Genomic DNA, 69,767 nt, shown 5'->3' with positions numbered 1-69,767 from the left:
TGATGGCCTGGGTCTGGCTTTGCCTTTAACCCTCTCCCCAGCCTCCCCTCAGCTCTCAAGGGTCAGCTAGGGGCCGTTGCCCTGCATGTAGGGAGGCTGGACGGCAGAAAGCATCAGCCCCATGATGCTCCCTGTCCTGCCCATGCTGTCACCAGGTGGGGCAGCTAGACTGAAAGGGCTTCCACAACTCTGGGCTGGGCACCAACAGCCAGGGGAGCTGGAGAATGAAGGGTAACATTGCAGACTGGAATAGGAAGTTCCCTGGCCTCCAAGCCAGGCCTCACTAGGACTCTCCTGCCCTCAAATCTGGAAGCTCAGTGTCTTCACCCTTTAGGTCTCTGGGGGATAGGAGACAGAGACTTAGGAAAGTCCAGGGGAAAAGAATTTCCAAGTAATAACATGGAAAACAAAACCAAGCTACTAAACCAGAGGATATTGCTATCAACCACAGTAGCTTTCACACTTTTTTTTTTAACTGTAAGAGAGTCATCTGACATCACAACCTAGAATATATACTTTGAACCAAAAATAAAATCCTAAGCCCCCCATCTAAGTGGACCGCCTTCTGGGCCAAAGGGACCCCAGAGACATCTGAAAAACTGAATTCTAGCCATGATGAAATGGGAGGTGCACATGCCTCATTCCAGCCCCTCCCTTCTGGAGTTTAGGCACAAGTGACCAACATTAACATTAAAATACAGATCACAGGACTGACAGAGTAGACTCTTTATGGCAATCAGATCCCAAATTCCTAGCCGACCCTGGTCACATGTTCTCTGAGCGCTGCCACTTAGGAGACTTCATCTGCATAACAAGGGCCTTGTCTTCTACAACCCCTTATGTTAGCTCAAGCATTCCTTTCTAAGGACTTCTTAAGTCTTTCGGCAAAGTTTAACTCTTCCAACCAAATGGCAAACAGAAAGTCTTTGAATCCACCTGTAAGCCCTGCTCCCCACCCTCTGACTCAAGATATCCCACCTCTTTAGGCTGAACCAATGTACACCTTCCATGTATTGATTTATGTCTTTGCCTGTAACTCCTGTCTCCCTAAAATGTATAAAACCAAACTGTAACCTGACCACCTCAGGCACATGTTCTCAGGATCTCTTGAGGCAGTACCCCAGGCCACGGCCACTCATATAGGCTCAGAATAAACCTCTTTAAATATTTTACAAAGTTGGCTTTTTTTTGTCAACAATACATACTTACAATAAGAGTTTACCAAAGTAACACTTACTTAAGGCTGGAGACAAACTCTGATACTCTGAAATTTCTTTTTTCTTCTACTTAATTCCATTTCAAAAAAAATTGCTGGTTAGGACCTTCTAAATTGATCTCATGAACCACTAACGAGTCACTACTCACAGCATGCAAAGCTCTAATTACACACTAGAAAGTATGTTTTAACACCAGGGGAAAATGGGAAAGTTTTACTCATAGAATATTCCTTTACATTATACTGAATGTATTTTACTTGATAGAAAATGCTGTACTTTTGCTCAAAGCTAATTTCTACTGCAGACAGATGGAGAGTATACCATGGATAGGCACAGGCAGAGGAGGCTCTGCTTTCTGGGCCTAACTTCATTCACTCATTCCACAAATCTGTACCAGGTGTTGGAGGGTCAGCAGCAGTGGCGTGCTGTATTAATCTGTTCTCACACTGCTAATAAAGACATACCTGAAGGCTGGGAGTGGTGGCTCACGCCTGTAATCCTCGGGCAGGCTGAGGCGGGCGGATCACAAGGTCAGGAGATCAAGACCATCCTGGCTAACATGGTGAAACCCCGTCTCTACTAAAAATACAAAAAATCAGCCAGGCGTGGTGGTGGACGCCTGTAGTCCCGGCTACTCGGGAGGCTGAGGCAGGAGAATGGCATGAACCCGGGAGGCGGAGCTTGCAGTGAGCTGAGATTGCGCCACTGCACTCCAGCCTGGGCAACAGAGCAAGACTCTGTCTCAAAAAAAAAAAAAAAAAAAAAAAGAAAGACATATCTGAGACTGGGTAATTATAAAGAAAAGATAAAGAAAAGAGATTTAATTGACTCACAGTTCAGCATGGCTAGGGAGGCCTCAGGAAACTTACAATCATGGTGGAAGGGAAAGCAAACATGTTCTTCTTCACATGGTGGCAAGAGAGAGAAGTGCTGAGCCAAGGGGGAAAAGCCCCTTATAAAACCATCAAATCTCATGAGAACACCCTCACTTTCATGAGAACAGCATGAGGGTAACCTCCTCCATGATTCAGTTACCTCCCACTGGGTTCCTCCCCTGACACATGGGGATTATGGGAACTACAATTCAAGATGAGATTTAGGTGGGGACACAGCCAAACCATATCACATGCTGAAGACAGTTTATCCCAACTCACAAGAGCCCTTTGCTAAGTTTTTCAGGAATTATGGTTGAACTCACATTGGTAGCTTGAAATCAGTCGTGGTGGAAGATTTACACCACGGAATCAGAAACTCGGTGAGTCAGCAGCTCCCAACCCCTGCAATGGTTGTCAAACCTTTATGAGCACACTGCTAGTCAGCAGTGACCAAGACCTGGTCCCTGCCCTGGCACAGCCTGTTCTAAAAGGACGGGGGCACACTTTACTCAACCACAAAAACACATATAAACACGTGCCTTGTGTGTGCTATGTGCTATACACCTGCTATGAAGGAGAAGTATAGGAATTCATGAGAGAAGATAACAGAAGGGATTCGAACAAGGCTTCTCCAAGGACATAAAGTTTGAGCAGAGCTTGAAGGATGAGGGGATTTAACTAGACGAAGAATGCAGGGAACAGTATTTCAAGGAGAAGGAATCGTGTGTGCAAAAGACCAGTGCTGAGAGAGGATGGTGAGTCTGCGCAGCGTAGCTGGAGTGGAGAGGAAGTAGGAGCAGAGTGAGAGATGGAGATACCAGGCTAGAGATGTGAGCATCCTGGCCATGCGGGGTCTGAGGCAGCACGAGGCCTCTGTTTTCATGCAAAGAGCAATTCTCACAAAGCTATTCCTGCGTTGCCATGCCCTCTTTTACACCTCATCCTATCAGATTCTGCAAACTAGATTTATGGTGCAGATTGCACTCACTGCCCCCTTCACAGATGCAGAGGAGAGGAGATATCTCCATCTCCTCCTGACATGACTTTTGCTAACCTGCATTTTAGAAATCAGCCTCTGAAAAGTCAGACGTGAGCATGATAAGCAAAAAAAAAAAAAAAAAAAAATCCACAGCACTGAAAAGCTCATCATTTCACTGGCAGTAAAATAAGAAGCATTTACCTTATGGTTTTTCTTTCAGCTTAAAGTGAGCTTTGAGGTGATGTCAGGAGGTAATGAATGTGGGAGCTAATCAGCCCACATCTGGAAGATACTCTGAGGGCAGCCAGGAAAGCCTCCAAGTAACAATCGAGGAAACCAGGGGTTGACAGTGAAAGGGCACAGCTGCTTCTAGCATCTGTTAGTCTTAGAGTGAGAGAAACAGAGCTCCACTTACCTGTGACCACAGAAGGCAGAAGGACTGTTAGGTGGCAATTATGAGGGGGCACTTCTAGCCCAAAATAAAGAAGGTCTTTCCTGACTAGCCAGAGGCAGGACCCCTCCCATTCAGCATTGCAAGAGGTTGTGCTTAGATAACCTGGACGGGTCCAAATTGGGGGATTCAATGTCTCCCTCTTCCATTCCCATGCCCGGGGAGTCAGCTCAGCCACTATTGTCAGGAAGCGGTGGACACTCCCTTCCTAACAATGCTTCTTGCTTGTTGTATAACCTTGAGGTGGCTGCCTAAGCTCTCGGATCCACATCTAAAACTGGGGGCAGCTGGGCGCGGTGGCACACACCTGTAACCCCAGCACTTTGGGAGGCCGAGGCAAGTGGATCACTTGAGGTCAGGAGTTTGAGACTAGCCTGGCCAACATGGTGAAACCCCGTCTCTACTAAAAATACAAAATTTGCCGGGCATGGTGGCGAGTGCCTGTAATCCCAGCTACTCAGGAGGCTGAGGCGGGAGAATCATTTGAACGCGGGAGGCAGAGTTTGCAACGAGCCAAGGTCTCACCACTGCAGTCCAGCCTGGGTGACAAGAGTGAGACTCCATCTCAAAAAAAAAAAAGTAAAAATAAAAATAAATAAATAAAGTGGGGGGCAATTTTAGTAGCCACCTCATAGGGTTGTTTTGAGGATTATAAGGTACAATGCGTATAGTGTTTGAAGAGCATCTGGTGCATAGTAAGTCCTTGACAAAGTTAGCTACCATCGGTAATAGTATTTCCAGCCTCCCTGCTTTTCCCCCAAATCAAACACACCTGAGATGTGAGATGGGCGTTAACAAATTCTTTTACTGAAGGGTCAGTTTATTAGTTTTCACTCTGTTGCTAGTGCCAGAACCCCAATTTCAAATTGACTTAAGCAGAAAGACAACAATAATAATGACAAAGATGGAACTTAATGGTACACATAACTAAAAAGTCCAGCTATATTTAGCTTCAGGCATAGTTGTATCCAGGTGCTCAAAGGATGACATGAGGAGTGTCTCCCTGTCCCTACTGCCAGTTCAATGTGCCTCTGTGTTGATCCCATTCTCAAACTGACTCCTCCCTTCTGGGGGAAACAGTGGCCACCAGCAGCTCCACGTTCACATTCTACCATCTGAGCCACCCAGACAGAGGATCAGCAAAGGTCCTAGAATTGGGTCTCAGTTCAGTGTGACCATGAATCTATCCCAGAACCAAGGACAGTCGCCAGGGTTACATAGATTCCCATTTCCCAGGCCTGGGACGTATGTCCATTTCTAGAGCTTGGAGAGGGGATCACATCTTACTTAAATCATAGGGGCTAAACATGGGTAGAAGTGTGCCCTAAAGGAAAACAGGAGTGCTGTGACCCATAGAGGAGAAAATGGTAGCTAAGCAGGGTGCAGCAACGTATGTCTCCTATAGTCATGCAGATAGATCTCTTCTTGGAGGGCTCTGGGATGTGACTTTACCCACCTTTCTTGCCTCTCAGGCTTGGAAAAGGAGGTGTCTGAAGTGCAAGCTGCTCTCTCCTGCTCCCTTTTTCTCTTCTCAGCCTCCCTCCAACAGCCTTCTCTTTGCAGCCCTCCTGTCTGGGGTGCTTCTACTTTCCTGTGAAATTCCATCCTTGCATTTCTTTTTTTAATTGAGGCTTCAGTCAGATAATAACAGAAGCTCTCCTCCAGCCAGATCTCCTGTTCTTAAGGGGTCATACACGTGTTCCAGGCTCTGGTTGTGAAGTGGCTAGAATTTGGTGCCTGGATCAGTCAGGATTCAATCACAGGCGGGGGGCTGAAGCACCACTAAGATATACCTATAGACTGATTAGCTGCTACAAAAGGACTTGTTACTGGATTTGATCTTATGCAATTTAGGGAGCTGGTTGAATGGTCTCTGTCAGGTTGTTATCTTTGAGTCAGATGCTGGAACTGAACCCCATAGGTGCAGGAAGTCAGGAAGGGAAGATGGAAGAAAGGCTGGGGAGAGCAAAGAACAAGATGGAACCCACACGCATAAGCCGGGGTCCACGAGGACAAACCAAACCCCATGTGAGTTCTTTTGAAAATTTTATTTATTTATTTATTTTTTATATTTTTGAAACAAGGTCTCAGTCTGTCACCTACGCTGGAGTGCAGTGGCACGATCATAGCTCACTGTAGCCTTGACCTCCCGAACTCAAGCAATCCTCCTGCCTCAGCGTCCCAAGCAGCTGGGACACCAGGTGTGCACAACCACACCTGGCTAATTTTTCAAAATTTTTTGTAGAAATGGGGTCTTGCCGTGTTTCCCAGGCTAGTCTCAAATTCCTAGCTTCAAGTGATCCTCCCACCTTGGACTCTGAAAGTGCTGGGATTACAGGCATGAGCCACTGCGCCCAGCCCCATTTCAGTTCTTGTTGCCTCCAACCTTGGTGGTGTGGGTATCCTGCTGGAGCCAGGGTCCTTTATCATGGGCAAAACACACATACCTGGCCCCATTTTAATGTTAATGCTGGTCAGTTGTGCCTAACTTCCAAAATGGAGGGGCTGAAATGAGGCATGTCTGACCTCCCTTCCTGTCATGGCTGGGAATTCAGTGTTTCAGGTTTCTCTGTGATCCCCTCAGCCAAGGTGGGTGTGTTCAGTTGTTTGGGGGGTTTAGGATTTTAGTTTTGGTTTACACTACTACAGTTTTTTATTTCTGGACACATAATCATGGCTGGCATTTATAATTATGTTTACAGTTACCTTTCCCATTACCGATTCTGTATTCACTTTGCCCTCAGCAACTACCTCATTTGGTTGGATCTTTGCCTGGTAGGGTGACCTAAACCCTCACTTCTGAAGGACCTGAGCCATTAGCAGCCCTGTCTCAATTGAGTTGCTGTAGTTTTCCATTGACTTCAATCACAAGACATGATAGTACTAAGAGACACCCTAGACCAGACATACTCTTTATACTCAATTTCCCTGTGAAAGTCAGAATTAATTGCTTTGGCCAGTACAGTGACCTCCCCTGTGGCCTGTTGATTCAGTGGCATGAGGAGCCCAAAGTAGCCAGGGGGCACTCTCAACTTCCAGTTCACTGGAATCATTGTTGTGTCTGCTGGTGGAAGCACCACTCTCTTTGGAAATAGGACCTCTAGACCAGAAGAACCTAGAGTTGTGGGAGATAGCAAAAATTTTGATAGTGGATCACTAGGGGAAATAATGAGAAAATCCAATCCTATTTTCATCCCTTTGTGTCGGGAACCCATGAATCCTGCCTGGGGAAAGACAGCACCATATATTAGTCATTGATTTAGGGCATATACCACATCCTAGAGGACGTTGCTCCAGCCCCACAGGTGTTGCTGTATAGGTTATGCTACGATCTGAATGTCTGCGTCCTCCCTGCCAAATTCATATGTTGAATTTTTTTTTTTTTGAGAGAGAGAGTCTCGCTCTGTCACCCAGAGTGTGGTGGCATGATCTCAGCTCACTGCAATCTCCGCCTCCCGAGTTCAAGCGATCCTCCCACCTCAGCCTCCCGAGTAGCTGGGACTACACATGCACACCACCACGCCCAGCCAATTTTTGTATTTTAGTAGAGACAGAGTTTCACCACGTTGGCCAGGCTGGTCTTGAACTCCTTACCTCAAGTGATCTGCCTGCCTCGGCCTCTCAAAGTGCTGGCATTACAGGTGTGAGTCACTGCACCCGGCCTCATATGTTGAAATTCTAACCCCTGAGGTGATAGTATTTGGAGGTGGAGCCTTTGGGAGGATGATTAGGTCATGAGGGAAGATCCCTCATGAATGAGATTAGTGCCCTTATAAAGAAGACCCAAGAGAGATACTTTGCCCCTTCCACCATGTGAAGACACAGTGAGAAGGGACTGTTTATGAACCGGAGAGTAAGCCCTCACCAGACACCAAATCTTCTGGTGCCTTATCTTGGACTTACCAGCCTCCAGAACAGTGAGCAATAAATTTCCAGTGTTTAAGCCACCCAGTTTATGGTATTTTTGCTAGAGCAGCCTGAATAGACTAAGACAGATGACACTGAAACCAAATCTTCAAAAGTCCATTTCAAGTTCCAGTTGTGGGAAAGAAGTAGTAAACCCAGGCAAGAAGGAGTAAACACAAGCTACACTTTCTTTTCCACTGAACAGAACTAGAAAATCCAGACAGAATACATGGTCCAGCTATCTGACAATTTTGGAAAGTCAATTATAACAGTTGCATTGGGAAAGGACACAAAAATTCAAAGTACCACCAAATCAATTATGAGTTTACTATTTTATTTTCCTCCTGTATCCCCTGACCTGAACTCAATACAGTCCAAAACTTGGAAATGAGCACTGTGTTGCAGACGGGGAGAAACCTAGAAGAGGCCTGGCTGAAGGAGCAGGAAAGGGTACTCTTAAAGTTCATTGAGAGTGGGGAGAATTTATTTTCTCCCCCTTTTCTCTGTTTTCTTTCAAGCAATCCCATTGCAGTAGTAGAGCAGCTGGCAGAAGCCAAAAATTCAGGAAAGGACTTTTCTCTCCATTCAGTGGAAAGGATCAGACTCCATTGCTTTTTTTCTCCCTCTCTGTTCTCCAACCTCTTGATCCTAGACCTGGCACAATCATGAAATTGGGCAGTTTCTGACTAGAGGATCAAAAAGGGGAGCCCAGGGAACCAGAAAGTATCAGAAGACAGCAGAGAGGGAAGGGCTTGAGAAAGTCACCCCATAAAGTTATTTATGAACTGATGGACTCATCCGGCCCTAATTAGCATGCCACAGACTGGAAACTGAGCTAATGATTAGACTTCTGCCCAGGGCCCAGACTGACTACTGGATGACACATTTGGAAGATAGATCAGAATAGCATTGCAAATGCTTCAAAAACTGAACTGACATTGGAACTACAGGGCATAGAAGGAAAGTAGGAACTTAGCAGTCTGAATTTACCCAGGTTAATTGGCCACTAAAGCAAAACCATCAATATTCTTAATAGGATTTAAACAAGACTCAGAGTGTCATAATATAATGTTCAAAATATGCAGGATGCAGTCTAAAATTACTTGGCATACAAAGGATACCAAAATTCTTAACTCTCATGGGAAAAAACAATCAATTCATGCTATTGCAATGATGTCAACTTTGCAATTATATAAAAAAACTCTTAAAACAAATATTAAAGATATCAGCAAGGAAATAAAACACATGAAGAAGAAACAAATGAAACTGTGCAACTGAAAAACACTATAACCAAAATAAAAAATTCATTGAATGGGCTCAACAACAAAATGGAGATGGGAGAAGAGAGTCAGTCAACTTAAAGATACATCAATAAAAATAACCAAATCTGTATAGTAGAAAGAAAAAAGATTAAAAAAAAAACTGAACAGAGCCTTAGGAACCTGTGGGACAACCACAAAGCTCTAACATTTGTATCCCAGAGGCCAGAGGAAAGTGAGGTGCTGAAAAATATTTTGAAGAAATAATGACAGAAAACATCTCAAGTTTAGCAAAAGCCATTGTGACATAATAAGAAGTAATTTTTTTTTCTTTTTTTTGAGAGAGTCTAGCTCTGTCACCCAGGCTGGAGTGCAGTGGTGCCACTGAAACTTCCGCCTCCCCGGTTCAAGTGATTCTCCTGTCTCAGCCTCCCGAGTAGCTGGGATTACAGGCATGCGCCACCATGCCTGGCTAATTTTTGTATTTTTAGTAGAGACGGGGTTTCACCATGTTGGCCAGGCTGGTCTCCAACTCCTGACCTCAAGTGATCCACCCACCTTGGCCTCTCAAACTGCTGGGATTACAGGCATGAGCCACCGCACCCAGCCAAGAAATAAATTTTGATCTATGCCTTCCCCCACTTCGTGACACACTGCTCCTAAAACAACTGAAATATTTTTGTATGCTAATGAGATGACTGATGGTTGGGGGATCCAGGACAGCTTCAGAATGATGGCTCCTTGCCCAGAGAACCAAACATGTGATGAGTTGGCTGGAACTTCTAGCCACACCCCACCTCCATCTCTGGGAAGGGGGACAGGGAGTGAAGGTAGAGTTCATCACCAAAGGCCAATCATGCAATCAATCATGCCTATGTAATGAAGCTTTCCACCAAAACCCAAACAGATGGGGTTCTGAGAGCTTCTGGGTTGCTGAACAAGTGGAAATGCTAGGAGGCAGGTACAGCTGGACAGGACATGAAGCTCTGCACCCCTTCCCTCATACCTTGCCCTATGCATCTTCCATCTGGCTGTTCCTGGTTTGTATTCTTTATAACAAATGGGTAAATATTGATACTGAGCAAGGTTCATTTTGCCTGCAGTCAGTAAGCCAATCATTGTGGTGAAAGGTTTTGCAAAAAATAAAGGGTTTGTTCATGAGACAACCAAGTGAGGAGGTGGGTGAATGGGTCTCCAATTTGCCTCCCCAAAGGTGGGATTTAGGGATATTTATGAGATAAAGAAGCAGAGTGGTCTGAGGTGTGGAGAAAGGGAATTGGGATAAGAAAAAGTGAGGTAATTGGCAATCTGCACACACATAGCCAAGCCTCATGGCTCTTCATAGGAAGCATGTTTAGAAAATGGTGGTGTTAGTATGATCTGTAGGAAGATCTTTCTGGCCCTTTGATGTCAAAAGCTCACCTTTTGGACATTCACGCAGGCCCAGGTGAAGTGGTCTCAAGTGGCTTGAACTGGACAAGAGCTGACCCCAAATTCATGAAAAACAACTTTAAGCAACTGTTACCATGGTGACCTATACATCAGAGATGTTATCTATAAGGAAGCTAGTAGATTGCTTAGTTACGTAACTTTTAGCTATATAGGTATTAAGATTAACTAGAGGCTGGGCGCGGTGGCTCACGCTTGTAATCCCAGCACTTTGGGAGGCCGAGGCGGGCGGATCACGAGGTCAGGAGATCGAGACCACGGTGAAACCCCGTCTCTACTAAAAATACAAAAAATTAGCCGGGCGTGGTGGTGGGCGCCTGTAGTCCCAGCTACTCGGAGAGGCTGAGGCAGGAGAATGGCGTGAACCCGGGAGGCGGAGCTTGCAGTGAGCCGTGATTGCGCCACTGCACTCCAGCCTGGGCGACAGAGCAAGACTCCGTCTCAAAAAAAAAAAAAAAAAAAAAAAAAAAAAAAAAGATTAACTAGAAGTAAGGAATTGAAAGTAAGTAAGGCAGGTTAAGTTCAGTGGGCTTAATCAAGTTAATTCTCAGTTTCAGCATACAGAGTGGGTTCTGTGAGCCATTCTAGCAAATGACTGAACCCAAGTAAAGGATCTTGCGAACCTGTAATTTGTAGCCAAGTCAGACAGAAGTTGTGGATAACCTGAGAACCCATCACTTATGATTGACATCTGAAGTGGGATGCAGTCTTACGGGACTGAGCCCTTAACTTTTGGGATCTGACACTGTCTCTAGGTAAATAGTGTTAGAACTGAATTGAACTGTAGGACTCCCAACTGCCATAGGAGAATTGCTTGTTGGGGGGTGGGGAAAACCCCACACATCTGGCGTCAGAAGTGTTGAGTGCTGAGGGTGAGTACAGAAGAGGAAAAACAGTTTGTTTTCCCTATATACAGACTTAAACCTACAGATTCAAGGAGCTAAGTGAACCCCAAATAGGATAAACCCACAGAAATCCATGCACAGACAAATGATAATTAAACTGCTAAAAATTAAATATGAAGAAAATATCTTGAAAGAGGCAAAAAAAAAAAAAAAAAAAGAAAAGAAAAGAAAACCCAACAAGCCAATACATGTGAATAATTCAAATGATGGCATATTTCTCAGCAGAAACCATGGAAGCCAGAAGGAAATGGCCTAATATTTTTAAAGTGCTGAAAGAAAATAAGTGTCAATTTGGAATTCTATCTCCAGTGAAAATATATTTCAGGAATAAAGGCGAAATAAAGACATTTTTAGATTAAGTAAAACTAAGAAAATTCATACCCAGCAGAAATGCTGTAAAAAACATTGCTAAAGGAATTGCTTCAGACAGAAGGGAAATGATACAGGAAAGAAACTTGGAACATCAGGAATAAAGGAGGGACAACAGAAGTAATAACTACCTGGGTAAATATAATAGGCTATTCTCCTCTTGAGTTCCTTAAAATCTGTTTTACAGTTGGAAAAAAAACTATAACATTGGCCATGGAATTTTCATGAATGTATATGTAATACATGACAAGTATAACATGAAAGGGGGAGAATTAAGGGAACTACTACTAGTGATAAAGTTTTGAGTGACAAAATATTGTTTCCAAATACAGTGTAAAAAGTTCAGTATGCATTTTGTAATCCCTAGAGTTACCACTAAACCTTTTACAAATAGTTATAGTAAAAATCATAATTGATAACTTAAAATGGAATACTAAACTGTGTTCAAATAAGCAAAAAAAAGGTCAGGAAAGGAAAAAGAGAGGAACAAAAACAAAATAGGCTGGGCACAGTGGTTCATATCTGTAATCCTAGCACTTTGGGAGTCTGAGGCAGGCAGATCATGAGGTCAGGAGTTCGAGACCAGCCTGGCTAACATGGTGAAACCTTGTCTCTACTAAAAATACAAAAATTAGCTGGGCATGGTGTCAGGTGTCTGTAATCCCAGCCACTCAGGAGGCTGAGGCAGGAGAATTGCTTAAACCTGGGAGGCAGAGGTTGCAGTGAGCTGAGATCACTCCAATGCACTCTAGCCAGGGAAACAGAGCAAGACTCCATCTCAGAAAAAAAATAAAAATAAAAAATAAATGAAACAAATAGAAAACAAATGATAAAATGGTATACCCAACCCAAACATATCAATTATTACATTAAATATAAATGGTCTAAATATACCAATTAAGAGATTATGAGAATAGATTAAAAAATTCACTTAACTATATGCTCTCAACAAAAAACTCCTTAAATTTAAGGAAATTTGTAGGTTAAAAGTAAAAGAGTGAAAAAACTTATACCTGTAAAATTAATCAAAAGAAAACTGGAGTTGTTATATCAGACAAAGTTCAGAAAAAAAATTACCAGGAGTAAAGAGAAGCATTTCATATTGATAAAAGGGTCAATTATGATGTATTAACCTAACAGAGCTTCAAAATATGCAAAGCCGTGACAAGCAGAGAGAGAGCCGATGAAGCTGTTAGATTAAATGTCTCATGCATGAAACAGGCTGCAGGTCTTGTTGGGCCTTTTTTGGGGCAATTACACCAGTGTTTAAAAACCAGTTTTCTTGGATAATCTGATTTCATGCACAGTAATTGCACAGCACCATTCCCAAGAATGAAATATCCATATATGGTATTAAATACCCATTTTATTTTTCTTTCCCGGAAAAAAAAATAACACAAAGTGAAAACTGACAAAACAGGAAAGAGAATAAATAATTCTACAGTGTAGTTAGAGACCAACATGCCCCTCTCAGTAATAAATATAATTAGTAGAGAGAAAATTAAGGATATAGAAGTTATACATCACAGACATAGAACTTACCCATCAACCAAATGGCTTTAATCAATATTTATGGAACATCTCCCCCAAAAATAGCAGAATAAGCAGCCTTTTTACATGCATATGGAACACTCACTGTGACAAATGGTATTGTGAGTCATGAAACAAAAGTTAAGAAGTTGAAAAAATTTGAAACCATACAAAGTATGTTCTTTGACCATTTAGAATTTTTTTTTTTTTTTTTTTTTTTTTTTTGAGACATAGTCTCACTCTGTCACCCAGGCTGGAGTAAAATAGCACAATCATAGCTCACTGAAACCTCAAACTTCTGGGCTCACGTGAAATTTTTTGTAGAGATGAGGTCTTGCTATATTGCCCAGGTTGGTCTTGAACTCCTTGCCACAAGTGATCCTCCTGCTTTGGTATCCCAAAGTGCTGAGATAACAGGCATGAGCCACCATACCTGGCCAGCATTAAACTAGAAATCAATAACAGGAAGATAACAGAACAATCTTTAATCATTTGAAAAATAGGACATTCCAAAGAGAATTAGGAAATATCTGTAGCTGAAAGAAAGTAAGAAACATATCAAAATTTGTGGAATTCTGTTAAAGAAGTGCTTAAATAAAAATGTGTAGTCTTAAGTGTTGATTATATTAGAAAAGAAGAAAGATCTCAAGTCAATAATCTAAGTATTCACCGTAGGAAACTAGAAAATGAAGAGCAAAATAAACCCAAACGAAGAGCAAGGAAAAAATAAGTGCAAAAATCAATGAAAACAAAAAAGCAATAGAAGAAATCAATAAAACCAAAAGCTGTTTCTTTGAAAAGATCAGTAAAATTGATAAACCTCTAACAAGACTGAGGAGAGAAGAAGGGAGAGAAAGAGATACAGAGAGAGAGAGAAGAGAGAGAAGGGAGGGATTATCAATATTAGGGTAGGAAGAGGACAGCTATCACCACAGACTCTATAATTATTAAAAAGGTTATAAAGGAATATCGGCAATAACTCTATACACATAAATACTAAAACTTAGATGAAATGGACCAATTTCTCAAAAACTACCAACTACTACATTCACCACTGTTGAAATAGATAATATGAATAGTAACTATTAAATAAATTGCATGTATAGTTAATGCCATGTAAAAAAATCTCCTGGCCCAGGTGGTTTCAATGGTTTTAAATAAATAATTTAAAGAAGAAATAGCACCAATTCTTTATAATTTCTTCCAGAAAATACAAAAGGAGAAATACTCTCCAACTCACGTTATGAAGCCAGCATTACCCTGATGACAAACCAGATAGACAGTACAAAAAATAATAATAAACACAACTAAAATACTCCTCATGAATATAGATGCAAAAATACTCAATAAAATGTTAGCAAATTGAACTCGGCAATATATAAAATGAGTAATAAACTATGACCAGCTGGGCGCGGTGGCTCACGCCTGTAATCCCAGCAATTTGGGAGGCCGAGGCAGGCGGATCACCTGAGATCGGGAGTTCAAGACCAGACTGACCAACATGGAGAAATCTCATCTCTACTAAAAATACAAAATTAGCCAGGCATGGTGGTACACAGCCTGTAATCCCAGCTACTTGGAAGAATGAGGCAAGAGAATAGCTTGAACGCGGGAGGCAGAGGATGCGGTGAGCCAAGATCCTGCCATTGCACTCCAGCCTGGGCAACAAGAGCAAAACTCTCTCTCAAAATAATAATAACAATAATAATAAATGAATAAATACAATAAACTATAACCAAATGGGATTTATGCTAAGAATGCAACAATGGTCCAATTTTTTAAAATCAATCACTGTTACCATATTAACCATCTAAAGAAGAAAAATCATGATTATATCAATAGGTGCAGACAAAGTATTGACAAAACACTCATATATGTTTTGTTTTGTTTTGCAAAAAAGAATCCTAGCAAACTAGGGATAGAAGAGAACTTCATCAACCTGATAAAGACCATCAAAAAGCCTACAGCTAATATCATACCAAATAGTGAAAAATGAATGCTTTCTTTCTTAAGATTGGGAACAAGTCAAGCACGTTCACCATTTCTATTCAATATCATATTGAAAGTCTTAGCCAGTGTAATAAGTCAAGAAATGGAAGTAAGAGGCATATAGATTGGAAGGAAAAAATAAAACTGTTCCCATACCCAGTTGAAATGATTGTCTATGTAGAAAATCTCAATAAATATAAAATCAATAAATAAAACAAAAACTTCCTGGCACTAATAAATAAATTTTGTAGGAAACACAAACTAATATGGCAGATGTAAATCCAATTGTATAAATAATAACATTAAATGTTGATGAAATAAACAATTCAATTAAAAGTCAAATATTTCAGACTAGATTGTTTTAAAAACCAAGATACAACCAAAAGCTATCTATAGGAAAAACATATAAGATTCAAAAATATAAAGTAAAATGATGAAAGATAATATATCAATGTATCATGCAGTGACCACAAGAAAGCTGGAGTGGCAATACTAACGTCAGAAAAAATAAGCTTTGTAACAAAAAAGTTATTACAGATAAAGAGAAGCATTGTGTAATGATAAGGTGGTCAGTCCATCAGAATATATAACAATATAAACATATATACATCTAATAATAAAGCACCAAAATACATAAAGCAAAAACTAATAAAAATGAATGGAGAAATGAACAAATCTACAATAACAGTTGGAGACTTCAGTATCTCACTTCCAATAATGGATAGAAAAACCAGGCATAAAATTAACAAGAAAATGGAAGATCTGAACAGTATAAATCAACCAGATATAACAGACAACTATAGAACACTTCTCCCAACAAAAGCAGAATACACATTCTTCTCCATTGCACACAGAATATTCTATAGGATAGAACCCACACTAGGCAACAAAACAAATCTGTATAAAATTTTGATTTTAAAATTAAAATCAAAATCACGCAGCTGGGCACAGTAGCTCATGACTGTAATCACAGCACTTTGGGAGGTTGAGGTGAGCCGATCACCTGAGGTCAGGAGTTCAAGACCAGCCTGGCCAACATGGCGAAACCCCGTCTCTACTAAAAATACAAAAATTAGTCAGGCATGGTGGCGATCTGCAACCTCCACCTCCTGGGTTCAAGCGGTTCTCCTGCCTCAGCCTCCCAAAAAGCTGGGACTACAGGCAGCCGCCACCACTCTAGGCTAATTTTTTTGTATTTTTAGTAGAGACGGTGTTTCACTATGTTGGCCAGGCTGGTCTTGAAATCCCGACCTAATGATCCACCCGCCTCAGCCTCCCAAAGTGCTGGGATTACAGGTGTGAGCCCCCGTGCCGGCCCTAAATTCTTTTTTTTTTTTTTTTTGAGATGGAGTCTTGCTCTGTCGCCCAGGTTGGAGTGCAGTAGTGTGATTTTGGCTCACTGCAACCTCTGCCTCCTGGGTTCAAGTGATTATACTGCCTTAGCCTCCAAAGTAGCTGGGATTACAGGTACCCGCCACCATGCCCGGCTAATTTTTGTATTTTTAGCAGAAATGGGGTTTCACCATGTTGGACAGGCTGGTCTCGAACTCCTGACCTCAAGTGATCCACCCGCCTTGGCCTTTCAAAGTGTTGGGACTGGCATGAGCCACCACGCCCAGTTGAAATAAATTATTAGAAGATATATACTACTGAAACTGATTCAAGAGAAATCAGACAATTTGAATAGTCCTCTAATAAGTAAAGAGATTGAATTAATGACCAAAGAAACACACACACACACACACACACACACACACACACACACACACACACCAAAAGCCAGATAGCTTCACTGGTAAATTTTTCTAAAATTTAAAGAACTAATACCAATTCTTCTCAAACTCTTGCAAAAATTAAAAAAAGGAGGCAACGCTTTCCAGTGGATTATTTGGGACCAGTATTACCCCAATACCAAAACCAGACAAAGACACAAGAAAACTACAGACTAATATCTCTTATAAATATAAATGCAAATATCCTTAACACAATACTAGCAAACTAAATCCAGAGACATATAAAAAGTGTTATACACCATGACCATGTGGGACTTATTCTAGGAATGTAACAGTGGCTTAACATCTGAAAATTAGTGTAATACATCATATCAATAGAATAAATTACAAAACCACATGATCATTTTAATGGACACAGAAAAGTCTTAAACAAGATGGCTTCATGAGTTAGTTCAACAAAACTTTTTTTTTTTTTTTTTTGAGATGGAGTCTCGCTCTGTCACCCAGGCTGGAGTGCAGTGGTGCAATCTAGGCTCACTGCAAGCTCCGCCTCCCGGGTTCACGCCATTCTCCTGCCTCAGCCTCTCCGAGTAGCTGGGACTACAGGCGCCCGCCACCACGCCTGGCTAATTTTTCTGTATTTTTAGTAGAGACGGGGTTTCACCGTGGTCTCGATCTGCTGACCTCGTGATCCACCCGCCTCGGCCTCCCAAAGTGCTGGGATTACAAGCATGAGCCACTGCGCCCGGCCAACAAAACTTTTTTTTTTCTTTTGAGACAGAGTCTCCCTCTTTTGCCCAGGCTGGAATGCAGCAGTGTGATCTCAGCTCACTGCAACCTCTGCCTCCCAGATTCAAGGGATTCTCTTGCCTCAGCTTCCTGAGTAGTTGGGATTAGAGGTGCCTGCCAGCATGCCAGGCTAATTTTTGTATTTTTAGTAGAGAAGGGGTTTCACCATGTTGGCCAGGCTGGTCTTGAACTCCTGACCTTAGATGATCTGCCCGCCTTGGCCTCCCAAAGTGCTAGGATTACAGGCATGAGCCACTGCACCTTGTCAGTGCAGCCACTATGGAAAACAGTCCAGCAGTTCCTCAAACTGTTAAAAATGCAGTCGTATGTTTATTGCAGCACTACTCACAATAGCAAAGACTTGGAATCAACCCAAACGTCCAACAATGATAGATTGGATTAAGAAAATGTGGTACATATACACCATGGAATACTATGCAGCCATAAAAAATGATGAGTTAATGTCCTTCGTAGGGACATGGATGAAGCTGGAAACCATCATTCTCAGCAAACTATCGCAAGGACAAAAAAACCAAACACCGCATGTTCTCACTCATAGGTGGGAATTGAACAATGAGAACACTTGGACGCAGGAAGGGGAACATCACACACTGGGGCTTGTTGTGGGGTTGGGGGAGTGGGGAGGGATAGCATTAGGAGATATACCTAATGTAAATGACGAGTTAATGGGTGCAGCACACCAACATGGCACATGTACACATATGTAACAAACCTGCACGTTGTGCACATGTACTCTAGAACTTAAAGTATAATAAAAAAATATATAAAATAATAACAATAAATAAATAAAATAAAGTAATTAAAAAAATGCAGTCACCATTTGACCCAGCAATTTTATTCCTAAGAGAAATGAAAACTTATGTCCACATAATAACACATACATAAATGTTTATTTTAATATTATTCATAATAGCCAAAAGGTGAAAACAAAACCAAATATCTACCAACTGACAGATGCATAAACAATATGTGGTAAATCCACACAATGAAATATTATTCAACCGTAGAAAGGAACATAGTACTGACACATGCTATGATGTGGATGAACCTTGAAGACATTACGTTCAGTGAAAGAAGCCAATCACAAGACACCACATATTATATGAATAATTTATATGAAATGTCCAAAACAGGAAAATATATAGCGACAGAGAGTAGACTAGTGGTTGCTTAGGGCTGAGACGTTTGGGGACAGCAGGAAAATAGCTATGGAGCATTGGGTTTCTTTTGTGGGGGTGATAAAAATATTTTAAAATTGGCCCGGGTGCGGTGGCTCACGCCTGTAATCCCAGCACTTTGGGAGGCCGAGGCAGGCAGATCATGAGGTCAGGAGATCGAGACCATCCTGGCTAACACGGTGAAACCCTGTCTCTACTAAAAATACAAAAAATTAGCTGGGCGTGGTGGTGGGCACCTGTAGTCCCAGCTACACGGGAGGCTGAGGCAAGAGAATGGTGTGAACCTGGGAGGTGGAGCTTGCAGTGAGCCGTGATCATGCCACTGCACTCCAGCCTGGGTGACAGAGCAAGACTCTGTCTCAAAAAATAAAATAAAATAAAATAAAACTGATTGTGATGATGGCTGTACATATCTATGGATATACTCAAAACCATTGACTTGTACGTGATTTTTAAAAATTTTTAATTGCTGTGGGTACATCATAGGTGTATATATTTATGGAGAACATGAGATGTTTTGATACAGGCATGCAATGTGAAATAATCAGATAGACTTGTACCCTTTAAATGTGTGAACTGTATGGCATGTGAATTGTATGGTATGCGAATTCTATTACAATAAAGCTATTACCAAAAAATAAAAAATTAAAATAAGAAAAAAGAGATGCCCTTTCCATGATAGGAATAGTTCAATGTGGCTGGGCGCAGTGGCTCACACCTGTAATCCCAACACTTTGGAAGGCTGAGATAGGTGGATCACTTGAGGTCAGGAGTTTGAGACCAGCCTGGCCAACATGATGAAACCCTGTCTTTACTAAAAATATGAAAATCAGCCAGGTGTGGTGATGGATGCCTATAATCCCAGCTATTCAGGAGGCTGAGGCAGGAGAATCTCTTGAACCTGGGAGGCTGAGGTTGCAATGAACCGAGATTGCGCCATTGCACTCAAGCCTAGGTGAGAGAAGCGAGACTCTGTGTCAAAAAAGAAAAGAAAAGAAAAGAAAAAAAGAGACAGTTCAATGTAATTAATCAGCCATCAGCAGACTGGTTGATTGTCCTGAGGAATGGTGCAATAAATCATTGCTAATTATAGTCATCCTACAGTGCTAAGGAATGCTAGAAGTTATTTTTCCTGTCTAGCTGTAATTGTGTATCCATTTGCCAACATCTTCCTATCCCCTTCAACCCCTATCCAGCCTCTAGTAACCACTATTACATTCTCTACTTCTATGATATCAACTTTCTTAGCTTCCACATATGAATGATAATATGTGGTATTTATCTTCCCATGCTTGGCTTAATTCACTTAACATAATGTCCTCCAGGCTCACTAATGTTGCCACAGATGACAAGATTTCATTATTTTTACGGTGGAATAGTATTCCATTGTGTATCTGTACCACATTTTCTTTATCCATTCATCTCTTGAAAAACACTTAGGTTGATTCCATATCTTGGCTATTGAGAATGGTGCTGCAAGTCTGTCAGACTCAGAACTTACCCACCTAGACAGATCAAGCAAGAGTTTAGTAGGCTCCCCCATCTATTTCATTTCGAGGCATACCATGATAAACTAGTGAATGCCAAAGGTCTATTTGAGTCAGATTATTCTTATTACTCTTTTGACTTCACTATCAGCTATAGTAACCATGCTTACCTTATCTTTGGCATATAAGTAAGTACAGATATCTCTTTGACATACTTATTTCCTGTCCTCTGAATATATACCCTAGAGTGTATTGCTGGATCATAGATAGGATAGTTCTATTTTTAGGTGTTTTTAAGGAGCCTCCATACTGTTTTCCATAATGATTGTACTAATTTGCATTTCCACCAACAGTGCATAAGAGTTCCTTTTCCTCTGCATCCTTGCCAGATTTGTTATTTTTTCTCTTTGATAACAGCCATTCTAAGTGGAGTGAGATGATATCTTATTGTAGTATCAATTTGCATTTGCCAGATGATTAATGATGTTGAGTATTTTTCATATATACCTGTTGGTCATTTGTACGTCTTCTTTTGAGAAAGGCCTATTCAGATAATTTGCTGATTTAATACTCCTTGAGGATTTCTTGTAAGGCTATTTTTTTTTTTTTTTTTTTTTTTTTGAGACAGAGTCTTGCTCTGTCACCCAGGCTGGAGTGCAGTGGCGCAATCTTGGCTCACTGCAAGCTCCGCCTCCCGGGTTCACGCCATTCTCCTGCCTCAGCCTGTCTGAGTAGCTGGGACTACAGGCGCCCGCCACCACGCCCGGCTAATTTTTTGTATTTTTAGTAGAGACGGGGTTTCACCGTGGTCTCGATCTCCTGACCTCGTGATCCGCCTGCCTCGGCCTCGCAAAGTGCTGGGATTACAAGCGTGAGCCACCGCGCCCAGCCTCTTGTAAGGCTATTCTAGTGGTGATAAATTCCCTCAGTTTTTGCTTGTCTGGGAAAGACTTTATTACTCCTTCATTTCTAAAGGATAGATTTGCTGTTACATTATTCTTGGCTGCCAGGTTTTTTTCTTTCATCACTTGGAATATATCATCCCATTCGCTCCTGTAATATAAGGTTTCTGCTGAGAAGTCTTCTATTAGTCTAATGGAGATTCCCTTATATGTGACTTGATACTGTTCTCCTGCTGTTTTTCAAATTTCCTCATGGTCTTCAACTTTTGACAGTTTGACCAGAATGTACCACAGAGAGGATCTTTTTGGGTTGAATCTATTTAGGGACTTTTGAGCATCCTGAATCTGGATGTCCATACCTTTCCTGAGACTTTGGAAGTTCTCAGCTATTACTTTATTACATAGGTTTTCTGTGTCTTTTCCCATCTCTTTTCCTTTTGGAAATTTGAATATCTGTTTGCTTAACAGTGTCCCATAGGTCTTGTAGGCTTCCTTCATTCTTTTTTATTTTGTTTTATTTTATTTTATTTATTTTATTTTATTTTTTGTCTGATTGAGTTATTTCAAAAGACCTGTCTTCAAGTGTAGAAATTCTTTCTTCTGCTTGACCTAGTCTGTTGTTGAAGCTCTCAATTATATTTTAAATTTCATTTATTGGCCTGGCTCGGTGGCTCACGCCTGTATTTCCAGCACTTTGGGAGGCCGAGGTGGGCAGATCACGAGGTCAGGAGCTCAAGACCAGCCTGGCCAACATGGCAAAACCCCGTCTCTACTAAAAATACAAAAATTAGCTGGGCGTGGTGGCAGGGGCCTGTAATCCCAGCTACTCAGGAGGCCGGGGCAGGAGAATTGCTTGAACCTGGGAAGCAGAGGTTGCAGTGAGCCAAGATCGTGCCATTATACTGCAGCCTGGGTGACAAGAGCAAGACTCTGTCTCAAAAAAAAAAAAAAAAATTCATTTATTAAGTCTTCAGCTCCAAAATTTATGTGTGGGTTTTTTTTTTTTATGATATCCATCTCTTTACTGAATTTTTTCATTCAGATCATGAACTGTTTTCCTGACTTTTTTTTTTTTTTTGAGATGTTGTCTCACTCTGTTGCCCAGCCTGGAGTACGGTGGCACGACCTTGGCTCACTGCAACCTCCGCCTCCAGGGTTCAAGCGATTCTTCTGCCTCAACCTCCCGAGTAGCTGGGACTACAGGCATGCACCATCATGCCTGGCTAGTTTTTGTATTTTTAGTAGAGACAGGGTTTCGCGTGTTGGTCAGGCTTCTCTCAAACTTCTGACCTCAGGTGATCCACCCGCCTCGGCCTCCCAAATTGCTGGGATTACAGGCGTGAGCCACCGCGCCCGGCCCTGTTTTCCTGATTTTGTTGAATTGTCTATTTGTATTCTCTCGTATCCCATCAAATTTCCTTAAGATCATTTGAATTCTTTTTTGGGAATTGCACAGATGTTCTTTTCTTTGGGGTCTATTATTGGAGGATTATTGTGTTCCTTTAGAGGTGTCATGTTTTCTTGCTTTTTCATGTTTCTTATGTTCCTACACATCTGGTGTAATAGTTACCTCTTCCAATTTTATGGAGTAACTTTCATAAGTAAAGACTTTTTCCTGTATATGTATCCTATAGTGTCGGTTGTGTAGGATGCTTTGGCTGTGGTTCTGGATAAACACAGTAGTATGATCTCCATATGATTTCTTTAGCTGTAATTAATGTCAGCAGTGTCTGCGAATACTTCAGTGGCCTAATATTCAGGTGTTCGAGGAGGCAGTGGTGTGGCTTTGTTGGAGGAAGGAGCTGGGTGAACCCTAGGGAAGTGTGCACTGGGCATGGTGGCTCTGCTAGTTGTGAGGCAGCATTGCCATCACTAGTGGGCACCAGGCAGGCAAGTCGTTGGTCCCTGAGGGATTTGCACATTGGTTCCCCATGTTTTTGGGGCTGCCACCCTGCTGTGATAGATTGCCTGTTCCCTGGGGTGTGGGCCACTGTATGAGTTCAAATGCTGGGGTCATAGCTGCACTTCTGGATCTAATTGGTGTTGTGGCATTGCAACCTTTTGTGTGGACATGGTGGAATAACAGAAGGACCCCAGGGATGTGGAGATGCAGGGGCTATTGGCCCCCAAGGCAGAATGCCCTCTAGCAGTGGGCTCTGTTCTCAAAATAGCCCTGTGTGGTAGCAGCCTGGGTCTTTGGGAGTGGGGCCTCAGTGTGAGTTCCTTCTCTGGGGCAGTGTAGCCATGTGGATTCTAGGCAGCTCCCTAGACTGGGCTTCAGGCCTCTGAGGACCACAAGGTCCTCCTATAGCTAGGATTGCGGCAAGGACTGCAGGGCACCTCCCACTTACCTTTTACCTGCAATGGGGAGTCCTCTTGGCTCTGCACCAATACTGCTCAGGTGCTTTGCTTCCCTGTCTATGCTGCCATCACAATGTTCTGGGTTTTTGTCACTTCGTTGCTGAATTCAAGTGTTTTCTCTTAGACACTCTACGCAGCTGAGTGTTGGGCACTTCTGGTCAGCCATCTTGATGACCTCCACTAGAGTTTCTGACCTACAAAGAAGAGCCACCACAGAGCTCTTCAAGGATGCCAGGACTCTCCTTCACAAATTTATTTCTGATAGCTAGGTTGAAAGTCGTGTCCCCTTGGCGCTGTCAATGTGTATAGATGAGCAAATCTTACATGATAAAGCCACTCCAGCGTTCCAATCTCCCTGAGCCTTTGGCCACCTTTCACTACAGCAGGAATCGTCAAATGACAGTCCATGGGCCAAATCTAATTCCTGGGCTGTTTTCGTGTGGCCCACAAAATAGAATTGGTTTTTACATTTTTTTAGTTGAAATAAAATCAAAAGAAAAATAATATTTGTGACACATGAAAATGATACAAATTCAAATTTCAGTGTTTATAAATAAACTTGTATTGGAGCACAGCCATGCTCAATTACTTACAAGTTGTCCTTGATGGCTTTATTGCTACAATGGAAGAGCTGAAGAGTGAAAAACTGAGACTGGCCTGTAAAACCTAAAACATTTACTCTATGTCTTTTTACAGAAAAAAGAAATGTGCTGATTCATGCTCTTTAGTACACCCAAGGAAATTCTGGCATTTTCAACCTATTATAGGCCCAGGTATGGGTCCATATATCAATCAGCCAACCAAGCAAATTGTCAGAGCCATTCCTAGCCCCTCAAGCTCAAACATTACGTCTCTGCTTGGTGGGTCAATGTGAGTACATTTGGCTTGATCCAACTATATTGTCTTCCACCTTGATTCCACACCCTTAAGATCCATTTCTGCACATGTTCCCCAGTTCTCTGTTGATATCAATTGACAAACAGAAATTAGCAATTATTTGGGTGTGTATTGCACCCCCTCATGGGTCACATTTTGTACCTCATCTTTCACATTCTCTTGAGCCTTGAGTCTAGTCATAGGTCTTAGAAGTAAGAAGTGATAGGAATAGGTCCTGAGGAGCATAGCTGCCTTGCCTTATGGAAGGCCATTACAATTTCTTCAGGGAAGAGGAGACTCACTTCTGCAGACAAGGGTAAAAGGGCTGCCTCTGCAGTCAAAGAGACTTGGCAGAATTTAGGGGTCTTAAAGTCCTCAGCTTCACTGGAATCTGCTCATATGTCTCCATCCCAATTTTCAGGATCCCATTCCTCCCCAATCAAAGCCCTAACTTTAACAAAAAAGACCCTGTGAGGTTAGAAGTTCAACTTTTGTTGGATTATACTTTAGCTTTAGTTTTCAGAAATCTCAGCCCTATGACTATGGGAAATACAAGTCTCTTTCAGGGCCACCACTCACAGAAGCTTTCAAGTCCCTTATACAGAACCAGAGCTGGGAAGGTAAAATTCTGAGTGCTATCATTCCACCCCAGCTCCAAGTTTTCCAGCACAGTGAGAAGCAATGAGCCAACCCCATTACACTTCTTATTTTCACTAAACTGTTCTGTGGAAGCAAATACTTAGTCACCCAGAGCCTTTCCTTCTATAGAAACCTAATATAGGAAGCTACTGGGGATGGTCTGAGTGATTGCCTTGCCACTCCATGCTATGACCTATCAGTGTACCCTTCATCACTGAAAACAAGGTCATTAATGGCTTTCAATTTAATTAGAGAACGAATTCTAGAAAAACCAGATCTCGGCCAGGCGTGGTGGCTCACTCCTGTAATCCCAGCACTTTGGGAGGCCGAGGCGGGCGGATCACGAGGGCAGGAGACTGAGACCATCTTGGCTAACACGGTGAAACCCCGTCTCTACTAAAAGTACAAAAAAATTAGCTGGGCGTGGTGGCGGGTGCCTGTAGTCCCAGCTGCTGGGGAGGCTGAGGCAGGAGAGTGGCGTGAACCCGGGAGGCTGAACTTGCAGTAAGCCAAGATCACGCCACTGCACTCCAGCCTGGGCGACAGAGTGAGACTCCATCTCAAAAAAAAAAAAGAAAAAGAAAAAGAAAAACAAGATCTCATTGTTAAGATTCTGGTCTTCTGGAACCACTCTTAGTACCAAATTCTGTATCAGCAAAGCTGAACCTTTAATACATATGTGGGCGTACACACACACAGACACACACACACACAGTTTGCTACACAAATTTGACCTTCAACAATTGTAGTTGCTAGTGAAGCTCTCTTTGTAGGGCTGTTGTCTTGGTGCTGGAACTTGAAACCCACAGGTGCAGGAAGTCAGGAAGGGAAGATTGAGGTAAGATTGGGGAGAGCATGGAACAAGTTAGAACCCACAAGCACAAGCTGGAGTCCACAAGGATGGACTGAACCCCATGTTAATTCTTTTTCTTTTTCTTTTTCTTTTCTTTTCTTTTCTTTCTTTCTTTTTTTTTTTTCTTTTTGAGACAGAGTTTCACTCAGTCAACCAGGCTGGAGTGCAGTGGTGTGATCTCTGCTCACTGCAACCTCTGCTTCCCAGGTTGAAGAGATTCTCTTGCCTCAGCCTCCCGAGTAGCTGGGATTGCAGGCATGCAACATCACACCTGGGTAATTTTTGTATTTTTAGTAAAGATGGGGTTTCACCATGTTGACCAGGCTGGTCTCGAACTCCTGACCTCAAGTGATCCACTCGGCCTCCCAGAGTGCTGGGATTACAGGCATAAGCCACTGCGCCCGGCCCCATGTTAATTCTTGTTGTCGATGACCTTGGTGCTGTGGGTGTCTTGCTGGAGTCACGGTCCTTCATCATGGAGCTGAGCACACATGCCTGGCCCAACCACTGGGGAAGCTGAAGGAGGATCCAGGGGAAGGTGGAACAGTTGCAGCCCTGGTTGCTGCCTTATGCCAATGAGATGAGCTGTCTGATAAGTAACAACTGGTATAAGCTACAAAATGTCCGCGGCTTCACCTCTACCCAGCAAATCCCCAACAAGAATGTCTCTTGTGGTTCACCCTAACCAGAAAACACAGGCATCTAGGGAAAAAGATTCTGGGAAGTGTAGTCTAACCTGGCCAAGGTGACACATTACAAAGCCACCTCAGGCTATGTTTCAAACCCTGCTTAACCTCCCACCATCAGCAGCTGGAGTCCTTGACTCAATAACTTCTTGAGAAGCCAACAGACTTTACCGAAGCAATCATTGGAGGATTCAACACCCCCAAGAAAAGCACAATCTAGTGTCAGATGAGAAAAGGCAGATTCCTTCCAGTTAATGTGATCTGGCCTCAATTTCAAAACAAGAACCTTGACAGAACTGTACTCAGGAGGCTAGCTGAATTACAACATCCACTCCATTAGCTCCTGGCAAGATATCTCCCCTGATGTAAGGGTGGTGGAGGAGGAGGCTTCACTTCAGACCATGATGCCACAGAAAAAGATGTCTTGTGCCAGAAAGGGATTGGGCAGCAGATGAAAAGCTCTTTGAGAGCATTGGAGGCGCTGTTGAAGTGATGTCTGGAAGTCTCTATCAAGTCTGAAAATCAGTGCTGCTGTCCTCTGGAAGTTTCAACAATGACCAGTCTTTTTTTTTTTTTTTTTTTTTGAGATGACGTCTCATTCTTGTCACCCAGGCTGGAGTGCAATGGTGCAATCTTGGCTCACTGCAACCTCCGCCTCCCAGGTTCAAGTGATTCTCCTGCCTCAGCCTCCTGAGTAGCTGGGATTACAGGCATGTGTCACCATGTCTGGCTAATTTTTGTATTTTTAGTAGAGATGGGATTTCACCCTGTTGGCCAGGCTGGTTTTGAACTCCTGACCTCAGGTTGATCCACCTGCCTTGGCCTCCCAAAGTGTTGAGATTACAGGCATGAGCCACTGTGCCTGGCCAACCCCCAGTATTAACAGTTATCTTTTCCTTTTACATTGGAGTAAAAATGACTTGAAGCTCCATCTCCTGACTTGGTGGCAGCTCCCCATCCTTCTCAGCATCCTAATCAACAAATTCCTGGGGGCAATTATTTTCCTTGATGGTATTTGGGGTGTCATGGACTCAGCTAAAAGACCACATTTCTGTGTCCTTTGCAATTAGAGGTAGCAATCAGAAGGAAGTAGAAATCTTTGGGAGGGAATCTTGGGAAGTCTCTTTAAAAGGAGCTGAATCACCTAGTGGTGCCTTTCCTTTCCCACACTTTTTTTCCCCCCTCTTGATTTTTCTCCTGGAATGTGGCATGATGGCTGAGGCTTCTGCAGCTATTTTGTGATCTTGAGGCTTCAGGCCACATGCTTAGGGTGGCAGAGCAGCAAGTCTGGTCCCTTATGATATTAGGGATCATCTTTCCCAGCCTTGCACTATATACTTCAGAGTTCTGCTGTGTGAGAGAGGAATAAATTATCTGTTTAAGTCACTGTTGTTTCTGGCTATCTCCTGAAGCTGAATACAGTTTCTGCCTCTAGAACTCTTGCTATGTGAGATAATAAATGTCCTTTGTAGTAAACAATATTACTGCCCATCAATACCCAGTTCCCTTCTGATGTGGTTTTGCTGTGCCCCCACCCGAATCTCATCTTGAATTGTCACATATTGTTTGAGGGGCCCAGTGGAAGGTGGTTGAATCATAAGGGCAGGTCTTTCTCTTGCTGGTCTTGTGATGGTGAATGAGTCTCATGAGGTCTGAGGGTTTTTAAAAAGGGGAGTTTCCTTGCACAAGCTCTCTTCTCTTGTCTGTCCCATGTGAGACGTGCCTTTCACCTTCTGCCATGATTGAGGCCTCCCCAGCCACTTGGAACTGTAAATCCAATAAAGTTCTTTCTTTTGTAAGTTGCCCAGTGTTGGGTATGTCTTTATTAGCAGCATGAAAACGGATTAATATATCTTCCTATAAGAAGATTGTAATTTCCTGCCCTGTTGAACTCAAATGTATCCATGTGATTTGCTTTTGCTAATGACAATGTGAGCAGAAATGAGGTGTGTCCCTTCCTGACAGAGGCTATAAGAGCTGGTGTGTGTCTCACCTTGTTCCTTGTTCTGCCTTCTGTCTGCCATGATAAACAGAAACATTTCTTTTCTTTTCTTTTAGACAGGGTCTCACTCTGGAGTGCAGTAGCGAGATCTCAGCTCGCTGCAACCTCCATCTCTTGGGCTCAAGCAATCCCCCCACCTCACCCTCAAGTAGCTGGGACCACAGGCGCAAGCCACCATGCCCAGCTTATTTTTATTTATTTATTTCTTTTTTGAGACGGAGTGCCACTCTGTCACTCTGTCACCCAGGCTGGAGTGCAGTGGCTCAATCTCGGCTCACTGCAACCTCCCTCTCAGGTTCAAGTGATTCTCCTGCCTCAGCCTCTTGAGTAGCTGGGATTACAGGCATGCACCCCCATGCCTGGCTAATCTTTCTATTTTTAGTAGAGATGGGGTTTTACCATGTTGGCCAGGCTGTTCTCAAACTCCTGACCTCAGGTAATCCACCTGCCTCGGCCTCCCAAAGTGATGGGATTACAGGTGTAAGCCACTGCACTTGGCCTAATTTTTGTATTTTTTGTAGAGACAAGGTTTCACCATATTGGCCAGGTTGGTCTCGAACTCCTGAGCTCAAGCGATCTGCCTGCCTCGGCCTCCCAAAGTGCTGGGATTGCAGGTGTGAGCCACTGTGCCCAGCCCAGGCTTCCCCATCATCTTGGGTCCCATCCTAGCTCCTAGCTGAACCGTGAGGGACATGTAGTGAGAGCGAGAAATAAACCTTTGTTGTAAGTCACGAGAGTTTGAGATTATTTGTGACTGTCGATTTTAAGCAAAATTGGTCTGGCTTGGTGTAAGGAATTAGAGGTTGAAAAGCTCTTTGGAAAGGCTAGTGGAGTGGGCTGTAAGCAAAGACTGCAAATGATTCCACAACATGAGCAGACTTCTTGCCCAAGGAGCTTCTGCCTCCACCCCAATCAGGAGCCCCCATTGTACACGTCACCTTCAGCATCTGGCTGCTCTGTCTGAGATCCAGGGATCAGAAAATCATCACCAGCCAGGACAGAACTGCCTTTTTGTTTTCAATGTTCTTGTTTTGGATTGAGTTATAACTTACTGTGTTAGTTCATTTTGCATTGCCATAAAAGAATACTTGAAACAGTAATTTATAAGGAAAAGAGAATTCTTTGGCTCGTGGTTCTTCAGGCTGTACAAGCACAGCACCAGCATCTGCTTGGCTTTTGGTGAAGAGGCCTCAGGAATCTTTTACTCATAGCAGGAAGTGAAGGGATAGTAGGCCTGTCCCATGGCAAGAGCAGGACTAAGGCGGGGGGGGAGGTGCGAGGCTCTTTAAGCAACCAGCTGTCACGTGAGCCAAAAGGGCAAGAACTCACGCATGACCATGGGGAGGGCACCAAGCCCTTCATGAGGGATCCACCCCCATGACCCAATCACCTCCCTCCAGGCCCCCCTCCAACATCGGGGATCACATTTCAATATGAGATTTGGAGGGGGCACACATCCAAATATCACTTACACATAGTAAAGTGTACAAATCTTTTTTTTTTTCCTTTGAGACAGGGTCTGGCTCCATCACCCAGGCTGGAGTCCAGTGGCTCGATCTCGGCTCACTGTAATCTCCTCCTCCCAGGTTCAGGTGATTCTCCTGCTTCAGCCTCCTGAGGAGCTGGGATTACAGGCATGCACCACCACGCCTGGTTAATTTTTGTATTTTCAGTAGAGATGGGGTTTCACCATGTTGGCCAGGCTGGTCTCGAACTCCAGACCTCAAGTGATCCACCTGCCTTGGCCTCCCAAAGTGTTGGGATTACAGGCATGAGCCACTGCACCCAGCCCTCAAAACTTAAATGTACAATTTGATCATTCTGATCAATATATGGACATGTAATCTGCACCACTGTCATCAGGGCACAGAACATTTCAATCCTTCCAGAAAGTTCTTTCATGCCCCTTTGCAGTTTCTCCCCACCTCCTGCTGACATAGTAGAGGCCAATACTGTTCTGATTTTTATCACTGTTAATCAGTTTTGCATATTTCAGAAGTTCATATAAATGGAATTACACAGTCTGTGCTCTTTCATATGTGGTTTCTTTCACTCAGGACAATGCTTTTGAGATTCATTCATGTGTTGTGTAGCTCAGTCTTTCTTCCTTCCAGTTCGTAGTCCACTCACTTGTGCTGTTGGACATTGGGGTTGTTTCTAGTCTTTTTAGTATTATAGATATTGCTGTAAACATTTGTGTGTGAGTCTTTGTGTGGACAAATGGTTTGATTTCTCTTGGATAAATACTTAAGAGTTGAATTGCTGGGTCATAGGTTAAGTGCACATTTACCTTTTTAAGAAACTGCCAGTTTTCTTTTCTTTCTTTCTTTTTTTTTTTTTTTCGAGACCAAGTCTCATTCTGTTGCCCAGGCTGGAGTACAGTGGTTTGATCTCGGCTCACTGCAACCGCTGCCTCCTGGATTCAAGTGATGCTCCTGCCTCAGCCTCCCAGGTAGCTGGGATTACAAGCACCCGCCACCACACCCAGCTAATTTTTGTATTTTTAGTAGAGACAGGGCTTCACCATGTTGGCTGGGCTGGTCTTGATCTCCTGACCTCAGGTGGTCTTCAGCCTCCCAAAGTGCTGGGATTACAGGTGTGAGCCACCGTGCCCGGCCTAGAAACGCCAGTTTTCTAAAGTGATTGTATCCCTTTCTGGTCCAGCTACGAATGGAAATTCCACTTGTTCCACATCCTCTTCCCACTTGGAAGTGTCTGTCTTTTTAATTTTAGCCATCCTAGTGGGTGTGTGGTGGTATCTCATTGTGATTTTCATTTATTTTTACTGATGACTGTTGATATTGAACATCTTTTCATGCGCTTATTGGCCATTTAGATTTTCCTTTCCCTCCCTCCCTCCCTCCCTCCCTCCCTTTCTTCCTTCCTTCCTTCCTTTTACTTTCTACTTTCTGTCTCTCTCTCTCTTTAAATTCTTTCAAAATGGAGTCTCTCTCTGTTGCCCAGGCTGGAGTGCAATGGCGCAATCTCTGCTCACTGAAACCTCCGCCTCCCAGGCTCAAGTGATTCTCCTGCCTCAGCCTCCTGAGCAGCTGGGACTACACCACGCCTGGCTAATTTTTGTATTTTAGTAGAGATGGAGTTTTGCCATGTAGGCCTGGCCGGTCTCGAACTCCTGACCTCAGGTGATCTGCCTGCCTTGGCCTCCCAAAGTACTGGGAATACAGGCGTGAGTCACCACGCCTGGCCAATTTAGATATTCTTTTATGACCATAACTGCCTTTTAGTACCTATGAGGCTAGTGACTGGACACTGGAATGGTACAGCCAAAAAATAGCCAACACTTTCACCATCCGATGAGCTCACAGCAAACAGCAAACGGCACAGAAAGATGGTCTCTTTTGGTCTTCCAAGTCTTCTGTGAGGGCCTCTAATTCATAGAGCTGAATCCACACCCAAAACCACATCTTTGAGAGCATCTGGGAAACATAGTATTAGCGTTTTCATCTCTACCCCATGGAAGATAGAATGAGTGGGGGGAGAACACAGAGGACCAATCCCACTTATCCCCCCTTGAGTTAGCACCGCCTGTATTCAGCACAAGGAAGCTGTCAGGTATTCTCCTGAACTGACGTGGTAGCACACGACATGGCTTTAGGCCCCAAACAAGGTAAAATCACATTGAGTCACATGGTCAGAAAGTAAATCACCTTTGAATATCTCTTATTTTTTTATTTGTTTGTTTTTGAGATGGAGTCTCACTCTGCCACCCAGGCTGGAGTGCAGTGACACAATCTCACCTAACTGCAGCATCTGCCTCCTGGGTAGCTGGGACTACAGGTGCGCGACACCACGCCCAGCTAATTTTTGTATTTTTATATAGTAGAGACGGGGTTTCACCATCTTGGCCAGGCTGGTCTCTTACTCCTGACCCCAAGTAATCCAACCACCTCGGCCTCCCTCCCAAAGTGCTGAGATTACAGGCGTGAGCCACTGCGCCTGGCCTTGGATTTATCTTTATAGCTATCTTCTATCTATAACAAGCAGTACTGATTTTCCATACATGATTGTAGCTTTTAAAATAAATATGTTTAAGCTAAAAAGGGAGTTGATATTTTAAAAGAGAGAATAATAGTACAGATGGGGTGAAAATATGTCAGAAGTTGGGAATATGTGATGATTGAAGTTTGAGAACTATCGTACTAGAAACATCTTGTACACACTGGTGTGGCCACCATCCAGCCAGTGGGCAAACGTAGCTGCCAGCATTTTCTGTTCTAAGCAGAAATTTATCTTCCCTGCCACAACCTATATCCCCCACTCCCTAGTGCTTCTCAACGTTTTCAAAAAGCGACCTGCAGTACGAAATGCATTTCATATCACACTATCATGTATACTGTTAGGTTGAGCCATATGACATTGCTAGTTTTATAGGTCAAACACATTTGAATATTGACATTTTCAAATGATTCAGTTTAATAGATATAATCAGGCCGGGCATGGTGGCTCACACCTGTAATCCCAGCACTTTGGGAGGCTGAGGCGGGTGGATCACCTGAAGTCAGGAGTTGGAGACCAGCCTGGCCAACATGGTGAAACCCCATCTCTACTAAAAATACAAAAATTAGCCAGGCGTGGTGGCAGGCACCTGTGATCTCAGCTACTTGGGAAGCTGAGGCAGGAGAATTGCTTGAACTTGGGAAGCAGAGGTTGCAGTGAGCTGAGATCACTCCACTGCACTCCAGCTTGGGTGACAGAGCAAGAGTCCATCTAAAAAAAAAAAAGAAAAAAAAAAAGACATAATCCATTGTATATGTAAATGTATACTCATATCTAGATGACATCCCCTCCTGATCAGTTAGACATCTGTTCTGCTTTAGGTGGTAGGTACAATAATGAAATAATTTTAGTATCCCCCTGTATGTATATAATATACATATTATAATGTATATATGTATACCTATATAATGTATATAACATGCTATATATTATATATATACAGTCTTATATTTGAGATTAGTGATGCAGTAATAACATTTATAGTGATGCATTAATAACAATTATGTTATTATAGTTGTCATATTCTATACATTATATATAATTATATTGCATATGATATATATGACATGCTATGTATATTATATATATACAATCTTACATTTATTAGTGATGTACTAATGTCTTTTAAAAATTATTCTTTCTCTCTTTTTTCTTATGCTACTCAGAGCCCACTAAACTGATTTAGTAACCCATGAATGGGCTGTGACCTGAAGTTGTGAAACATTGTTGTGCAAGCCCTGTGACCAAGACCTTGTCTCTTGACTTTGGCATGACCCTTAAGCCTGGGTAGAGCTCTGGTCTAAGTCCTGCACTTCAGGGGACCTGCTCTGGCCTAATCTGGTCGAGCCCAAGGGCCTTCAGGAGTCGGGCGTGGTGGCTCACGCTTGTAATCCCAGCACTTTGGGAGGCTGAGGCGGGCGGATCACAAGGTCAGGAGATCGAGACCACGGTGAAACCCCGTCTCTACTAAAAATACAAAAAAATTAGCCGGGCGTGGTGGTGGGCACCTGTAGTCCCAGCTACTCAGAGAGGCTGAGGCAGGAGAATGGCGTGAACCCGGGAGGCGGAGCTTGCAGTGAGCCGAGATTGTGCCACTGCACTCCAGCCTGGGTGACAGAGCGAGACTCCATCTCAAAAAAAAAAAAAAAAAAGGTCCTTCAGGAAGTGCCCACCAGCACCTATGCTCTTCTTGACCACGTTCTAGATCCCTAGGACCCCTGAATTCCTCTGTCAAATTGCTCTGGGCCCATGCTGGGGCCTGCAGGGTCTTCTTGGTGGACACATTCGTAAGCCAAGAAGTGGCCCAGAGGGTGGCCATTTGTGTATTGGGGGCTGTGGATGGAGCTTGGAGGTGCAGGCTGTGGCATCCACACTCATGTGTGCAAGGCCCCTCCCAGTGTGGGAAGGGACTAGAAGTAGGAAGGAGAGGGGCTCCCTGTGATCTGGGACCTCCAAACCCTTAAAAATGTTAGGGGTGAGCTGACACTAGGTACCTGCTCCCCTATGGGGACCATGCCAGTGTTCTCAAACTGCCTGTAGGCAGAAGCCAGCCCTGGGTCTCTCTCTGGCCAGAGTCACCCAGCACACAGTCACCTGCACCCACCCACCGCCATCCTGTCTGCCACACACTAGACTGGCTTCCCTCACTTTATTCCCTGCCTTGGCTTTTTTTATTGTTCTTTTTTAGAAACAGGATCTCACTCTGTCACCCAGGCTGGAATATAGTGGCGCAATCACGGCTCACTACAGTCTCGATCTCCTGGGCTCAAGCAGTTCTCCTGCCTCAGCCTCCTGAGTAGCTGGGACTCTAGGCACGCAACACCATGCCCAGCTAATATTTTTATTTTTTGTAGAGTCAAGGTCTCACTATGTTGCCCAGACTAGTCTTGAACTACCAGCCTCAAGTGATCCTCCCGCCTCAGCCTTCCAAAGCGCTGGGGTTATAGGTGTGGGCCACCACGTCTGGCCTTTCCTTTATTCCTTGAGGGCCCTGAGGCAGCCCCTGCCTCCTCTTTCCACTCCCCTGTCCCAAATGATCAGAGATCCAGGGGCAAGGACCACAGTGCTTTACTTTTTGTCTTAACAGAGGAGATAACTTGAGGGACAGCCCCCAAGGCGCCAGGCAGCCTTCAGGGGCGGGCAGGGTTGGGGGAGGTAGGAGACTCGGACCGGCAGCCCTGGCACCAGCTTCATCGTCTGTGTCTTCCCTCTCTGGCCAGGCTCTTCGAGGGGATGCAGGAGGCTGGGCACGGTGAGCTGGCAGGGGGCTTGGTCTTCGGGTGCCCAGCGGGTGGTCAGCTCCTGTTTCTGATGGACTCACCTGCAATGATTCCGGCATAACCGGGACAGCTGCCTGCACTTGCCACCTGTGGGTGAAGGAAATGGTTCAGTCATGAGCTAGAGCGATATTGATTCTTATCGTGTGTTCTGGGGCTGGGGAACCAGGTTGATCAACCCTGCCCCTGGGGAAGCTCAAAGGCAACTCCACAAACAAATGATGGAGAAACACACTGAGAACAGCCAGTGCTGGGGCCCTGCGAGAGGCCCTCCCCACACACGCTCACAGATGAGCCGTTTGGAAACTCCCATTATTTTGTATGTCACTTATTCATTCATTCAGGCACTAAGAACACAGTTGAGGACAAAGAAAAAAATCCCTGCCCTGGCAGAGTTGTCTTTCTGTGGGGAAAGACCAACAAGGAGAAAAATAACAAAGTCAAATGTATCGAGGTGCTAAGTGGGAGGGTGTTCAGTCCTACGAAGGGAAATAAGGCCAGGAAGGAGGCATGGAGGCCCAGGAGCTGGGCTCATCCTCACCGGGATGGCTACTGGGGCTTCAATGAGGAAGTTACTTTTTTTTTTTTTTTTTTTTTTGAGACAGAGTCTTGCTGTGTCGCCCAGGCTGGAATGCAGTGGCACAATCTCAGCTCACCGCAACCTCCACCTCCTGGATTCAAGCGATTCTCCCGCCTCAGCCTCTTGAGTAGCTGGGATGACAGGCACGTGCCACCAAGGCCAGCTAATTTTTGTATTTTTACTAGAGACGGGGTTTCACCATGTTGGCCAAGCTGGTCCTGAACTCCTGGCCTCAAGGGATCCACCTGCCTCAGCCTCCCAAAGTCCTGGGATTACATATGTGAACCACTGCAGCCCGCCAAGGAGGTGACATTTGAGCAAAGGTCTGAAGGAGGTAAGGGAGACACCTGGAGGAAGGGTGTTACAGGCAGAGGGAACAGCAGCGCAAAGGCCTTGAAGTAGGAGGACACAGATGGGTTCCAGAGACTCATCTGTGGCTGCTCCAGGGTGAGGGAATGGGGAACTTAGAAGCCAAGGGTACTTTAGAAAACACCTGCCACCCTTGCCTCCTCCAGCCCCTCAGCTCTCTGGCCTCGTCTTCTTCTCCTCTCCCCCAGCCTACCCTGTCCTGGCTACTTTGCCTCCTCTGCTGCTATAGCAATGGGCACAGCTCATTCCTGCTTCCAGGGCTTGGCACTTGCTGCTCTCTCTATCTGGTGATTCATCTCATCATCAGGAATCAGTTCCAATTTCACCACTCCAGGGAGGGCTTCTCTCCCCACCCCTCTCTTCCCTGTCACTCTGCTTTATTTGGCAGATATCTTTCTCTGTATCCACTCATTCATGCATTTATTTGCTTATCATCTTTGACCAGATGTGAGCTCCTGAGGACAGGGACCAGGGCTGCTTGTCACCACCATGCCCCCAGCATCACCCAGCATAGGTTTGGCACAGACTAGGTGCCCACAAATATTTGCTGTTGGAAAAATACATGGCCCCAGACCTAACGTTCAGGCTTTGCTCTCACACAAACCTGGGTCCAATCCTTCACTGATCCTTTTTTTTTTTTAATTAAAAAAAAGTATTTGTGTAGAGACAGGGTCTTGCTATTTTGCCCATGCTGGTCTTGAACCCCTGGGCTCAAGCCATCCACCCACCTTGGCCTCCCAAAGTACTGGGATTACAGGAGTGAGCCACCGTGTCCCGCCAGCAAATGAATTTACTGACTCTTATGTGCTGTGTGACCTTAGGCAAACTCCTTAACTTTGCCACTGGGGTGAGAATAGGGCCTGGTGCAAAGTCAGGATCAACACATACATGTTGTATGACCGAGGCAACAGTGCTTGACTCTCAGATTCAGTGGGGATCACGCATACATCAGGAATCATGTCTTATGATTGTTAGAATTCTGCCTCTCCCCTTAAGGCAAAAAAAGATGTGGCTATGCTTGTTTTCTTGATGAGGAAGTTGGACGAGAGAGGTAATGAAACTTGGCATTGGTTATACAGATTAACTGATAGCTCGTGTTTTATTTCACCCACAACATTTTAAAAACCTTTTTTAAAAATTAGTTTCTCTGCTTGTTATTCTGCCTTTCCCCACAACTTCCTCTCCCTGAGTTGGGCCCTGGGCCCCTTGCCCTCTGGTTAAGCATTGGCAGGAGACAGGAGGGTGGGAGGAGAAGGAGGTTTAGGTATCTGATCCCCACCACCCCTGCTCCCTCTTGGTTTGGTCACAAGTGAGGCAGTGGCTGGAACCCTCTTTCTGAGGCCACAGCTCCTGCCAGCAGCCCCACCTCCAGTTCCATCTCTCACCAGGCCTCCTGCAAAGCCATTGCCTCCTCTCGTCCCTCAGGCTGGGCGATAACAGGTCCCCATCCTTGCTAGTCCTAGGGCACTGCACCATCTCATTAACCTGCCTGTACCTCCGGAGATATCACTCTATTAAATGTTCTCCAGTTAACCCTTTGCAGGTCCTTCTGCCACCTGCCATGACCCTGATCAACACAGCTGTCAATATTTGAGTACCAAAAGATTTTACAGAAACATTAAGCTCTTAAAAGAGTAGTTACTCTGGCTGCTCCAAGCCTCTATTCTTGCTGGATTGAGTGGGTGGGGTTGTTCCATGAGGCATTTAATCCTCAGTTATCTCCTCCTGACACAGTCTTTTTCAGCCCTTGTTCCCTGCCAGGCCTGGGTGCAGTGGGCTTGTGACTGCTGGGGTGGTATGCTGACTGCCAAACGGCCCTTAGTCTCTACCCTTCCCTGTCAGTATCCATGCCCTTTGCCATGTGACTTTGCCTGTCTTCCCATCAAGAGATGGAGTCTATTTCCTTGAATGAAGCCCAGCCTCGTGACTTGCTTTGACCTATGGAATGAGGCAGAAGTGATAATGGCCAGTTCTGAGCCTGCATGCATTCACTCTATCTTAGATCCCTGCCACCACCATGCGAACAGGCCCAGGCTAGCTTAGTGAAGGATAAGATGATGAGGCAAAGAGCCAAGGCACCCCAGAAACAGAGTTTCCTGCTGACCCACAACTGAACTCAGATGTAAGAGTAAATCCAGTTGAGACCAGAAGAATCACCCAGCTGAGCCCAGCCTATGTTTCCAAACTGTGGTCTTGAGAGCTCAATAAACGGTCATTATTTTAAACCACTGAATTCTGTGGTGGTTTGTATGGATATGCAGCTAATAGATACATTTAAAACAAAATTGCCCAGGGACCTTTGAGAACCCAGCCCTCAGTCATAAGTCCCCCTCCCGGTCTTGGTGCCCTTCCCACCCAACCCCAGTTCTCACTGGTGAGGATGATGATGCCTGTGATGAACAGCACAGCTGCGACCAACAGCCCCCGTTTCCGGAGGGTCTGTTCATCTGCAGAGAGAAAAATGAAGGGGTAGAGTCAGAGGGACCTCACCTTTCCTTCCCCCACATCTTCCTGTGGATAACTTACCATAGAAGAAGGGGTCATCCTCATGAAAACCTGGAGAGGCAGACAAAGAGCAAGTCAGGGTTCAGCAAAGGTTTGTGAAGTGAACACGTGAATGGCAAAGTCAGGAAGGGGGACACCTGGGTACCCTTAGAACAAAACCCAAAATCCTCACCATGGCACACAATCTGGCTCCCATTGTTCCTCTAATCTCATTTCCTTCCCATCCCCCTCACTCCCTGCATTCCAGCCCTACCGGCCTCCCTGCTGTTGAACATGCAGACAACTTCTCACCTCAGGGCCTTTGCACTGGCTGTTTCCTCTGCCTGGCACACACTTTCCCTAGACATCTGCATGGCTCCCTCCTTCACTCCCTTCCCAGTGGGGCCCTCCCTCGTTTTGTATATGAAATACAGGTTGACTATCCCTAATCCCCAAATCCAAGATCCAAAATGTTCCCAAATCTGACACTTTTTGATGTCATGTCAGAGGTGTTTGAACCAGAGCAACTCTATCTCAAATAGGGTAAAATAAGGCTGAGACCTACTGGGCTGCATTCCCCAGAGGTTAGACATTGTTAGTCACAGGATGAGATAGGAGGTCGGCACGAGATACAGGTCATAAAGGCCTTGCTGATAAAACAGGTTGCAGTAAAGAAGCCAGTTAAAACCCACCAAAACCAAGATGGCAATGACAGTGACCTCTGGTCATCCTCACAGCTCATTATACATTAGTTATAATACATTAGCATGCTAAAAGGCACTCCTACCAGCACCATGACAGTTTACAAATGCCATGGCAATGTCAGGAAGTTATCCTATACAGTATAAAAAGGGGAGGAACCTTCAGTTCCAGGAATTGCCCACCCTTTTCCCAGAAAATTCATGAATAATCCACCTTTTGTTTAGCATATAATCAAGAAACAACCATAAAAATAGGCAACCAGCAGCCTTTGGGGCTGCTCTGCCTATGGAGTAGCCATTCTTTATTCCTTTACTTTCTTAATAAACTCTATGGACTACTCTGAATTCTCTCTTTGTGCAAGATCCAAGAGCCTTCTCTTGGATCTTGGTCTGGATCGGGACCCCTTTCTGGTAACAGTCTGACATGACACTGAAAGGAAATGCCCATTGGAACATTTTGGACTTCAGATTTTTGGGTCAGGAATGTTGAACTGGTAAGTAAAATGCAAATATTCTAAAATCTGAAATCTGGAAGACTCCTAGTCCAAAGCATTTTGGATAAGGAATACTCAGCCTGTACTCCCCAGTGTCACTCTCTAACCCTACTTTATTTTTCTTGATAGCAAGTTGAAATCAACTGATACATAATGATTGTGATTATTTCTTATTGTGTTTCTCTTACCACTAGAATAGTAGTTCCATGAGGGCAGAGATTTTTTCTGGCTTGTTCACCACTCTATCTCTGTCCCCTAGAACCTAGCCTAGCACACAGAGGTACTCAGTGAATATTTGTTGAATGAATGGATGGATGAGTGGTCTCTCTATGTGACCCATGGGCATATCATTTCCATTCATTCACTGGGGGGCTGACTGGGCAGGAAGTGGAGGATAAGACCACCAGAGAAAGAATCAAATTGCCCCTAGAAACAGAGCTCCCTGCTGACCCACAACTGACCTCAGATGCATGAGTAAGTCCAGCTGAAACCAGAAGAACCAGCCAGCTGAGCACACCCTAGATTTCCAAATTGCAGAAATGAGAGCTAAATAAATGGTTATCCTTGTAAGCCACTGAGTTTTTAGGTGGTTTGTATGCAGCAATAATTTATGCATTCATTTATCTATTCAGACATTTATCATGTGCCCACCCTCTGCCAGGCTTGAAGTCATTTACTTTCCCATCACGTCTTTACTGAGAACTATTCTGTGCTGGGCTGTATTCCAGGTGCTGGAAATACACAATCAACAGAAAATAGCCTGCTTCTAGTCTGGGGAGGCAGTTACTGACCAGATGGCTTGAGGATCTGGGGGTCTGTCTGGACATCTGTGCTTGCGGATGGTCTCTCAGAGAGCGTCGTGGTGTCATCAGTGGGATGAGCTGAGAGAGTGGCCAGATCAGTGGAGGGCAGGAGTGAGCCATGGAGGCAGAAACAAGGGATATTACTGAGAGTCTGCATCTGGAAGAAAGCCCTCTCCCACATCTACACAGCTGGTGTGCAGGGTCAGGCATCCCCTCTACTCCACACCTAGAGGCAATAAGTAATGGCAGGCATTGAAATGCTGAAATAAGCATGTACCCCCAGTTACGACTATCTGATCTGCCTCAATCCCCGAGGGATTCCAGACCCCTCTCCTAGGACCTTCTGGCCCACACTATAATCCAGGAGATAAAGGAACTAAAGGACAACACCTGCCAAGGACTCTGACCCAGCTACATAGTCTGGAGATACTTGTAAAACATTCTGAATATTGGCCGAGTGCAGTGGCTCATGTCTGTAACCCCAGCACTTTGGGAGACTGAGGTGGGCAGATCACCTGAAGCCAAGAGTTCAAGACCAGCCTGGCCAACATGGTGAAACCCCGCCTCTACTAAAAATACAAAAATTAGCTGGGCCTGGTGGCACACACCTGTAATCCCAGGTACTCAGGAGGCCGAGGCAGGAGAATTGCCTGAACTCGGGAGGTGCAGATTGCAGTGAGCCAAGATTTCACCACTGCACTCCAGTCTGGGCAACAGAGCAAGACTCCATCTCAACAACAACAACAGCAACAACAACAACAACAAAACTATTCTGAATATCACCTCTGCCCCCAGACCGAAAATGCCAAAGGGTTCTTCTCTTGAAAAAAAAAGAAAATCAGTACCTCCAAAGAAAAGGCCTCCCCCAAGCACTGAGAAGTGCCCCCACACCACATCTGAGGCCTCAACAAGAAGCCAGCAGGCACAGAAGCTCCCTCATGAAACCCAAGTTCCCTGGAACTATCTCAGTGCCCCACACCCTAAATAGGAACTGGCAGCCAAGGACTACAAGATATTCAGGGAATGCATTGCCCAGAGGAAGGTATAAGCCATATCGACGGCAGAGACCACAGGAATGCAAAGGACAGCCATACTGGTGTGTGGTGCTCATGCACCCTGGGGCGAGACAGTCTGGACTCAAATTCCGGTTCTGCCACTCTTGGCTGTATTGCCTAAGGCAAGCTGAGTAACGTCTCTGGGCCTCAGTTCCCTTTCCTGTAAAATGGGAGTAATGACAGTTCCCACCACACAGGATGATTACAAGCATCGAATGACTGAATACACAAAAGCTTAGCACAGTGCCCAGCATGAATAAGCTCTCAGCAAAAGTCAGCCCTTGCTGTTATTGTCTGCTCAGCTCTCCTTCTTCCTTCTGGAACAGCTCCCCCTTTCTTTGTGGGAGGACATTGCCCTCCCTTCCCCAGTTATAACCCAGGCTACAAAAGGAAGCATGTGACCCCAGTCTGGTCCTTCCCTGACACCTTTGAAATCCCAAGTAGGGATATTGAGTGACAGCTAGGTACTATAGACTGAATTCTATCCACCCCACCAAATTCCATATGTGATGGTATTTGGAGCGAGGGCCTTTGGGAGGTAATTAGGGTAGGATAGGATCATGAGGGTGGGGCCCTCATGATGGGATTAGTGCCCTTATAAGAAGACACCAGAGAGCTTGCTTTCAAGCTCACAAGCCCATCCACACATGGAGAGGACATGGTGAAGACAGAGCAAGAGAATGGCTGTCTGTGTCCCAAGGGGAGCCCTCATCAGACACCAACCCTGCTGGCACCTTGATCTTGGACTTCCCATCTCCAGAACCGGGAGAAATGAATTCCTATTGTTTAAGCCATCCAGTCTGTGGTATTTTGTTTTGGTAACCTGAGCAGATGAAAACCCTAGGTGAAGCCTGGAAGCTTTGAGCTAGGAGGCTCAAATAACATGAGCCATTTCCTTCCTAGGTGGAAGAGAAGCAAAGATAGAGGAGGAAGAGAGGCCTGGGGGCTTTCGTGCCCAGGCTCTAGGCAAGCCAGAGGCTCAGCAGTGACAGCCATTTGTCCTTGATGAATTTCTGTCACATATATCCAGGAACATGGACCAATACATAGAGCAACTCAGGTCAGCAAAGATTCAGTAAATTAATGCAGAGATGTGTGAATGCCTTATCAGTTGATAAGTGTGGACACAGCTGCTATCCCCCACCCCCTATAGGTGCACTTTTGTACTAGAAAAGTTCCCTTCTGTAAGGCACTTTATTTCCATCTGTTGTAGGATTGTTTTAATAGACAGATTCTGTAAGAATGAGATGCCTTACTGCTATCACTAGAAAACTGGAACAATTATAAAGACCAACAAAGGGAATGGCATGGCCTGAGAGGTGGTGCTCTTGTTCAGTGCCCAGTCTGCACAACTGTACATGTCTCTCTGGGAGTGGCCTATGCTACAACACTTTCCAGTGTGGGGCTGCCCCTCAAATAAGAGTCATCACACAGGCATTAGAGGCGATCTGTTGCCTTATCTTAGCTCAGTCTCCTTTCCCACACCTTCTGGTAATACTAACTCACTTGTCCAGAGGAAAACCCCCCTTCCCTGACTCTTGGTCTATGTGGTTCAGGCATGGCTGGCTGAGCCTCTTCTCTAGCCCCAGGGTGGGGCACAAGACTCAGTCCTGACCGATGAGAGCAGCTCATTTCTCAGGCTCTCATTGGTTCAGACATGAGCATGTGACTCCAGCTGGACCAATGAGAGTCAATTGTAGGCCTCAGGCTAGAAATAATGGGAAAGATTTTGTTCTCTAGCCACCACGTTAGACCTAAAGTTGGAACTATGGGACCATCTCTGCCATCAAGAGGGGAGAAGTTAGTCGAGAATGAAGACAACAGAACCAAGAGAGGGAACAAAGTACTCATGACAGTGCTTACTCGCCTTGATCCAGCTATGCCTGAAGTTGGCTACGTCTGGACTTTCCAGAACTTATATAGCCAATCATTCTTGTGTGTGTGTGTGTGTGTGTGTGTGTGTGTGTGTGTGTGTTTAAGGTGAATTTTCTATATTTTGCAACTGAAAAGCTCCTGCTCTAACATTAAGAAGATGTACAAAAAAGAAATATCCACAGGCACATTTTATAGCCCCAGCCCTCCGAGGGGAACTGACAGAAAGAAAGTTCCGAAGTCTATCAGTTAGGGAAACACTGCATACTGCACGCTGCCCCTTGGGGATCCTTTGCTGAAAATTAGCTTAATCAAGACTCTCAGAAGTCCTGCCATAAAGAAACATGGTTAACTTTAACTGAGGGTTCCCCAAATAACTTTGACCACAAACCAAAAACATTTTTTTAAATGTATTAACAATTCCCCAAACAGGGGCACTGAGAAACGTACTGAGGGAAATGTTGACCTAGATAGAGAATTAAACAAAAATTGTAGGCTGCTGCTCTCAGTCCCATGCTATACCTGCTTTGGTGCTCTTGTGTGTCTCTGGATCTGTCACTAGAGGCCCATCCGTTCCTGCCGGTCGCTGGGTCTGGGTCTGGGGTTGTGGTGTTTCTATTCAGGTCAGGAGAGCAAGGAGGGAAGGATAAGAAAGAGTCATTGGGGAAAGAGAATTGGGGCCGGGCGCAGTGGCTCATGTCTGTATTCCCAGCACTTTGGGAGGCCGAGGCGGGCAGATTACCTTAGGTCAGGAGTTCGAGACCAGCCTGACGAACATGGAGAAACCCTGTCTCTACTAAAAATACAAAATTAGCTGGGCGTGGTGGCTCATGCCTCTAATCGCAGCTACTTGGGAGGCAGAGGGAGGAGAATCGCTTGAGCCCGGGAGACAGAGGTTGTGGTGAGCCAAGATTGCGCCATTGCACAGCAGCCTGGGCAACAAGAGCAAAACTCCATCGCAGAAAAAACCTAAGAGGCTGGCAAAACCTGAAAATGTCAATATACCAAGTGTCACTGTAGGGTTGGGAAGGGGGACACTCCTGCACACTGCTGGTGGGTTAGGAAATGGGTACAGCCACTTGGGAGGGCAATTTTTATTTTTACTTTTATTTATTTTTATTTATTTTTGAGACAGAGTCTCACTCTTATCGCCTGAGCTGGAGTGCAGTGGTGCAATCATAGCTCACTGCAGCCTTGAACTCCTGGGCTCAAGTGATTCTCCCGCCTTAGCCTCCCAGGTAGCTGGGACTACAGGCACATGCCACCAAGCCCAGCTAATCATTTTGTACTTTTCGTAGAGAATAGGTTTTGCTGTGTTGCCCAGGCTGGTGTCAAATTCCTGGGCTCAAGCGATCCACCCGCCTCAGCCTCCAAAAGTGCTGGGATGACAGGCATGAGCCACTGTGCCTGGGCGGCAGGAGGGCAAATTTTAAAACATTAAGCATTCATGTCCTTTGCCCTGTACTGTTTTGGATAAAAGCACAGGCTCTGGTGCCAGATTCCTGGACTTCGATTCCAGCTGCGTCCCTCACTTGCTGTGAGACCTCGAACCAGTTACTCAGAGCCTCTGTTTCCTTGTCTGTAAAATGGGGACAATGGTAATTTCTGCCTCTTAGGGTTTGCGTGAAGGCTGAATGAGTTAACATATGCAAAATATTTAGAACCGTAACCAGCACACAGTCAGTACATATTCCAAGTGCATTTGCTCAAGGAAGAAGGGACAAGGTTGCTCACTGTGGCGCTGTGTGTAGACAGAAAAAGCTGGAAATGGCCAACATGTTCACCAAGAAGTGTGTGACTCCATGAGCTGTGACATAGGCGCCTTGTGGAATATCAAGCAGCAGAAAAAACAAAACAAGTCTTTATGCAGTGATGTGAGAAGAACTTCCAAACATACGACTGCACGAAGAAAAACACAGCACACAGTCAGTGCATTTTCTCCAGGTAATATACATGGGATATGGTATCACTGGGGACCTACCCCAGTGCTAACAGTGGGGACCTCTCAGAGACAGAGGGAGAGAACGAGGATTGGGGAGAGGAGGTGACAAAGGGGTTTAGTTTTGCCTACAATCGTTTTATTCTTTCCAGGTAGAATGTGTTTATGTACTACTGTGTCCTTAAACATCGACTGAAAAAATCGGGGAGCACTTTTTTTTTTTGAGACAGGGTCTCACTCTGTTGCCCAGGCTGGAGTGCAGTGGCGAGATCTTGGTTCACTGCAAACTCTGCCTCTGGGCTCAAGTGATTCTCCCACCTCTGTCTTTTGAGTAGCTGGGACCACAGGAGCATGCCAACTCACTCGACTAATTTTTGTATTTTCCTGTAGAGATGGAGTCTCACTGTGTTGCCCAGGCTGGTCTAGAACTCCTGAGCTCAAGTGATCCATCCACCTTGGCCTCTCAAAGTGCTGGGATTATAGGCGTGAGCCACTGTGCCTGGCCGGGAGCACTTTTTGAATTATACTCCAAGAAAATGTCCAAAAATTGTTCAAAAAATTCAAAAAAGGGATCAGAGAAAAAAGAGATGAAAGGAAGAAATAAATGGGACTGGCACACAGAGACTTTCTGGGGGTGTTTGCAAAGTTCTGCTCCTTGACCTGGTTGGTAGTTATATAGGGATTCAATTTAGAGTAAGTCACTACATTGTAAATTTATGGGTTTTGTATTTTTCTATATGCATGTTAATTTCACAATTTCAAAAGTGTTTTGGTTTTCTTTTTCTAAAGAATTGAATGGAGTTGGCGGGCTGCCCCACCCAAAGTAAACAAGGGCATTCAGAGCTGGGAGTAGGGACTGAAATGGGCAACCAAAGACCTAGAGTGTCAGAGGAAGAGGGGAAACTTTGTCCTGGTCCTGTCCCCACCCCATGCCCCTGTGCTACTCACCATCAGCAGGCCAGGTTGGGGTCGGAGGGGTGGGCTGGAGTTCTGTGTAGACATCTGGAGTCCAGAAACAAGGGGTTAGGGAGAGAAAAGGAGAGAGAAAAAGAAGTGGACAAGGTCTATGGATGGAGATGCCAGAGATCCCCATAGCAACTCAACTTTAATGTAATAGAAATGGCTTAATTAATCCAGCCATTTGCTAACTGCTGAAATGTGCTACCAATATGTCCCCTTCTTTGGGACCTTATATCCCACAGTTGCCACACTACAGCTCCTTCTTCGAGATGCTGGCTGCAAATTAGCTTTCTCAAGACTCTGAGAAGTGCTGCCTAAAAAAACATGTTTAACGCAGCTTCCCAAATTCGCCTGCTCTGATAAAAGCCACCAGAAATTCCTTTAGGGACCATCCTTCCCTGAATCTTGGTCCACTTTATTCAGTGGGGCTGACACCAGCCGTGGTGGAGGTTGGACATGGAACCCAGGCCTGGCCGATCAGCTTTCTATGCCTGTGGCCACAGTGGCCAGCTCAGGGATACGACCTGAGCCTGGCCAAAGATAACTCAGTTCTGGGACATTTGCTGGACTGGGGAAAGGAAATTCTCTTGCTGGGATTCTTAGCAGACAGGATGAGAACCCCAGGCTTCAAGGGATCATCTTGGCCCCATGAGAGGAGACTCTTCCTGAAAATGAAGCCAACACAGAGAAAACAGAACCAAAAGGTGGAGAGAGGTTCCTGATAGCATCATTTGAGCACCTAGATCAAGCCATGCCTGAAGGTCTGTACCTGGACTTTTTCATTACATAAATCCATAAATTCCCTTGTTTGGTCCAAGTTTGGGATTTTTGTTGCTGTTGTTATTTGCAATGACAGGATCTTGATAAATGTGTCCCTTTCCTCACCTGGGGCTGGCGTCGGGACCTGAATGTCCATGATAGTTGAGTCTGCTGAAGAACTGGACGTGGTATCCTTCAACATCTGTCCTGGGGAATCAAGGATGAGAAGTCAGGAGGGAGCCTGGTCCCCCTGCTCTCATCACCCCCGCCCTCCCCTCCCTGGTGAAACCTTAGGGGTCCTGTCTGCTGGTGGAATCACTCAGCTTTGGCTGTATCAATCCATAATTCTGAAAGTGTTTTCAGCTATGCCAATGCCTGGGAACCCTTCTTCTAGGCCCCCTCCCCGCTCATCCCTGTGGGATGGGAAAGTCAGTTTAGTCTAGTGAGCCCAGGTGCTAGGGTCAGCCTGGGCCCTGGTTTCAAATCTTGCCCCCAACAACTTTCTTGCTGTGTGACCTAGAACAAGTGAAGTCCTTTCTCTGAGCCTCAGTTGCTTTATCTGCAAAGCAGGGAAAATAATTGAATCTACTTCACAGGGCTGTAGCTAGGGTGAAATGACACAGAGCAGGGAAAGTGTCTCCCACACAGCTTACCACGTGGTCAGTGCTGGAAAACTCCACTGCCCCCACCCTGGTCCTGCCTCCGTACCCTCCAGCCTGGACATCCCAGCAGCCTCCTCCCTGGGCTCCCTGCTCCTGTCCCCGCCCCCACAGTCTGTTCCAAACTGCAGCCAGAGGGAGCCTGGGACCACCTGAGTCAGGTCGGGGCCCGCCTGGTTCAGAGCCCTGCCCTGGCTGCACTTCACTCCACATAAAGGCAAAGCCCTCATGTGGCCCATAAGTCCTTCTCCATCTGGTCCCATCACTTCTCTGTTCTCTCGTCATCCCACTCTGCCCCTTCTCATCCCAACCCAGCCACCCCACCTGCCTGCTATTCTTAAAACACACCAGACAACACTCAGCCCCCAGATACCTGCAAAGCTCATTCCCTCATTTCCTCCAAGTGTTTGTTGGTCCAAATGTCACCTCCTCAGTGAGGCCCTCCCTGACCACCCAGTTTAAACAATCCTCATTACCTCTACTTTTCTGCAAGCACGTATCACCTCCTAGCACACGATGTAATTTACTAACTTGTCTCTCTCCACTAGAGTGTGACCTCTTGTTTTATTCACTGCTGTTTCCCCAGTGCACAGAATATCTGGCACATAGTAGGTGCTCAATAAATATTTGTCAAATGACTGAATGAGTACATGAAAATCATTTTATGAAGGAGAAATGAGGGCGCCTTCAGTGGGGCATGCACTCTGCGTTCTGGGGGCAGGCAGGACAGTTGTTTTCCCAGCTCCTCCACCCACTCTCCTCTGACACAGGGCACTTCCCTTCACTGAGCCTCAGTTTCCTCATCAGTAAAATGGGCATGACAACAGGTGTGACTGACTGTCAGAGGCAAAGCCTAACTGAGCTAACACACACCACACCTGCCAGCAGAAAGGATGCTCAATGCCCTCCCGCGGTTCCCGTCTTTCAGGAGACACTTTCCAGGCAAGGCTGAGATGTTGCCAACTCTTTGGACTAACCCCAGCTCAACAGCTTTGCCTAACTGTGTAATGCCCGGGGACCCAGTGATCCTCTTTTCTGGGAGCCTAGGTTTCCTGGCTGCTGAGTAGAAAACCGACACCAATCTCCCCGCCAAATCAAACTCAGTGAGTTCTTCTTGGAGGTGAAATTGGAGGATGCTCAGCAGGACAGGCCCTGGCCAGACTCACTGGAAGCAGCCACCCGGGTCTGAGGTGTCCAAAGAGGGTGTAACGTCGCCCCGCCATAGGGATCCCCACTTCCTGGTGCCGGTTCAGTGGGAGGGTGACAGGGCGGGACAACGTTCACACGGGCAGCCACCCACCCCGCAGCACACGTGGGGCTGACCTGGCTGGGGGCTCTGGGGCAGGGTGGAGGCCAGAGATGGGTCTTACCTCTGGTGGGGAGAATCAGGCCAAAGATGGTGAGAAGACACAGGCGACCAGAGGGCGACATCTGTGGGACCAGGCGATGCTGGGGTCAGCCATGACGTCAGTGAGGCCGACCTCCGGCAGCCCCCGGGGATCCTGCAGCCCCTTCCCTGCCCTGAGCAAACACCTCTGGCTTCCAGGACCCCCTGCCAGGGCTGACGGCTGGCCTCAGGGGAAAGAGGAGGGTCTTAGGTGGGGATACCAAAACGTCACCCTGCTTCCTTCCCCTGCAGGTCCCCAAAGAAAACAAGAAGCATGAGATAAATGGGTCTCCCAGCAGCTGCAAGGGCCGGCGTGCACTCCTGAAGCAGAGAAACACCTCCCTGCGCCTTCCGCCAGGCGCTTATCCCTCACTGGGACTGACGCAAGGAGGGGACTGGGGCAGAGGAGTAGATAGGAGGCCTCTTCCCTCCCCCAGGGGCCCAGAGCCCAGGAGTCGGCGAGGAGGGGAAGGAGGAAGAGTGAGTAACGCCTCCTGCGCTCAGAGGAAAAAGTGAGTTGGTGTCAGGGGCCGCCTTGTAGGGATGGCGCGCTGGGGAGATCTGAGAGGCACTGGTCCGAGGGTGGTGGCAGAGATCTGGGGAGACTGAGGCAGGGGTGCGGGAGCGAGGCAGAGCGGCCCATTGTAGCCCAGGAGAGGAGGCAGAGAGATGTGGGCGAATGGGGGGCGGAGAGGAGCGGAAGGGGTCAAACCCCTACCCACCTGAGCCCGGCCCGTGGGCAGAGGGGCAGCGGATGGAGGTGGTGCGCGAGAGGGACTTACGTCGGAGCTGGGGGTCCTAAGCCGGCAGCCTCGTGGGGAGAGGAACGCGGCGGTGGCTGCTGCGTCCAGGCGGAGGGTGTGGCCAGGGGAGCGCGAGCGGGCGGGGACCCAGACGGGCTCAGTCATTTCCTCTTGGGTTTCCTGGCTTCAGAGCCCGGGGTGGGAGCAGGAGGGGGAAACGCTGAGGGCGACGGGGGGCAGGGGTGAGGGCATAGTGGTGGGGGAGGGTGGGGACGGGGATGGGGCAGGCAGGTCTAGGGTGAGTGGGCGCCTCAGAGAGAGCAGGGGGAGAAAGGGGAGGGGTCTATTCTGGGGTCGCTGGAGGAAGGGAAAGGACAAATCCGGAGGTGTTGAGGAAGGAGAAGGGATTGAAGGGGGGCAACTCGGGGCACTGGGGAAGGAGAAGGAAGAGGGGGAAACCCCGGGCACGCAGGGGAGAGCTACCCCAGGTTCAGTTCTGCACCCCTACCCACACCGTGCCCCACAGATGAGAACACACAGACAGAACAGGGGAAAAAACCAAATGCACATTTATTAAGCTCAAGACATGGACACTGAGGGGCCAGGGGACGGATCTTCGAGGATGAGACAAGGAGGTGCAGGGGGGCCGTACACGGGGATGCTGGGGGTGCTGGGCCGGGATGGACTCCCAGATCCCAGGAGCTGGAGGCCTGAGGCCCCGGGTCTGGGGTGCAGACGGGCTCTTTGGGGGATCGTCATTGCCAAGGCCTGGGGAGGGACAGCAGGGTGCAGCGGCTCCAGCCTTGGGGTGGGTGGGGCGGCTCATTCCGGGGAGCGCTCCCGGCGCGCGGCTGGGTCCCCACCGCCTCCACCCGGTCCTCAGGCTCCCGCGCTCAGGCAGGGTCGGCAGCGGAGTTTCCTCGGGCAGGTGTTACACGCCGCCGCCACCAGGGGCTGGGGAGAGAGGGGGTGCGTGAGCCACCAGAGAGGTGGAAACTGCCTCCCTCCCCACAGCTCGTTGGCTCTCCATTCCCCGGCACCATGGAAGCCAGACCCCAGGGACTGTCACCCTAGAGCTAACACTGAGGAGCTGTCTTGCCTCCCAGACTCTAATGTCTGGTTCTCTTGGGGACACCTCGTGGCTGCTGTCATGGAGAGAAACACCTGCCACGGGGCTGGCGACCCCAGACCCAACCTGGGCTTTTGGAGCTGTCCCCCTGCCAGAAAGGGAGTCCCCATCTCCCTTCCCATCTGCAATCTCCTCCTACACCCTCACTCCTTTCCTACACTCCCTGTCCTGAACATTTGGATACAACGGGAATTCCCCCATTCCCCACCCGCTGCAGACCATCATTCACCTAGGATAGACCAGAAACCTGTGCAAAGTCTTTAGCTGTGCCCCAGGTGACAAGGCCAACCCCCATGCTGCTCCACGCATCTATAAGTGCCCTGTTCATGTTTTAAAACTCATTAAATAAACATGAAACAGGCCGAGCGAGGTGGCTCACGCCTGTAATCCAAGCACTTTGGGAGGCCGAGGAGGGCGGATCGCTTGAGGTCAGGAATTTGAGACCAGCCTGGCCAAAATGGTGAACCGTCATCTCTGCTAAAAATATAAAAATTAGCCAGGTGTGGTGGTGTGTGCCTGTAGTCCCAGCTACTTGGGAGGCTGAGGCAGAAGAAGTGCTTGAACCCGGGACGCACAGATTGCAGTGTTGTAGTAAACTGAGATCGTGTCACTGCACTCCAGCCTGGGCAACAGAGGACAGAGCAAGACTCTGTCTCAAAAAAAAAAAAAAAAAAAAAAGGAACATGAAACAAATTCCACACCAAATACTCCTCAACCATGGAATAACCCGTGTCCCCCTCATGCTTTTTTTTTTTTTTTTTTTTTTAGTTATACAAACTTTATAAGAGACACAGAAATTCCCATTTCTGGTTTTTTACAAGTCTCCAGAAAGGCTGCATTTCCACTAAAAACAGGTCAAGATATTTTTACATAATTAAAATTAACAGCCCCAAAGGAGTCAGAATCTTTCATCGACATGCTTGCCCTGCATCCCTCTCGCTCTCCCTTTACACTTTCGATGCTTACACCCATTCTCCCTCCTCCACCCTCCACGCCCTCCTCCTCCCATCCTCCCCTTCCTTCCTGGGCTCTTCCTTCCCACATTCTCCCCAACACCTCCATCCTCTCCACTCTATCCCCTCTTGTGCTTCCCAGCTTTCTTCTCCATCCTCACATTCCCTGCATCCCATATGTTCTTTTCCAATGTGAATTCTAAAATCTGCATTCTATTCATCTCTCTTTTTGTTATTTTGATGCAACTATTCAGAAACCTTCCCTCCCTCCCTCTGTCCCGCTTCCTTGGCTATTTCATCCTGGATCTGCCCGGCTGAACGATCAAGTCTGGAAAGCCTCTCCCCGTCTTCCTCAGTGCTCCCTCTCTCCCTCCTGATTGACAGAGCTCCTCCCACATGGGGCCCTTCTCTTCACAGGCCTGTGGCTTCCTCTCCTGGCAAATCAGCTTGTCCTGGCTTTTATAGGCTTGAGCATTTGTTTCTGGGAATCTCTGTGGACTCTGGGTCATGTCACATCCCACAGCCTCCCCACGGTTTAGCATCATCTTTCTTTTCCCTCCCTCTCTCCCTCCCTCCCTCCCTTCCTTCCTTTCTTCCTTCCTCTCTCTCTCTTTTTTTTTTTTTTTTGGACAGTCTCACTTTGTCACCCAGGCTGGAGTGGAGTGGCACAATCTCAGCTCACTGCAACCTCTGCCTCCCAGGTTCAGGTGATTCTCTTGCCTCAGCCTCCGGAGTAGCTGGGATTACAGGTGCACACCACCTTGCCGGGCTAATTTTTGCATTTTTAGCAGAGACAGTGTTTCACCATGTTGGCCAGGCTGGTCTCGATCTCCTGACCTCAGGTGATCTGCCAGCCTCAGCCTTCCAAAGTGCTGGAATTACAGGCATGAACCACCGCACCTGGGCAGGTTTAGCATCTTTCACCTGCAGAATTTCCTCAGCTTCCTAGGGAATTGTCCTGTGATGTCTGCTGGTGCCCCACCCCCACCCCCACCCCCTCCGTCCAGTCCATCCACGCAAATTCCCTTCTGAGGGTTCCCTTCCCTTCCCCACCTAAAACTCTCCCAGAATCACACAGTTTCTCACCCTCACCTGAAGAGGGAAGCTCGGACTTACAGGATTTGCAGGTTGGGCTGTGGAGGCAGAGATGAGAGAGAAAAGTAGAAAGAGGTTAAATAACCATAGTCTTTGGGGAAAACACATGGCAGGCCCAGCGGATCCTGCCCATCTGCTAGGGAGGCACCCCGAGGCCCCCTCCCATTCTTTGCCCACTGCTGCCACACCTCTCAGACCTGGAGTCCGCCTTCCTGCACTTCACCTTCTTGCCTGTTGGGAGAGAGAGACAGAACAAGAAGACAGGACATAGGGTGTAGGATATGGATGAAAGCCAGCAGAGGAAGCGGAGGCCGAGGCAGCCCAGGAATGGGTCACACTTACTGAGGACGATGAGGATACCCAGCAGGAACAAGATGGTTGCCAGAGTCATGCCCACAGTCTGCACCGTGTTGTAGTCTGGGGAAGATAACGGGGGACATCGAGGCAGGGACAGCACCTCGGCTCCACCTGGAGCCCAGTCCTGGCTCTGGGTGGCCCAGCCAGGGGCCCAGAATCGCCCAGGGAGGCTGTGGGCCGTGCTGGACACTCCTTCAGGGGGTTGATGTGAGGACGTAGGGTGTGGGCTTGGGCACCGTTAGCTCCCCTTGCCCTCTGTACCCTCTACTTTCCTCCCCTGCCCTCTCCCGCTGCGCTTTCCACCCTGGATATATACATAATACTCTCCCTCTACCACCTCCTCCCTGGCCCTGGCTCTGTCCATCATTGTCGCCCATCTGGCCTCTGCAGCAGCCTTCTCTAGGGTCTTGCTGGCCTGCCTGCACTCCCACCTCTGATAGCCACGAGGACCCATCAACATTTGAGTGAGATCTGGGTTCTCCTCTACTCAGAGCCCTCCTCATGCCCATTGCCTTCAAGGTAGAAACCACAGTCCTCACTACGGCCCTCAAAGTTCCATATGATCCAGTTCCTTTCCTTCTTGGACCTCACCCCACCTCACTCTCCCCATCAATCCTACTCCAGCCACAGTGGCCTCCCCAATGTTCCTGGGGCATATCCAGCATGATCCTATCCCAAGGCCTTTGCACTGGCTGTTCTTGCAGCCTGAAAGCTCTTCCCCCAAATATCCACATGGCTCCTTCCCTCACTAGTGTCTGGGCTTTATCTGATTGTGAGCAAAACCTCTGGCTGTCCTATTCAGAATTTTCCATCCTCTCCTCCACACTTTCCAATCTCATTCCCTTCTTTATTTTACTTCATAGGAATTATTCTTGCCTAACAATATTCTTGTCTTTTTCTTTAATAGACGTAGTGTCACTCTGTCACCCAGGCTGGGGTGCAGTGGTGCAGTCATGGCTCACTGCAGCCTCCACCTCTTGGGCTCCAAGAGATTGTCCCTTTTCAGCCTCCCAAGTAGCTGAGACTACAGGCACACACCACCATGGCCAGCTAATTTTTAAATTTTTTATGTAGAGCTGGGCACAGTGGCTTATGCCTGTAATCCCAGCACTTTGGGAGGCCAAGGCAGGCAGATCACTTGAGGTCAGGAGTCCAAGACCAGCCTGGCCAACATGGTGAAATCCTGTCTTTTCTAAAAATATGAAAATTAGCCAGGTGTGGTGGTGTGGGCCTGTAGTCCCAGCTACTCGGGAGGCTGAGGCAGGAGAATCACTTGAACCTCGGAGGCGGGGATTGCAGTGAGCCGAGATTGTGCTACTGCACTCCAGCCTGAGCCACAGAGTCAGACTTTGTCTAAAAACAGAAAAAAAAAATCACGATCATAGTTCATTGCAGCTTCAAACTCCTGGACTTGAGCGATCCTCCTGCCTCGGCCTCCCAAGGCACTAGGATTACAGTTATGAGCCACCGTACCTGGCCAATAATATTCTTGTCTAATATATAATTTTCATATTTTGCTTTCTTGAGTATCTGTCTCTTTCCCATTGTGTGGAAGGTCCAGGAGGAGGGCAGGAATTCTTGAATTCTTGAATTCTTTTCTGTGTGGTTCATTGCAGTGTCTCCAGCTGCTTGGAGCGTTGCCAGACATAGAGCCTGTGCCCACTAAGTATTTGTTGAGATATGAATTTATGGAGCACTCACTCTGTACCAGTAGTGGTCCAGGCCTCTACCCTCAAGGAGTTGACTTTCGTATTGTGATAAAGCATTAAAGAAACAACCCCCCCAAAAAACAAGTCATGCGACCCCAGCTGGGTATGGTGTGGCTCTTCTTTGCCAGGGAGTCAGGAGGGCCTATCCCAGCAGAGTAGTCTATGTTTGATCTGAGGCCTGAATAAGAGAGAGCCTTAGCCAGCCGTGTACAAAGCTAGAGGAGAAGCATTCCTGCAGAATCATGGCACATGCAAAGGTCCTGAGATGGGAGAGAAATTGATACCTAGGCGAAAAGTGTGAATGAGCAAAGGGGTGGGGTGGGGGGCAACAGGAGGGTGTTCAGAGGGGAAACTGGAGCCAGATCTACCAAGCCTGGGGTAACTTATTTGAGCTTCAGTGCCATGGAGGAGATTTAATGGCGCCAGCCAGGTATCTTTCCCCAGGTATCTTTTCGCCAGGTATCGTTCCTTGTAGGTGGGAACTATTACTATCCCTTGTTTACAGAAGGGCCCAGAAAGGCAAAGTCGCTTGCCCGAGGCCATACAGCTAGTGAGTGGATAAGGCAGGATTCAAACCCAGGCAGCCTGGGCTCAGAGTCATTGCTTCTAAGGTTTCCTTCATCTGCTTCTCTGACGACATCAAGGCACCAGCCTAATCTCGGTGAGACCTGAAGGGGGCTCAGAGAGATTGTGAGGCACCCCCACTCCCCCATCTGGTTCTGCCCTCCACGAACCCAGCTGATGTGAATCACACCCATATATATGGTCCCATGGCCAGTGGCCCAGCAGGTATCGTGTGGCCATAGCTGAAGCCATGTCCGGAGTGATCTGTGAGCACCTGCAGCTACTCCCCAGTCCAGCCCTATCCCCAAATCCAACACTCACCGTAGTAAAATGGATCAGGTTCCTCAGGAGCTGAGGGAAAGAAGCAGAGAAAAAGAGAAAGAAAAAAAACTTAACAGTGTATTTCTTAATATTTTTTAGGATCCAGATGGAGCCACTCGCCCAATCATTTCTTTGTGGAAGTCAGATACAGACCCCTTGGTTTGGATGATGTGGCCTCACGGCAGGCCGCAAGGCTGGAAGAGCATAGCTCAAGCTGGATTCCAGCCCCTACTCACTCCATCAGTCAGCACCATCCTCTATGCAGTGTACAATCCACCCAAACTGCATGGCAGTCCTGGTTCTGGACCCCTGTGGAGGTCTGATGCAAGCTATGGACTCATTCCCTGAAAAACACAGATGCACTCCCACTTGCACATGATGTCATGAGGTTAAAACAGACCCCATTTCCACTGGTGGACCAATGAATGTCTCAGCTTCCCCTAAACACTCCCTAAACACCTGAGGGCTCCGACAGGCACCTGCTGCTACTGCTGACATCCACTCACTCCTGACACTCCATCCAGTACAGGGAAGCTGTGCTGATTCATACCCCACATTACTTATTTCTTTTTCTTTCCTCCTTCCCTCCCTCCCTCCCTCCTTTCTTTCTTTTTCTTTCTTCTTTCTTTCTTTCTTTCTTTCTTTCTTTCTTTCTTTCTTTCTTTCTTTCTTTTTTCTTTCTTTCTTTTTTTTTCTTTCTTTCTCTTTCTTTCTCCTTCCTTCCTTCCTTCCTTCCTTCCTTCCTTCCTTCCTTCCTTCCTTCCTTCTTTCTTTCTTTCCTTCTTTCCTTCTTTCTTTCTTTTTTTGAGACGGGGTCTTGCTCTGTCGCCCAGGCTGGAGTGCAGTGGTGCCATCTCAGCTCACTGCAACCTCCACCTCCCAGGTTCAGGCAATTCTCCTGCCTCAGCCTCCCAAGGACTGGGACTATAGGTGTGCACTACCACTGCTGGCTAATTTTTGTATTTTTAGTAGAGACGGGATTTCACCATGTTGGTTGGGCTGGTCTCAGACTCCTGACTTCCGATGATCTGCCTGCCTCAGCCTCCCATAGTGCTGGGATTACAGATGTGAGCCACCGTGCCTGGCCCATTATTACTTATTTCTAAGACACCATCAAGTTTAAGATTCAAAATTGAGTTTGTAATAGTTTTCCCTGTGTGTGTGTGTGTGTATGTAAATATGTTTGGAACTCTACCCCGTGAAATGTCCCCATCCATTAGAAGACGCATAATGATTTCAGAAATGTTCACATGTGGATAAAATGTGTGTGTATCTCTGGGTTCACTTTTCTCTGCTTCCCACCTTCCTGGCCCTAATCACGTTCCCCTGCAGGAGAGCTCAGAACATCCTTCCCATTCAACAAGTTCATCCTGATGGCTCTCGAATGCCTCTGACAGTTCTTGTTATATTTGGCCTTCCCTAGAGCAGAATTTGGCAGCAGACTGTCTGCCACATGGGGAGAGGGTGAAGGGTGCCAGGGTGATGCCTGATGTCATTGGTGTTCTCCTTCCCCCTTCCAGGCTCAGAGATGGATGGCTCCCTGGAGGTTGGGTAGGGCCATGTGACTAATTCTGGCCAAGGAACTGTGAGTAGAAGTGCACTGTCACTTCCAGGCTGGGGCATTTAAACATTCAGGAACATTCAGGCCTCCAGGCCAAAGCTCTGTTTCACTTCTAGCCTGGTGGCCTGAATGTTCACGATGGTGACTGCTCTAGTTTTCTTTGGTGACTGGTCAACCTGTGATGGACGTATACGTGAACCTGGTTGTCATAAGCCCCTGAAACTTTTGGTACTGTTTGTTACCACAGCATACTCTAGCCGAAACTGACTGATAGAGGTGGCCCCAAAGCAACACCCGTTTGTTACCGCAGCATTCTCTAGCCGAAACTGACTGATAGAGGTGGCCCCAAAGCAAGACCATGATTCACACAATGTGTAAGTTTACCCTTCCCAGGTCTCTGTCCAGTCTTCAAAGAGGATGTCTTAGGTTGGTGCTGAGGTATCTTTAACATCTTCCAACCCTTGTTAATCTCCCTGTTTACCTAAGAGAAAACAGGCCTTGGGCTCCAGGTCTTCAGCAGGCAATAAAATCTAGGCAGAATTTTGTGGCATTATTTGGTTTTCTCCTTTATTTATTGATGTTACCAGCAATGGGTAGCCCTGACTCCATTCCAGCCTCCCTGCTAAGCATCTGAGGGGTATCAGTGCATTTACTCTTAATCTTCATAGCAACTCTTTCACATGGGGGCTATCTTCATCCCCATTTCCTGGAAGGGGGACACCAGACCCAGAAAAGCGAAATCACCTGCTTCAGATTGCTCTTATGCTGCCTTCAATTTAAGGCAAAAAGAAGATGAATTTTCCAGCTGGGCGCAGTGATTCATGCCTGTAATCCCAGCACTTTGGGAACACAAGGTGGGCGGATCACGAGGTCAGGAGTTTGAGACCAGCCTGGCCAATATGGTGAAACCCCCGTCTGTACTAACAATACAAAAATTAGCTGGGTGTGGTGGTGTGCCCCTGCTAGTCCTAGCTACTTGGGAGGCTGAGGCAGAAGAATCGCTTGAACCTGGGAGGCAGAGGTTGCAGTGAGCCAAGATCATGCCACTGCACTCCAGCTTGGATGACAGAGCCAGACTCTGTCTCAAAAAAAAAAAAAAAAAAAAAAAAGAAGAAGATTAATTTTCCAGTTGTGATGGTGCTATAAAATAAAGCTCATTGTTTTTAAAAAGCTATTCCTGGTTTGGGCATGGTGGCCCACGCCTGTAATCCTAAACACTTTGGGAGGCCAAGGCGGGTGATTTGCTTCAGCCCAGGAGTTTGAGACCAGCCTGGGAAACATAGCAAAACCCCTCTCTACAAAAAATACAAAAATTAGCTGGGTGTAGCAGGAGTGCCTTGTAGTCCCAGCTACTCAGGAGGCTGAGGCGGGAGGATAGACTGAGCCCAGGACGTTGAGGCTGCAGTGAGCTGTGATCGTGCCATTGTACTCCAGCCTGGGCAACAGAGTGAGACCTTGTCTCAAAAAATAAAAATAAAAAAGCTAATCCTTTGAAGGAAAAAAATTAAATAAATAGCAGTGTGAGGAATATTTGAATAAAGCAAAAATTGTGACGGTAGTACTCAAAAGCGCCAAGATGGTGAAACGCTGCTTCAGGGTCCCTTGTGCTCTGTGTAAGTTTCCCCACCAGAGAGTAAATTTGTTTGACTCATCGCTGCTGTTCATCCCGACATTTATGAAAGGCTCTTCAAGTTTTCTGGGATGAATGAATGAAGGAATGATTATGAGGCGGTCCTAGGCTGCAGGAGGCTGTAAAAGGTGGATTGTCTCACTTGTCTGTTTTCCACACATCCGCCCTTCCCCAAAGTTATCGGGAGCCCACTGGGTGAGCACCTGTCCCAGAATCTGGTGTTCCATGTGGAAGATCCTCCTCCATGCGGAAGATCCTCCTCTGGTCCCTGCTGCCCCAGCAACCCGGGCCCTCAGGTGTGGCTGGGCTAAGGGTGGGGCCAGGAGTCAGGCAAAGGAATGTGCACTACTCCTGGCCAGCTGCCAAGGAGATATCAGGAAGGAGGTGGTTGCTATGGCAACTGGGGCATCTTGCGAAGTGAAGAAAGGTGATAGGTCCCGGCACCCCAGGCTGGGTGGGGTCCCCTGTGAGGTCCTGTGTGAGATGCAGGTTTCAATCTTGACCCTCTCCCCTCCTTTTGCACCTCCTGCTGTTGCCCCTGCAGGACTGGCTTCTGGCCAAGCTAAGGGTCCATTTCAGGGATAGGGACCCGGACCCAGCTGTGCTCCTGCATCCCTCTTCTGTTCACCCCTAATTCTCCCTCCTGTTCTCTGGCAGGGTGGAGGGATACAATCTCCCCTCTTCTCCCCTCGCTCCCCAACAATCATTAATTAGTTTCCTTAAGCGGCTTGAAATGCACAACATGCTCTTCCTCCCCCAGGGTTTCCCGAGGCCTGCGGTCCCCTGTCATGCTGTGACTGGGAAAGGGGGAGGCAGAGAAGGTTGGGTTGAGGAGTCTGTCCTCCCACCTCTGCCCGTCTACTGCCATCGATCCTGCTAACCACCACCTCTGCAAAAAGAAGCCCTGGGCTCCCGCCAGGCCTGCTGCCTCAGCCCTGCCCCCCTCCCTAGGGTAGCTTCCAGCCTCTGCAGCCCCCCCCCCACCCCCCGCCCTGCTTGGAATTCTGCAGATATGGCTCAGTGCAGCAGCCCCCGCCTGCTGGGAAGCGCGGAAGAGAGGGAGCCATCCAAGTGGAATTCGGGTTCCCTTCACTGTCAGGGGCTTCTCAGCACCCCTGGTCCATCCCCTGCCCTCAGTGCTAGAGACCCTTGCTGGGCACCCGCTCCTTCGTGAAGCAGTCTGTGCCTTGCTCCTCTGCAGAAGCAGGCTTAGCAGTGGGGTCTATTGGGGGCGACGGTGGAAGCAGGTGTTTAAGTGGGTGCATAACTGGGTTAATGGGTGTGGAATGGAAATCAGTGTGCGGCTTGATGGGGGCAGTAGGGGCAGCTAGGTGTATACCAAAGTGCACCTCTGGGATTGGAAAACACCCCTGCTGTGGGCTGGAAGGAGGGTCCCATCACCCCATTCCCACCCATGGGGGCTCACTGCAGTGGTTTGGGCCCCACCCCACACGGCTCTCTTCTCTTTCTACTCCCCTCTCTCCCCATGGGTCCGTCTCTCTCCCTCGTCTCTCTGCTTCTCTCTCCCTAGCGGTCTCAATCCTGCTATCTCCCAGGCTCTCATTTTTTCTCTGTCTCTCTGCATCCCTGTCTACTGCTCTCGGCCTCTCCCCTCCACTGGGAATCTCTCTGAGTCCATCTATTTGTCTTCCTGCGTCTTTGTATCTGTGACTCTGGATCTCCTGCCTCTCTTGGTCTCTGTCTCTTCCAGGTTCTCCCTGTCTGTCTCTTGCTATATCCCTTCTCTCTGTCTCTTCCTTCAGCTCTCACTCCTTTCGTCTGAACCTGGCTGTCAAGGGTTTCAGGAAACAGACACCCTAGGAGACAGCACTGGAAAGAAGAGGGACATGAACCTCCTCCCCTTCCCTTGCCCACCCCAGGGACCCTGAAATCTTCCAGAACGTCTCTGGTCGCAGACCCACCCGCTCCCACCCTGCAAGCTCATCTCTTCCCCGTCTGCTACCACCACGGTGCGGGACCAGGCACCCGGTTGCCATAGCGACCTGTCCGAGCATCCCTTCTCCCGGGACTGCCACTCTCCGACCGCAGGTCTGGCACAGGACGACGGCCGGGGAGGAGGTGTCCCAGAGACCCGGAGGGGCCATCGGGGGGGGGTGCATTACAGTGGCCTCCGCCCACAGGAGAAGCGGACCTCCCTCCCCCAACTCCCCTGCCTTACCATTGCTGGAATCTCCCGACACCCTCTCTCCTAGGCTCTCAGATCCCGGAGCCCCCTTGCAACCCCTTCCCCAGACGACGCTCACCCTTTGTGGGGGTCTGGGTCGGGGTCGCCATGCTGGGCCGGAGCAGGGGGCTGCTGGATGCTTTGGCGGCGAAGGCGCGCTGCAGCAGCTGGAAGCAGGACGGACCGATGTGGGGGGGAGCTGGGGGGAGCCCTGGCGTGGGGGGGCCTGCAGCCAATGGGGGCCCGGGGAGCCCGCCCCCGTGCAGTCCACCCCCGCCCCCGCCCCCGCCCACCACCGTCGTCCCCGCCCCTTCCTCTAGGGTGGGGCGCCCCCTGCTGGGGCCCAGGGGCGCTGGGCTTTCGCGCTGAGGGACCCAGACCGACAAAGTGCTGTCGAGAGGAAAGCGCGTTTTATTGGAAGTCTGGGCGGCAGGGGTAGTCTGCGGGGGCAGGGCTGGGGAAGGGGCGGCGGAGGGGGCGGTGGGCGCGCAGGTGGAGCGTGGCAGACGTCAGTTGCCAGGGGAGTCCTGTGAGGGTGAAAAGGGTGAGAGGCGAGGGGGGACGTCCAGCCCCACCCCTCGCCGCCCTCCAACCCTGGCACTTGGCCCCCTCCCTCTCCCGCCTTTCCTTCCTCCCTCCTTCCCTCCCGCCGCCGTGTCAGAGCTGCAGCACCTGGCCGGATTCCATCGCGCAATTTCTACCGCCTGCGGGTGGACAGACCTGGGGGGGAACACGGAGATCGGGGGTCATTCAGGAGTGGCATCCCCAGCTCCTGGGCAGGTGGGGCCCGCGGCGGGGCAACTCCCCGCCCTCCGCGGGGAGGGAGATCCAGCCCCTCCCTCTACGCAGCCAGGGAGGGCCGGGAAAAGTGGTCCTTGGAACCAGCCCTCTCCCCAAAATACCCGCAGTCTCCCCAGACTTACGGCGGATGGAGCTGCGGAAAGTTCCCTCCTCTTCATCGGGTTCCCCAGTCCTGGGAAGGCAGAGGCAGAGGGATTTCGGGATGGAAAGAGGGAGAGGCTGGCCTTCTAGGAACCCCCCAGTACAAGCCTCCTTTCCCAGATTGGTGTAACTAGGCCCTGATATGGACGAAGAGCAGGCTCGGGGTCCGCTAGAAATGAGGAGCACCCAGGAGCAGCTTAAGTGCTAGCAGGGGGCTTCTAAACTGGTTAACAGTGAGTACCTCCGCGGATTTGGGGGCAGGGATGTGAAGTTGGTAGGGGAGGGATAGTCATGGGGACTTGGCAGACTGCCATGAGATGGCCTGGGTTGGAAACCCAGAACCCCCCATCTTCCACTTGAGTGATCTTGAACAAAGTGACTTTACCTCCCTGTGCCTCAGTTTCCTCATCTGTCAAATGGGGTTAATAACAGCACCTCCCCCCCAGAGGAAGTGAAACCGTATCTGACACGTGGTACACACCCAATAAATGCTAGCTACTACTTATGATAATATCTATAATTGTTCTAACATATTCATACATTGTCCATGCTTTAACATTTTATTCGAAGAGGAATCAAAGAGCTAGGAACAGGACTCTAAGCTAAACTGGGCCGCGTGCGAGATGATCTCATTTCACCGCCGTTTCTTCTTTCCTGCACTTTGTGTTATCACGCTTTGTGATTTTTCTATCTGTGGGGCTGTTGGAACCCACGGCCACCGCCTCCACTAGGCTGGGAGCTCGGCCAGGAAGGGCGGGAGGTTTTTTCCTCGCTTGGTCCCAGGGCCAGGCTTGGGCCATGGCACGTAGTAGGTGCTTAATACATAGTCGCTGATGGGGATCGGGCTGCGGGTCAGGGGTACTCCCCGCCTCACCCGCGGCGCCCTCCAGAGCAGGAGCGGACGAAGAAGGCGGGTAGGGGTGTCTTACCTCTGCTGCTGGTTGAACTTGCACCGGCATCTTCTGCCTGTGGGCGTGGAGAAGCAGGAGAGGCTGAGGCTCCCTTCCAGCGGGCGCCAAGCGGCGCTGTAGCTCCAGCTCGCCCTCGCGAGGGGCGGGGCTTGGGGGACGAGGCGGGGCTAGAGGCCAGACCCGGGGCCCGGGAGCCAAGGCAGGGTAGGCGGGGCAAGGCCTGGGAGGGATTGGGGCGGGGAGAGGCGGGGCCAGGGAGAGGGCGGGCCAGGGAGAGGCGGGGCCAGGGAGAAGTGGGATAGAGGGCGGGGGCTAGGTGCACTCACTCAGCACGATGAGGATGCCCAGGATGAAGAGGATCCCGGCGATGACTAGGCCTCCGATCTGCAGGGACTGGTAGTCTGTGAGCAGCAGAGCAGGGAAGGTGAGGGCAGGGAGGATAGGAGGGAGAATAAGACAGGGGTAAATTGGGGAGGAGGGAACAGGGAGAAAGGACCAGCAGGGAGAAGGGGGGAAATAAGATAATTAGGGGGGAGCAGATATGAGAGGAGGAAAGTGGGGGACCTGGGAGAAGAGAGGGGTGTATAGGAAAGAGAGGGAGGAGGCAGGGAGGAGGAGGACAGAGGGGAGAGAAGATGGGAAGAAGCAGAGGATGGGCCACGAGATGCTGAGACAGACCCAGGCAAGAGAAAGAGAACCAGAGAGGTATCACATAGACAGTGACACAGATAGACACAGACAGGGAAAGATGCAGACAGGTGGAATCAGAGAGGAAGGACAAAATGGAGGGAAGGAGAATGACAGAGATATCAATACTGGGACTCTGGGGGAGGGTGAGGGGGAATCAAAGGACCAGCAAAGCCAGGCTCTCCCCCAGGACTCTCTAAATTAGACCCCCGCTCACCATAAGTGAACGGGTCGTGTTCCTTTGGACTTTCTGGAAAGAGAGAGAAATCAGGGGTTGAATGCTTCCTGGGGTCCTGGACAGGAAGGGGCATAAGGAGACCATTGGGGGCTCTGCCTTGCTGGGCTGAGAGTCTGAGGGTATCTAGGCAGGCTGCCCACCCTCTCTGGGTCCCAGCTGCCCCCTCTGCACTGTCCCAGACGGGGCAGGCGGCACCTAACTGCCCCAGCTCCCTGGCTCACGGCAGGCTGTCTGTGACCCAGTTATCCCACAGGGATTCAGCCCCATCCCACCCCATCTTTGCCTGATCTGGGGCTTCCTTTCCCCTCCCACAAATATCAGCCTGTGACTGGACTGCACATGGAGACCCCCAAACTTCTTGGTACCCCAGTCGACTCAGTCTAGGTTGGGGTCTCCAACTTGGTTCTTCGGTCCCCGCCGCCACCACTGGGGCTGAGGTGGGTAGCAGGCAGCCTCCCCTGCACTCACCTGCCTTGGCCATGGTGAGGAGACCCACACAGAAAACCAAGATGTGGCCAAGAGACGCCATTGTCCTGGGGGGGACACCACGGATTAGGCAGTGTGTGCCCTTGCTCTCCCACATAGGGCTTGAACCCAAGGGATTAAGTCAGAGACAGTTTGGGGACTGAATCACAGAAGTGTTCGTCCTCTAGCTTGGTGGCTCCAAGCTAGAGAAACGGGTATCCCCAGCTTCGTGGGGACACAGTGTCACCAAAACAACCTCCACGATGGGGTCACACAACAACAAGTAGCAGGGACAGGGGTGAGACACACAGTCCCGGGGGGCCTCCCTTGGACCTCCACCTCCCGCACCAGGCCCCCGATTCCCAGACCTACCCTGGCAGGGCAGAGGAGGCGCTGCCTCACACAAACACGGAGCAGGAGACAGCAGGGCACGCTCAAGTCCCACCTGCCTACATGCCCGGCCTCACTGTGCCCCGCGAAATCCCAGCTCCCTGCCCTCTCCGCCCGCCCGCTCCCGGTCTGACCCCGGGTATAAATATCTCCCACTTCACCCTGGAGGAATTCTGCTCTCTCAGGCCACCATGGCAACAGCCTGCCTTCCCCCACTCAGGGGGTCACGCACAGCCCTGCCGGGGTGAGGCCCAGCTGCCACATAGCCACAGGCTGCCCCTGTGGGAAAGGCCACCCCGTCTCTTCCCTGGGCAGCAACGAGAAAAGGAAAAGACAGCCCCTCTGCCCGCCTCTGGGTGACATCTTTCACAATCGGATGTCAGGCAAGTGACATGAGGCCCAGCCCAGTGGGCCTGAGAGATAGAAAACACATGCTGGGGCAGGGATACACACACACACACACACACACACACACACACACACATACACACACACACACACACACACAGTGGGGCTGGAATGGACATGAACAACAACCTCTCCCCAAACTTCTGGTTGGAGCAGGACGTGGGGTGTAAACACCGTCAGGCATCCAGTACTCCTCCTCTGGGCCTCCGGTGCCCCCACGCAGTGACGCAACCAGCCCTACACACGTGTGTGTCCGAACTCCACACCCTGCCAGGGTGCACACGCACCAGCAGGGCAGGGAGGAGTCGCCCACATCCCACCCTGCAGAACCCACTGCCTCAACCACACTCCCTCCCTCTTGGGTTGGCCTGCCTGGGAAGCCTCGGGCTGGCCACTCCTGCTCCCAAAATAGGCGGCCCAGCCAGACCAGGGGTGAGGCCTGGAGGGAAGGAGTGGGAGACGCTCACCCCAATCGGGCTGTCCCCTGCTGAAAGAAGGCCCCCAAACGTCCTGCTGTGCCCCGGGGGCTGAACACTTTGGACCCCCTGGCCCAGAGCTGGACGCGCCGCCCCCAGCAGGCTCCCCTCCCAGCCCCACCCCACCCATGCCCTCCCCAACCAGCAGCTGTAACTGGAGCTGGGGCTGGAGGGGGGCCAGGGGGCGGCCCCCAGCCCAGACTGCCCTGGCCCGCTAGGTTAACTCTCTCAGTTCAGAGAGAGGAGCAGCAGTCAGCCAGCAAGCAGACTGGAGAGGCCAGGAGGATTGTGGAGGACAGGATTGTGAACACACACACACATACACACACACACACACGCACGCCTCCAAGAGCTTCTGGGCTGAGGCGGCTGCCCCCTGGGAATTGGGTCCAGCCAGGGCCTAAGATCACCCAGCCTGACTTCTCAGGAGCCCATTGAGCCCCGATCCCAGTGCTCTGTGAGGTCTTTAACGTGGCTGTTTTAGAGGACGGGAGAGAGGTCTGTGTGTGTGTGTGTGTGTGCGCGTGTGCACACGTGCGTGCACTATCTGCTGCAGTGAGATCCCCAGAAATGCACCACACACACACACACACACACACACAGAATCCCAAAGACCCAGATATACAGGTACAAAACCAGACAAAACCACCTATGTATGTACATCCATAGAAGCAGACACACACAGAATGACACACTGATAGAGAAACGCAAAGACCCGGACACACAACCAGCACCTCTTATGCCAGTCGCAAAATACCCAAACAAGCATGTTTATGTCTACACAGACCCACGCACGCTCATGTAGATGGATGGCCACACAGAGATACAATCAAAGACATAGCCACACCACCATCTACACTCACAAACTGGCCACAGAAATGCATGCTTCTGTGAAGACCCACCCACAAATGGCCATACAGAAGCACACAAGTATGTGCACACCACACATAAATGCATTCAAAGATGCATGGCCAAACATGGCCAGGTACGGTGGCTCACACCTGTACTCCCAGCACTTTGGAAGGCCAAGGCGGGAGGATCACTTGAGGCCAGGAGTTCAACACCAACCTGGCCAACCTGACGAAAGCTCGTCTCTACTAAAAAATATACAAAAATTAGCTGGGTGTGGAAGCGTGCGCCTGTAATCACGGCTACTCTTGAGGCTGAGGCAGGAGAGTCACTTGAGCCCGGGAGGCAGAGGTTGCAGTGAGCTGAGATCATGCCACTGCACTCTAGCCTGGGCAACAGAGCGAGACTCTGTCTCAAAAACAAAAACAAAACAAAAAAAACCAAAGGTACAGACATGCAGTCAGCACTCCTACACAGTCCCAAAGATAGGAAGGCCAACAAGCTTGTGTACACACAGACAGATTTCCATGGGCACAGATACACAAGCAGAAACACCATCAAGGACAACCTGCCGCTCTCACACATACCCACAAAAGCAGAAACACATACACTGGTTCAAACCCTATGCTTGGGCAAACAGGCACATGGTTGGCCATGGTGACAGACGCGGAGGCTGACACACTTGCATGTTCACACATTCCAAAACCACAGATATGTATTTAACTCCACGCTTTCCTTCCACTGAGCTCTTGTCGGGGACAACACACCTGGCGTCCCCATGGGCGGGCCAGGTTTACAGGTCCTGGTGACAGGGAAACCTGGAATCAGGCCCAGGCACTGCACTCCTGGTTGTGTAAACTTGAGCAGCTCTGTGCCTCATTTTCACGTGCTCCAAATGGAAAAATCACTAAGATCACGTGTATAATCCTGGACAGTGCTCAGAGGTCTCTGAACTTGACATTGTCTTATGATTAACTTCATTTTTTGTTTGTTTGTTTGAGACCGGGTCTTGCTCTGTCACCCAGGCTGAAGTGCAATGGCACAATCATAGCTCACTGTAGCCTCCACCTCATGGGCTCAAGTGATTCTCCCACCTCAGCTTCCTGAGTAGCTGGGACTATGGGTGTGTGACACCACGCCTGGCTAATTTTTTAATTTTTTGTACAGTCGCGGTTTCACTATGTTGCCCAGGCTGGTCTTGAACTCCTGGCCTCAAGCAATCTTCCCATTTCAGCCTGCCAAAGTGTGGGATTACAGACATGAGCCACCATGCCTGGCCCATTATTATTGTCCTTGTCATCCTTCTCCTTGTGAACTGGACTGCTGGGCTGGGCACCCTTTGAGAGTGGGTTCAGATCCCTCTGTGTCCCTGGCACTCAGCTCTCCAACTTTACTTTCAGGGACCCTGTTTATCATACCCGATAGTCAGCAGAGGAAACTGAGAGCTGAAGGGCATGGCTCAAACCACAAGCTGCCGGGGTCTGCTCTTCTAGGACCTGGATCCGGAGCCCATTCCCAAGCCTCCCGACCACTGTAGGGTGCCCACCTTGTGCTGAACCCCAAAAGGATGAGTTGCCTCCATCACCTGAGTTCTCTCCACAACTGGGAAGTGGGTGCCACGATTGTCCCCATTTGACAGATGGGAAAACTGAGGCCACACAGGACCGGGCCTGGAACCCAGATCTGCCTGACCTCCAAGCTGTTAAGCCCCCTTATCCTACAACGAGGCTTCTGGGCGTGGGCGTCAGTGTCGAGAGAGACTGCATGCATTCCTCAATCACAGGGCGAGTCTCGTCCTCAGGCGATGAGGTGGTACAGCCCAGGAGTTAGGTTTAGAGTTGACTAGAGCCAGGAAACTAATCACATAACTTCCCTGTGCCTCAGTTTCCCCATCTGTAAAGCAGGGATAGCAGTACTGCCCATCTCACAGGGTGGCTATGAAGGCTGAGTGAGTATAAACATTACTACTATTTCATGTTAGCTAACAAGTGTCATTTACTTATGTTTCTTATTTAGTGAACAGAATCTATCCAAATGACTAAAATTTAGTCCAGATTAAAACAACCAATTATCCATCTGTCCATGAACTCTGATCTCCAAAGAAAGAATGCAAAGTAACCTGGAGCAGCCCTGGAGCCGGATGCCTGAGTTTGAATCCTGGCTGTGCCCTCAGCTGGGCAACCTAGAGTTCAGGTTCCCTGACCTCTGTCTCCACTTCCTTCAGCTGTAAAGTGGTGATGATGACAGCACCAACTTCAGAGGGCTTTGGCAAGATCAGAATGAGTTAATAGATGAGCTTTTAGGACAAGGCCAGGCTCAGAGTAGACGCTGAAGAAGGGGTGGCATCATTATCATCTTCTTCACCATCATCATTGTCATCATCATCATGTCCTCGGGTTGGTGCTGCCCCCCAGTGGGTGTTGGACACTCGAGGGTTAATTTCAGGGTAGGGGAGGGAGGCTAAGGGCTTGAGGCCAGGCAGAGGTCCTGCCGAGCATGACCACCAGAGGGAGCAGCTGGACCTGATCTGGCCCTACTGACAGCGCCCAATACACCCTCCTGGAGCCAGGGGAGGGGGCTGGCAGAGAGTGGCCAGGACGGGACGTCCCCAGCCCCCAGGGGCCTCTCCTCCCACCCTGCTCCAGTCTGCAGAGCCATCCGGTCCCCACCCTGGTGACATCGTCCTCCTGCTCCCTCAATAGGGTTGAGTGGGGAATCTGGGGAGGGGGCTGGCGGGAGTGGTGGGGCGGCTCCAGCCCTTAGTGGCCCCTCCCCCTCCCGTGGGGCTGTCCAGTCCCTTCCCCCAAGGCCGACCTTCTCATGGCCTCTGACCCCCTCCTCC

The 69,767-nt window shown here is 47.9% G+C and overlaps 4 protein-coding genes and 1 long non-coding RNA gene across 16 annotated transcripts in view; 2 read left to right on the top strand and 3 right to left on the bottom strand.

Annotated features, from left to right (window-relative positions):
- Positions 1–35,025: 35,025 nt before the first annotated feature.
- Positions 35,026–50,213, bottom strand: FXYD5 (FXYD domain containing ion transport regulator 5). 9 transcript variants are annotated; one of them, XM_055236832.2, is made up of 9 exons: positions 50,095–50,213; positions 49,296–49,356; positions 47,393–47,473; positions 46,496–46,549; positions 44,131–44,223; positions 40,670–40,759; positions 38,726–38,755; positions 38,572–38,646; positions 35,026–35,340 (listed from the first exon to the last, which is right to left on the bottom strand). In XM_055236832.2, exons 2-9 carry the CDS (start codon positions 49,354–49,356, stop codon positions 35,291–35,293), a joined length of 534 nt encoding a protein of 177 aa, XP_055092807.1. In that variant the 5' UTR covers positions 50,095–50,213; the 3' UTR covers positions 35,026–35,290. The 9 variants fall into 9 exon arrangements, with proteins under 9 accessions (XP_055092807.1, XP_055092805.1, XP_055092809.2 ...); XM_055236830.2 differs by having other exon boundaries at positions 50,035–50,184; XM_055236834.2 differs by lacking the exon at positions 44,131–44,223 and having other exon boundaries at positions 50,095–50,212.
- Positions 49,177–58,294, top strand: LOC134732023 (uncharacterized). The gene is made up of 2 exons (XR_010114851.1): positions 49,177–49,824; positions 56,283–58,294. It is a non-coding gene; the product is annotated as an uncharacterized lncRNA (long non-coding RNA).
- FXYD7 (FXYD domain containing ion transport regulator 7) lies at positions 50,602–61,932 on the bottom strand. Its single transcript, XM_055236841.2, has 6 exons — positions 61,639–61,932; positions 56,184–56,213; positions 53,575–53,649; positions 53,421–53,463; positions 53,230–53,270; positions 50,602–51,009 (listed from the first exon to the last, which is right to left on the bottom strand). Exons 1-6 carry the CDS (start codon positions 61,667–61,669, stop codon positions 50,987–50,989), a joined length of 243 nt encoding a protein of 80 aa, XP_055092816.1. The 5' UTR covers positions 61,670–61,932; the 3' UTR covers positions 50,602–50,986.
- Positions 61,933–61,952: 20 nt separating this feature from the next.
- Positions 61,953–66,153, bottom strand: FXYD1 (FXYD domain containing ion transport regulator 1). 3 transcript variants are annotated; one of them, XM_055236839.2, is made up of 8 exons: positions 66,068–66,153; positions 64,806–64,870; positions 64,317–64,349; positions 63,739–63,813; positions 63,431–63,467; positions 62,483–62,532; positions 62,232–62,279; positions 61,953–62,086 (listed from the first exon to the last, which is right to left on the bottom strand). In XM_055236839.2, exons 2-7 carry the CDS (start codon positions 64,864–64,866, stop codon positions 62,257–62,259), a joined length of 279 nt encoding a protein of 92 aa, XP_055092814.1. In that variant the 5' UTR covers positions 64,867–64,870; positions 66,068–66,153; the 3' UTR covers positions 61,953–62,086; positions 62,232–62,256. The 3 variants fall into 3 exon arrangements, with proteins under 3 accessions (XP_055092814.1, XP_055092815.1, XP_055092812.1); XM_055236840.2 differs by lacking the exon at positions 66,068–66,153 and adding an exon at positions 65,730–65,827; XM_055236837.2 differs by lacking the exon at positions 66,068–66,153 and adding an exon at positions 65,175–65,310.
- Positions 66,154–69,464: 3,311 nt separating this feature from the next.
- The window catches only part of LGI4 (leucine rich repeat LGI family member 4), a 10,988-nt gene continuing 10,685 nt past the window's right edge, over positions 69,465–69,767 (top strand). The window contains exon 1 of one of the 2 annotated variants that reach the window (XM_055239613.2): positions 69,465–69,767. This exon is cut by the window's right edge and continues 710 nt beyond it. The gene's annotated coding sequence lies outside the window, so the exon portion shown is untranslated. The other variant, XM_055239612.2, reaches the window with a different exon arrangement.

Source organism: Symphalangus syndactylus, chromosome 13 (assembly GCF_028878055.3).
Source record: "Symphalangus syndactylus isolate Jambi chromosome 13, NHGRI_mSymSyn1-v2.1_pri, whole genome shotgun sequence".
NCBI lineage: Eukaryota > Metazoa > Chordata > Mammalia > Primates > Hylobatidae > Symphalangus > Symphalangus syndactylus.
The sequence above is the reverse complement of the archived record's forward strand: the minus strand, read 5'-3'. Positions and strand labels throughout refer to the sequence as shown.

Bases quoted from the DNA above. Each gene is read 5' to 3' on its own strand.
- FXYD5 (XM_055236831.2), bottom strand. From the start codon at position 49,356: ATGTCGCCCTCTGGTCGCCTGTGTCTTCTCACCATCTTTGGCCTGATT. The intron at 47,474-49,295 runs GTAAGACCCATC...TTGATTCCCCAG, and splicing joins CCTGATTCTCCCCACCAGAG to GACAGATGTTGAAGGATACC. The intron at 46,550-47,392 runs GTGAGGAAAGGG...TCTGGACTCCAG, and splicing joins GGTCCCGACGCCAGCCCCAG to ATGTCTACACAGAACTCCAG.
- FXYD1 (XM_055236839.2), bottom strand. From the start codon at position 64,866: ATGGCGTCTCTTGGCCACATCTTGGTTTTCTGTGTGGGTCTCCTCACC. The intron at 62,533-63,430 runs GTAAGACACCCC...CTGCCTTCCCAG, and splicing joins AAGTTCAACCAGCAGCAGAG to GACTGGGGAACCCGATGAAG. The intron at 62,280-62,482 runs GTAAGTCTGGGG...GTTCCCCCCCAG, and splicing joins TTTCCGCAGCTCCATCCGCC to GTCTGTCCACCCGCAGGCGG.
- FXYD7 (XM_055236841.2), bottom strand. From the start codon at position 61,669: ATGGCGACCCCGACCCAGACCCCCACAAAGG. The intron at 53,650-56,183 runs GTGAGTGTTGGA...TATCTTCCCCAG, and splicing joins ACCTGATCCATTTTACTACG to ACTACAACACGGTGCAGACT. The intron at 51,010-53,229 runs GTGAGGGTGAGA...CTCTCTCCCCAG, and splicing joins GTCCGAGCTTCCCTCTTCAG to CCCCTGGTGGCGGCGGCGTG.